Raw genomic sequence first — 72,089 nt, forward strand, 5'->3', positions numbered from 1 at the left:
ATGCATTTTTTGTTTTTTCATGTTTTAACCTGGTTGTCTATACTCAAATCATGCCCAGGAAGTGATGTTTCCATGAAAAACCAAGAAAGTACAGATGTGGCAATCTTCAGCTATCATAAGGGGGTACAGAGAAGGCAGTGCACTCACACTGGCCACACACCCCACCCTGTACATCTTTCCATCTGCATCCTCTGTAACCATCTTTAGTGAATATAAGTGAGTATTTCCCTGAAGTTTTTACTGTGTAAAAAAATTCACCAAAATCCCACAAGAAGATTATGGGAGCTTCGGTTTATAGATGATGGATCAGAAACACAAGCAACTGACGTCTGAAGTGAGTGGAGGCAGTCTTGAGACTGGATCCTTAAATGGAGAGATCTCACATCATCTCCAAGTACATCATGCCAGAATCCAATTAAAATTAAGGGACATCCAGATGGTTTCCACTGCAGGACTGATGGCTTGCTTGGTGTGCGAGGAAAACTACCACCACACACACACACACACACACACACACACACTTAGCATCTGATTTTTATGGTGTGTGAGGAGAAGAAAAACAGTTTGCTTTCCAACTCAGATTCTGTTTTTTAGCTTTGCTATTTATGGTGCTTGTCACCTTTGGTGGACAGAGTGCGTTGGAGGCAGGTGATTCAAAGCAGGCAATATAATTCCCTTTTACATGTGGATTTTGATAATGGCACCCAGATTCCTTTGAAAGAACACTACATTTGAAGACAGTTTTGCCCTAAGGTGTAAAGACATGGATCCCAGACAAAGACATATTTCTAGACAGAAAAGAAGCATAATTTTATGAAGGGCTTAGACCCATGGGTTAGATCTTTGGGTTATTTTCTTGCAATTTAAATTTAACCTATTGCTGTGAACTAAATATGTCCCCTAACTTGTGTGTTGAAAATTGATCCCACTGTTGCCATGTTGGAAGGCAGGACCTCTGTAGAAGAGTGCAGACCCCCAAAGAGGTTTGCTTTCGTCTGCATTTCTGCCACACAAGGATGAGAAGTATGTGTCTCTTTTGCCCGTCCTCTTTAAGAAGGGTCCAAGCAGATGGCAATACCTGGATCTTGGACCTCTCAGAGCCTACCAATCTGAGAAAACAGATTTCTGTCTGTCCTTCATAATTTACCCAGACTGGCATTCTATCAGTACAAGTAGAACAAGGTATCCATCTTTCTAATCTCATCTAATGAGCGGGATGAGTAAGTGCACTGGAAAGGGCAGAGTGGAAGCATCAGGAATGAGTGAAAAAAATGGCTTTATTGTTGTCTGACCAATGGCTATCACTCCTATGGACAACAAAAAGACTCAGGGATAAACTCACGATGTTTGGGAGAAAGAAGGCAGCTGGGAAGAAATGACAGTGTTAATCAACGTGGGAGCTATAGATACTCATACAATATAGAGGTTGGAGAGTGGAGAATGGTGGAGCAATGTGGGATGCAGGAGAACACTTTAGATCCAGAGTCACAGCACAGCAGATCAATTTGAGAACCTACTTCCCAAGGTTCACCTTTACCCTGTGTGCACAGTAGGAGGCTAAAATCAAAAGAGCCATGTTTTTTAAACTGTGCCGGTAGCATATCCATCAAAACTTAGGTAAGAACCCTTAACTACAGTTATCCGGGCAACTTCTAGGTGAATCTTTCGAGCAAACAATCGAATAGATCACATGAGGAAGCATATGAAAATATTCTTAAAACCTTGAGTGAGACTTCCAGAAACGTGGCAGATTAAGAAGACAGCGATTTTCCTCACTCCATCACAGACACAGGTGCTAGGAAAAATGCTTCTCTGGAAGTTCCTTGGTACCAAGCTGTGGTTTGGAAGTGTCCCTCCAGGGCCCATGAGTTAGGGTTCACTTTCCAGTGTTTGGACTATTGGCAAGGGGATGAAACTTTTGGGAAAGGTCTGATCACCAGGTGTGATGGTGCAGATCCTTAATCTCAGCATTGGGAGGCAGGAGTGAATGGATCGCTGTGAATTTGACACCAGCCTCTTCAAATACCAAGTTCCAGGTCAGTCCAGAGCTACATAGTATGACCTTGTCTTTTACAAAGGGGTTTGGGTGGGCATCTGATCTATATATTGAGGAGGCTATTGAGGCCCCCCATCCAACCTTTTCTTTTATCTCCCTAGTGCTAATGATGTGAACAGGTTCCTCAGTCATGTGTTTCCACCTTGATACAATAAGCATCTGCAGACCCAAGGCAACGGAGCCAACCATGACCAGAAACTTTTACAAACTATGAGACAAAAATAGACTTTTCTTCCTTAGATAAAGTTTAGCTCAGGTGTTTTGCCACAGTAGCACAACCCTGACTGATACAATAGCTTTGCCCAGAAGTCCAAAGGGGAATCCTGAGAGCAAACGTGATACAAATCAGAACCAGAACAGAATGCAAAGCTGACAGCATATGTCAAGTGGGGTTGATGCAAACTGAGAACCTAGGGGCTTGTGGTTGGAGAGGTAAGCCTTGGATCTATGTGAAGTTGGGGGGACGAGAGCTAACTCTTTGCACAGGGCACAACTAAAAATTTATCCAATTTAGGAAAAGATATATTTAGGAACTTTTCTAATCAACTCAGATAGAGAGAAAGAAAGCTCACTACTCATCCAAAGACATAAGCAAATAGGAGAGCGACTTATGGGAAATTTTAACCATATGTATCCATTGCCACATGTAGGTAAGGAAGCTGAATCTATTCAAGTAAGCAATATGAAAAGTTAAGTTGTAAAATTTGCATGAGAAGCTGGTTTTGTACTATTAAAAATCTTAAAGTCTGTAGTGAAAACACATTCAAAACAACTCCAAGACAGTTTCTGGTGTTTGTTTCTTTTTTCTTCTTCTTTATTTTCTTCTTTCACATCCAGAGAAATGAGTATCTCCAGAGAAAAGTAGGCCCTGCAGAATATGGGTTCGCAAACTGCAGAGTTACAAACCACATGAGGAAATGAGCCACCGTGAAGGAGAGTTGGGACATAAAACAAATGAAAATTAGCGGTCCAAATCTTGAGCATAATGAATTTGAGATGGTGTAGAACTTAAAAAAAATTAAATAGAACTCCTGGGAATGAAAATGGCAGCCAGAAACATAAAAAAATACTAAGGAATGTAAGTTTTAGTGTGGTAAGAGTTTACCTGTTTTTGTATAGTGATGATAAATATTCTGAGAACAATGGAATCTGTGCGATATTTATTAATGTCCTGTCTGAGAATCCACATAAGGTTCTGAAGACATCAGAGTCAATTAAGGTCTATTCAGTTCCTGACATTAAGGACCTTTCATCCTAGAGAACAAAATTCCAAAAGTCTTAGTAATGAAGTGTCGGAGCTGAATCAGAATATGATTAGAGTTCACACGGAGAAGTGACGAAGCCTGTCTTCTGGGCTTGCTTGGGCAGAAGCTGGTCAGCAAAAACTTTGCAGAACTATTTGATATAAGTATTGAAAGAAGGATGTCATTTTCAGATCCTTAAAATGAGGAAGTTATTAAATAGAAGGTACACAGTAAGCAAAATGCCACAAAGCTCTACAGCAGGATGTGAGAGTGAAGGAAAAGGAGCTGGGGTGGACCACGAGCATCCTGTGGACTTCAGAAGGATGTAAAAAGGACTCATGGTGATACAGGCTCAGGGACAGGCTGCTTGCTTTAAATCTTGGGTCTGTAACCTATCAGTAATAAAGCCTGTTTCAAGTCGCTTAATCTCTCTGAATTTTAGTTTCTTCTATTGTAAAGGAAGGAGGAAAAACTGCAAAATTTTCAGGCATGATGTAATCTCATGAACGTGAGCACTTGTCAAGTTTCTACGACAATTGAGGACCATGGCTCTTACTCCTTGAAGTTTAATGCAAGATCTTCATTGAAGTAAAAAAAAAAAAAAAACCCTGACAGATCTGAATGGAGCCACTGAAAATTAAGTGGCTCCAGGTACATTTATTATGCCTTCAGCTTTTCATGTATTTTTTTTCCTGAGACTAATTTAGGTTTAAAATACTTGCTCCTTAAATTGCATCTTGGTAAAAATCTTAAAGAAATCAATAGCTAATTATTGCATGTTTGATTTCCCTCTGTGTTACCCTCAGGGAAATAAAATATGTTCCTTCTGTAGCTAGCAAGGGACTCCACAATCATTCAGAGGACATGGAAAGGATCTCAAATTGCAAATGGAGACATGCAGCTCTGTTTCCTGGCCGCCCAAGCCCGAATAATCTATATTAATTACTACACTGTTTGGCCAACGGCTCAGGCACATTCCTAGCTAGCTCTTATTACTTAAATTAACCCGTCTCTATTAGTCTGTGTAGCAAAACAAGGCTGTGCCTTGCTGGTAAGGTTCTAGCATCTTTCTCCTTTGGCAGCTACGTGGCATCTGCATGACTCCGCCTTCTTTCTCCCTCTAACTCTGTTTAGATATCCTGCCTAATTATATTCTGTCCTGCTATAGGCCAAAGCAGCTTCTTTATTAACCAATGCTAATGAAACATATTCCCAGCACACAGAGGAACATCCCACATCATCCAAAGGACCAAGAATGAGGGTCAATCATACACATGGCCTGCCAAGAACCCATCCTGTAGATGGCAGCCATTGTTCTGCTGCCTTTATACTTCTTAAAAGCATGGAATTGGGGAGTCAGATTATACCTCTGGGGCATTTGTGCTTTACTTGGACACACAAATTGGGACAATATAACCTGCAGTTTCCTATTTTAAGCCTCCTCTGGAGTAATACTCAACTATATATTGAAGAAATCAGTTAATAGCAATCCATTCCACAATGTTCCAAACAATCAACCTGCCTATGCTCCTATGAAGCCAGGCCACACCAGGGCAGAGGGTTTGCTAAGAGAAGGCTTGGTCCCCCTGTTGGTCCCCTCTCTGGAATGCCCACCTTAAAGAGTGAAACATAAAACTGCTAACCTAATCAAAATGTCAAAATTGCTCTCGATAAAGGCAGCATCTTTGAGACCGAGACTGGTCTAGAGGTGATTTCATACCCAAAGTTGGTTTGTAAGGTGGTTTGAGAATAAATTTCCCCATAGCTATCTTGTTATCAGGAAAAGGAGGTTTCCAGGCCACCAAATACTGTGTTTATAGAATGCCATTAGCAATGCTACTTTAACCAGGCATCATCACTAACTGTGAAGGACAGAAGAGATACACTTGGATACAAACTATTTCCTTCTTCCTCAATGACTCTTTACCAGTCCTGGGAAGGACGACGATGGAAATGAAGATTGATTCCTTCAGTAAGGGTGGAGAGTTTTTATGTTTCTACATTTGGATAGGGTAAGAAACACTTGGTATAAAATATTGACACTCTGTCCTGGGGACTGTAGGCATTTGGGTAGGTAGGTAGAAGTAAAGGGACAAATTGAGTACTAAAGTCACTTTAATATGTAGAGAAGAGCCTGGAAAAATTTAAATGTGGTCCTAAAGAAGTGGAGGAGATGACCTTTTCTTTAGATGGGGGACAAGAAAATATGTGTCCAGAATATTGTATCTATATATATTGTAATAATATAAACCATATGCACAACTGGGAGTGTCTCTTAGAACCAAAGCACAAGGAGATGCCTCTTGTAAAAATTCCTCTCAGAAGCAGAGGGTTTCATGGGTCTAAGCACTTCCTTTAGTGTTAGTCCAAGGTCAGACCACATGTGGGAGAAGAGTAAGGACTGGTTGCCACAAAGCTGAGGGATGCTGCATGACAATAGCCAACATCATTAAGGTTTAAAGCATAGGATGTTAACTATTTGGAAAACAAAATAAAAAGAAAGACATGAATAATTTTGATATTTTGTGTGTATTTATGTGTGTGTATGTCTAAGCGTGTGTGTGTATGTGTATGGGTGCAGGTGTATGTATGTGTATGGTGTGTGTATATGGTGGTGTGTGTAAATGGTGGTTTATGTGTGTACATGTATATGTATTTGAGTGTATGTGTATTAAGTGTATCTGTATGTTGTATGTGTGCATGTGTATGTATTTGAATGCACGTGTATCCATGTAAGTGTCTCTCTGTGTGTGTACGTGTAGATATATGCATACCTCACTGTGTGTTTGGTAATGAGAGGATAACCTTGGGTGTCAGTCTTCACCTTCCACATTGATTGAGACAGGATCTCTTCTTTCATTTGTCAGTGCATGGGTTAGCTGTCCCACAATATTACAGCGATTCTCCCATCTCTGCCTCCCATACTGCCAGAGGAGCACTAAGACAAGTACTACCATGTCTCGTTTACATGTGGGTTAATGGGGATTTGAACTCAGTTCCTCATGCATGCACAGTAAGCATTTTAACTCACTGAGTCATCTCTCCAGCCCTAGTGAATGAATGATTAGTTCTTATACTTCAAATGATTAAGTTATTGTTGTCCATGTGTATTCTCTTAATGACTACAGCATCAGACGAGTACAAACAAAAACAAAAACTGCAGAGAGAAGTCATTCAGTAAAGGTCACAAAGTGGTAGAACTGAGATTTGAGCTCAGGCACTTGTACTCCAGAATAGGATGCCCGCAAAGGCTAAGGATCAAACAGAGGCTCTCATACATGTCAAGCAAGCCTTCTGCCACTGGGATATACTCTGGCCTTAAAGCCAAATCCCTGAAGACATAAATAACTGCCTCCAGGCCAGCTTGGATTTGTAGACTAAACGATGCTCCAGGCTTTTGTGTTCAGCCTCCGTGGTGGTGTGAAGGAGAATAGCTCTCAGAGGTTCGCATATTTGAGTACTTGGTGCCCAGTTGATAGGACTGTTTGGGGAAGATTAGAAAGTGTGGCCTTTTGGGGGGAAGAATGTCACTGGGGGTTAGAGACTTGAGCCTTTCCCAGTGTTTTTCATTCTGCCTCATTGCTGTGTCTCAGTATGGGAGCTCTCAGCTACTGCTCCAGTACGACGCCTGCCTGCCTGTTGCCATGCTCCACACAATGCTGGTTATGTACCCTAAACCTCTGAAACCATAAGCCCAAATAAACTCTTTCTTCTCTAAGCTGCTTTCATCATGGTGACTTATCACAGCAATACAAAAGGAAGTAGGACAACCTCATTATTCAACAAATTTGGTACAAGGTAGTGAAACTGGGAGAGGATGGATGCATGGATTTAATGAGAACAAACTTCACTGAAATGGTTCCCCTCTTGATAGTTAACTCACTATCACTGTCTGTATTAGAGTGTCTAGAATCTTTCCATTTCTACATCTATGGTATCTTTATACATGTACAATGAGAAGGTTATGGCTACTGTGGGATTGAATTTTTAAGAATCAATTTGTTTGTGAATGATATTTAGCTTCTTGGGTCAAAAAGCTGTATCAATGAAAACACAAAAGAAAGATTCTGCCATTGCACCAGTAAATACCGGAAAAGAGAAGATCATGCCAGCACTCAGAATCATGGAGAGCAAAGAGTAAATGCATTTAAATTAGTAAAGCAAATACATTAATGGAAAATGATTTTCATACAAAGAAAACATATTAATACACAACAAAATTAATACAGATTTTAAGAGAACATAGAATTTCTTGCCTTGAAGCACAATGAAATCACCTTTAACTATTTTTTATTTTGGAAAATGCCTTGCAGTAAATTATACTTAGAACCTGAATGTCTAAGTGCAGGAGACGAATAATTTCATTGATGAAACCAGATGCTTAAAGAAACTGGACTGCAGTGGTAAATGAGGCAGCAGACCTTCTCACAAATAGGATCAAGATGTGCACAGCATGTTAGCAGATCCTGCATCTGCTTACAAGCAGAGGCTGATAGCAAATCATGCTCCATATCGTACAACACGTCAGGCAAACACATTAAGTACATGTGCAGTCAGAAATCGTATGTCCTTCCCTTTAAATGCTACCTTTAAATCTGTCCAATGACACCTCAATGACTGAAAAACAAACTTTCCCATCTCATGTTCAGACAGGCTAGAGGCATCTAGAGGCCTCATATTCACCTTCATTGTTCAAAGCCTTCCAACTGCTTCCAAAATAAGCTTCATCCTCCAAATCCCCTGTCCTATAATATCTCTAAGTTCCCATCTGTTATGGTATCCTTTCCTTATTATCTGATGAGCTTCAATTCCTCAAGTTAGACTCTATCAGTGAGCCAAAGCAGACTATGACTGTTCAGTTGTTTTACTCCCTCCTCACGGTGGCAGGTAGGGGAAGCACTTTTCAGTCTGGAGCAAGAAGCTTCCACATTATGCTAGCATAATATATGAATGAGGTATGAATACATACGATGCCATGTTTTAAGTTGGGGAAGAACTGTCTGGAGAATAGCGTATGGATACTCTGATTGGTTAATCTTGACTAAAGAACTGGTTTTGAAGTGTCCAGGGTATGGTAAGTGAAGTAGAAGTGTCTGTTAAAAGTACTAAGTAAGAGCTGGAGAGATGAGTTAGCAGTTAAGAGCACCTGACTGCTCAATCATGAGGCTCAGAGTTGGGATCTCAACACCCACATTAAGTGCCTCACGGCTACCTGTAACTGTAGCTCCGGGAGATCTGACATCCTCTGCACAGAGGTGCATATTCTCCAACACACACACATAACACATCATTTTTAAAAATTCTAAAAATTTAAATGTATATTTAACTGAAGCCACTACTTAAAAAAATGTTAAGGTAGGAATGACTGATATGTTCAATGTGCCAGAGGGTGTTTACCATCTGCTAAAGGATCTTGATGGCATGAATGAATCTCTAGCTGAATAAATCGTCACTTCTTTTCTCATAATTAATTCATGTTAGCCAGATCCCTTAGTAGATGTATAAATCAACAATCAAATTCTAGCTAGTTGGTGCCAGCCACCACCAAAGAAGCAAATAAAACATTCTGCTCTTTGCCTGTGCTTTGGCCTCACTCAAACATCAAGTGCAACATAGCAAGGAGCAATTTTATCAAAATATTTAAGAGCTGAGAATCATTACATAATGCTCGTCTATTTGAAAAGTTGTATATTTAATTTTCTCAATCTGTATTGTACCGATTGTCAAAATTAGATCCAAAGCAAGACTGAGATAGAAACATGAGTTGCTTGAAGAACTTTCCAACGCAATCTTAAATCCATCAGGAATCAACAACCCCCATTTTTAGTGTTTTTAATTATTTACTTATGTGTGATATTTGGGGGGAAATACTACTTATTGCAAAGAATTTGGCATTGTGTATGAATTCTGTGCATAGATTGCCTGCTGCTGAGTCACGAGGAGGCTCTGGGGAGAACTGGATGGCACTGAGTTTGATCCGAGAAGACAGATCATATTTTAAAGGAATTCTCCCAGCAGTTCAGCTCCGCAACAGAATCTGCTGTTTTGGCTTCCAAACTTTTCGGTTGCTGGTGCTCCGAGACTTTAGGGATGGATAGAAACTCAGAGAATGGGTTCACATGGAAGGACTGTGTCCCACTGCAGGCTCGTGGGAAGACATCTGTCCGCCATTTCTTGGCTGCTTTTTCATATTTTAAACTCCCCAGAATAAATTCTGTTCAGTTCCTTACATTGGAACACCACAGATTTACAGTTTAGCAGAGGAAGAAATTCCATCTCATCTTATTGCCAACTAGAGGGGTTAAGGCGGCCTTACGTGTGGGGCTGGGGAAAAGTACAATCTAGACAATGGACAAGCACGCCGTCAAGCCTTGAATCCAGCCTTCCTCCTGCACCACGGTAGCCTCCTGGAGTCGCTACCAATTAAGAGGACCCACTTTCTAAAGAGGTCGCCGATGATGGCAGCCATTATCTATGCTGAGCTTTTGTGTTCTCTGTGTCCCACAGGTGCAGAGAAACCCTGCTAACTGGAGTAAGACGCCTTCCGACTTGCTTTTGCCTCACTGAAAGTCTTGTTATTTAGGAGTTAATTGTGCAGTCTGCAGCGTGTCTCTGCTCCAGGAACTTGCTGCCTGCTCTCCGATCATTTGCCTGCCTGTTGTTTCTCTCAGCAAATGGAGGTCAATGACGGAAATCATCAGACTCTAGGCAGCTTCTTCTCCACTAGCTAGCGCCGGCAGTGCGATCTCTGATCAGGACAGGCTTCCGCACTTGGTTACCAAGGACCTGGGAATTGGGGATTATTCAAGAATTTTATTATTGGCATCCTTTCCACCCACTATTACCTATAATAGCTGATGACTTACAGCCCGAGTGCGGTTGCAAATTTGTAGATGGGTCCTATGCCCTAAAGACATGAGCAGAGTCGCCTCATCTTATATCCAGAGCAAAGAACTATGAGCTTTAGAATACAAAAATAAAGGCAACTCTGTATGGCCAGGTGGGGCCATACAGAAGTCTGACACTGTAGAAAGGTCTCTCTCTGGATAATAATCTTAAAGGTTCTTGTATGTTAGACTTAGAAACACTTGGTTACTTTGGAATCACCCAGAGGAGTAGCAGCTCCTCAGAGCATACTGTTCTGTGAGCTTTTATGCAGGGCAGTGTGGTTCTATGAGGAAATAATTCCCTCCTCATTTATCTTTCTTTTCATTTCAATTTTAATACATCAAGTTATCTGAAACACCTGTATAGATACTTCCACTAAGATGTTTTTCATTAGGATCTGGTGGATGAGAGAATTCATTCTCTCCGGGGAACTTTATAAACTACAGGACTGTTTTTAGCTTCAAAGTCGAGAATTATTTATAATAAATTGAATAAAGGCTTCCAATGGAACACACCTGATTAAGTTCTACAGTTCTCCAACATTCCATATGTAGGAGAAAAATAAGTGGGCCAACTTGAAGTATCTACTTGAAACTATGTTAAATCTATTCATTATTGCATTTATTTATATTTGTATAAAAAGGGCTATCTGTTTTGTTTAAAGATTTGAAATTTGGTATCTTTGCGAATATTTGAATTATTTGCCCACAGAATTTTCATCTTGATTTAAAAAGTCAAAATAACTTCTTCTGTGGCATCTTAACCCCTTTCGTTCATGCATCAAAAGCTCACATGTTTATTTCCCACTATCCAGAGATGACTTCAGAGTCATAGTACAATCACACAGTATCATGAAAAAATAAACTAGAGGGTTTTGTTTTTGTTTTAAGAACAGCAAATTGCTTTTGCCTGCTGTTTGAGTTTCTCTTGACCCTCTGCTTGATATACCTTAGGTCCATTCCGTGTATTTGAGCTCTTGCTACAATGCAAGAGCTAGACTTTCAGATGGGTTTGTACCTGATATTATTGGAAATGATAGTCACCAAAACAAGTCCTTCAGTCCACAGTTCTCTGTTATAAACCCCATCATCTCACCTGAGAATGAAAGTCATATTTTGGTTAAGACTACTTCCCTCACACATGCCTGAACACCTGGAGACTCTTTTAATTGCTCTTCAGTTTTGAAAAGCCCATGTGTGTGCCCATATTGGTTAATAAGCTGGAAAACAGCTCAGGGGTGGTGCAATGAGAGATGGGAGTCTATGGAAGTTGGTCACAATGGTGGACACCCATCCATCACAGCACTGCCCGGAAACACACAGTCTAGTCTGCTAATGTGTACACCGGGCTCCACAAAGCTTCCTGTTCCACCCTCTCCTGAGGCCGCATTGTTAAAGAATTGACTTTCATAATCTGTTTTTAAGAATCAATATTTCTTTTCCTATTTCCCTCTGCTCAGATATAATGTGATTTGAACTAAGAGTGGTTGTGCTTTGGGAAAATATCCAGTCACCCTTCCTCCACATGGCACACTATTTTCCCTTCTGCTGGACAGAGACACAGTTGCCAGAGCTGTCACTCTGGGAGGCCCAAATTCTCCTGTGTCCCATCTTTGGGGAGAGCAACTACGCTGTGATCTCAGCTGAACTCGATTTGCTGTAATAGCCAAATGTCCCAATTACTCTCAGCTCTCTCAGAAAGTTATTTTTAGGAGAAGGTAGGATTCTGCAGGTAAGTAAGACCTATTCCAAATATTTACATCTTCTACTTAAAGAAATACTGATGAAATACAGAGGGTGTCCCACTGTATGTAATCATAAGGTAATAATAACAGTCACGAGGGTGTTTTTGTGAGGTATTCTTGCTCTAATTTCTCCTCAGGGGAGGGAACATACACTTAAAAATATCCATATTGAGTGGCCAGGTGACAGTTGCTCGTACTCACCCACCTTAGATGGGCTGAGATGTAATAAGGCAATCAGAGGTGAGATCGCATGGCTAAAGGGCTGTGTCTGTCCGCAATAGTCAATGATTTTGACTAAGGCACAAACCAGAAAAAAATTGTCACATTTAGAACTTCAAGTAATAAAATCTATTACAATCAAATACAAGCTCTCATCTCTTAAAACTGCACACAATTTGCATACACAGATTTTTTCGTGAATATATGTATTTAAGAATGGTGAAAATTTCATTAAAAACATGAAATATGTGATCAATTTGGGAATGAATATCACAATATTTTAAAGAGATTTTTCCTTCGTAGGGCAACTCAAATATATCTTAACTGTCTTTCCTCTAGTTATAAGCCAGACTCCCCATTGAAAAGCAGTATGTTATGAAATAATTTGCATTTGAGTCAGGTATAGGGTTGATTTGGAAGCCTTATCTATTTGTTTCCTGGAGGATTTCCCTTCAGGCAAACCAGACAGAAGCAGCAACAATAATCTTATTTACAAGGAGGCCAGGAGGGCAGAGGGTTGGAGGCCCCAAGGGCTGGAGCTCAATAAGGTCCCTGTCATTCTGAGACCAAGGGGTTATCCCAGCCCAGGTGAATAATGACCGAGAACACTCTGTGACTGGTGACAATACTGTTTGGGGGGCTAATTGATGTCCTTCTGTTCCAAGTGACTAATGTTCTTCTTGCAGTGGCGACAGTAATGTCATCAAAAGGGAAAATAAGTGGCTAGCTAAGAAGAAATAGAGAGAAGGAAGCCATACTGCCACTCCTGGGATCTCTGCTTTGCCTTGCAGGAAGGAAAAACTTCTTTGTATATGTGTGGTGTTCTGTAAGAATGCCTTGGAATTAGCACAACTACCACAAGACTGGCTAAGTTTTGGCATTGCAGCTAGATACCGCGAATCTGCTAAAATGGATGTAAATTGCAGCACGGGTCTATCAAGAAGAATGAATCCTCTCAGCACGAAGGCCCTGATGAAATGTTCTGACTGACGGAACTGTGTGTCACTGGACGCATTATACCAGCTTACATCTCTTGCCGCTGTCCCGTCCAGCCTTGTTTCTCTTCCTGCCATTTCCTACCACGCCTATACCCATCTCCCCTGCCAAGGCTGGCGTGCTCATTCTTTATCCCTCTGTGCCAGCTTCACCCTTGCCTACTCCTGTTGCTCTGATCGTGTCTTATAAGGAGCTGTATTGAGGTGGTCTTAGTAAAGTGGTCTCCTTTTTACCAGATATCAAGCAATTTGATGCTTTACCATGGTAGATCATAAACATTGCTTGGATTAAATAAAATAAGTGCGCAGCTCTTTTAATGGAACCTGACTGGCTCATCACTCGGTAATCTGGTAAGCCAAGAGCATGTCAAGGTATGGCATATACTAGTTGCAGATAATTGTCAAATAGGAATGATAATAGTTCATAGGGTCACTGAGAGGATGAAATGAGATAATGCATGTTATAATTATTGAGCTCAGTTTTACCCACTGTTATCAGCGCTAGGTACAAGGTAGGTTAAGTTGTTTACGTGGTTACCACAGTCCTAAGGAGTTACATTTCATTGGCTAGCATAGACTACGTTTTCTAGATACTTGCGTACAGTTCAAAATTGAACGTTCATTTCTTTAAGTGAATTGAAGTGAAATAGTCCTGCCGTGAGTAAGGGAAGACTGGAAATGCAGCTCCTCTAGGCAGGAGTGGGATGTGCTATAGTGCAGTAAATTAAACTTGCCTTCAGCTGCTCTGTCTCCTCACCAAGGTGAGCCATGCTTATGTTACGTAGGCAACAAAGAGCACAGATTTAATTTCTTTGACACCCAGAATAGGTTTAATAAAGCTTGTGAATTGTTGTTTGAAAAATGAAGGAAAGAAACTCCTAATAACTGGCTAGACTCACTCACCACTCTTTAGCTCCTGGTTTGCTGCAAGTTGGTGTGGATAAGGGATCCAAAATTTAGAGCCCAAGGGCATAGGTCTCCACTCAAGAAACGCAGCTTCCTACCAATACATGTTACTGGACCTCTTTAAGCCTCTAAAAGTATGGAAAAATACATAACTAGAACGTTGATGACTTTACTTTCTGATAGTTAATCTTGTGAATTTGACAGGATTTAGAACCACGTGAGAGCAAACCTCTGCATGTGGGGATTTTTGGGTCCTTCAAGGTTGGGAGAGCGATCCTAAATGTGGGTGGTACCACAGCATGGTAGGGACCGAATAAGGAGGCAGCATGCTGGCTGAAGACCAATGTTCACCATTCTTTGCCTCCTGACTGTGGGTGCTATGTGGCCAGCTACCTCACTCTCTTGCCACCATGGTTTCCCCTCGATGATGAATGGTATGCCTGACCTGGGAGGCAAAAGAAAACTCTCCTTTCTTTGATTGCTTTGGTCAAGCATTTGATTACAGCAAAGAGAAAAGCAGCTCTTAGTGCACCCGGCATGCTGCTATGCACAAATGTTTTCCATCCGTGCCTGTGAGATGTGAGAATTTTAATAAATACATATGTAAAGCTTTAACTAAAATTGTGTCTGTGATGGAAACACTGCTGTAAACAAAGTAACATGGGCTTTGTTATCAGAGGAACCTTGATTCTAACCTTAGCCCTATGACCCCAGTAGGCTTTCTTTTCACCATGAAGTGGTGGTATACACATCACAGAGAAGACATGAAGATAACATAATATGTGGAAGTGATACCATGGTACCTGCCATTCTGGACATAGTAGACACCGATGATTCATTTCTGACCATTAGCCCAAGAACTGGTGTGAACCCATGTGGCCGTGCAGGCTTGTAATCCCAGCACTTTGGAAGCTGAGACGGGAGGAATGTAAATTTGAATCCAGCCTGGACTATGAAGTGAGAGCCTGTTTCAGAAACAATGAGGAAAGAGAGGAAGACAGGAGGGGAAGAAAGAGAGAGGGAGATGTGTAGAAGTTAATTGAATAGGATAACACAAAAATAATTCCAACATGAATTGGTTCTAATGGACTACATTGGTGTGTCTGTTTCAACACAACCTTCCACAAATTTCAATACAGGGAACAACACATATGGAGAGGACCAATTGGTTCGAGATTTGGAAATACTCTTTGAAAATACTAAAATATATTCTTCCTTCGAAGTCCTAATAAAAATTAATATTAAGAATAATGTATTTTTGTCAGAGCATTAAGCTTTTGCATTATAGAAGAGGCAGAATAATTAATTCAGGTTAGTTATTATAAACAAAGATAATCTAGTTTCAAATAGTCACAAGTTCATTATTTCAAACATTTTAAAGCTTTTCTCAAAATTGATTGCACGCTCTTGTTTCCAATGGTTAAACTTCCTTATAAGGCCTTTTTAATACTAATCAAATAGAAATTTGGTTTTTGCAAGCTGTTGAAAGACATGCATCCCTTTCATGGGCTCCAGGTCTATGGTTATGTGCTCTTGAAGAGTTATGTCTAGGTATGTATGTCAAATTTTAACTTACATATTGCAATTGCTTGCTTTAATAAATTAAAAAATCATTAGACTCCTTAATTAAGCTGTACTTTAATGGTACGGTGGTCACCTCTGCCTTACTGGGCAGTGGTAGAATTTTTTGCTTTACCTTTCCTGTGTTAAAAGATGAATAAATTAATCCAGGACACCCCCATTTTCAAACAAATCCATGACTTCTTTTGGGGAACAAATCAGTTTTTCAGTAATCTTAAAATATGACCCCCCCACAATGCTTTACCATTAGACTTTGATACAAGGAATTCAGAGGCCTTTTATGTTTTTCATGATAATCTAGAATTTTTATTTGATTCCAGGTAATTTTAGACAATAGACATGATGAACTGTTTTCTCTTGAATAAATAACAATTAAATTACATCAATGAAATAAAATATACTGTAGGCTTAATACATTGTAAATATTACAGAAGTACTACTTTGCTATAGTAATTTAATGACTGAAGCTACATTTAATAACAATCTTACCAGTACTTGTATACAAAATATTATACAGATTACTGACAAAGACATCATAGCAGTTTCAAGGATGCTACCAGCTTAACAAACATCTAACAGTACAATGCACTTTAAGAGGAAAAGGATGTACCATTTACAGAGACAATAGGGAGATACGTTTTCCACTTGAAACACTGGAAATGAGAATCAAGATAATCTGTATCTCGTTTCCTATTTTTACAAGAAAAGATTTTCTCCCTTGGGGACTCTGATCCCCAGGACCTAGAGTTTAGTAAGTTTCCACAAAGAAAGCTTTTTCAAGATACCACAGCAATGGAAAGAAACTCTGTCATCTGAAAACCACGGCTTCAACACCTGACTGCTTTGTAAAACCTATGTACATACATTCAGTCCAAATCAGTAGATAGAATGGTTTTTTTTTCTTTTTGTATATTACAACAGGTGCATTAACGTTTTATCAGAAGGCCAGCGCCAAGCGACTGTGAATGGCCACTTAGGAGATCTTAAAATATCATACAAATATACAGTTAAGAGGATGAGAAATCTAATTTTTTTCGCGTGACGTTAGTGATCTTGGTTATGGATATGGAATGGCGGAAATTAATGAACGGAACAGTAACCAGAGACCTAGTCCTCATCTGGTAGTTAAGCCTATTTCCTGCAGAGTGGGATTAGGCAACAAAAGTTTTTTTTTGACATTTGATACCAGCTAAGCCTGACAGACAGTATCAGGGAGCTTGGGAGTCACCTGTCACAGGCAAATGTCCAAGCTGCCCAGATTCATGCTTCTTTTACACAGGTTTAATACATAGTGGAAACAGGGGTCCTTGGCGATAGCTTTTCTTGTTTAAATGATGCTATTAGTTCAGGACTCAGTCTTTATTCTGGAAAAGTCCATCAGTTAGGGAGTTGACTCCCTTTGAAAGTGAGAGGAAAGGCAGAACGCATGATCAGGATGAATGTCAGAGGAAAGCAGATAACCCTGATGCCAGAGCATATAAGCGATTCAATTGAAATTAATGAATCTAATTAAGGGGCTGGTAAATGAATGATTCTAATGAATGTAATTCTAATGACTGTATCCACTAGGGAGAATGTTTTGGTCGCTAGAGTTAGGAAATGATAGAGGAAACACCAAAGTGGATCCAACTAATTTGAAGTATTTTTTTAAATGAAGGTAGTTTAATGCGCACATGATGATAGTTCACAGATATTTCTTAGAGTATCAATAAGCACCAAGTTTAGTGCTATCAGCCCCATTGTCCCTTAGCTTATTATATACGAGTTAGGTCTTAAAAGTTCAATACACTATAAAATCTACCACTAAAAATGGCATTTGCACAAACACAGTTTTTAAAGTGAATCTTGGAATTTTTTTTTAATACCTATACTCAGAATTTCTACCAGGTCTTTGTATCTATGAGAAGAGGCGGTAATGCCTGGTAGCTAGAGACATGAAGATTGATATTCAGGTTGATGTAGGACAAGTCTGGCAATTCCTAGCCCCTGGTGATAGTCTGTCAATACTCTTCTCTATGGAGTTACTAATCCTCCTGAATCCTCATCTGTGCGCACAGAAGGAAATCAAGAGGCTCAGAAGGCAAATACATCCCAGCCGGGTCCTCAGGTCACATCTGTCTTACTATCGATTACAAGAAGGGGTACTGCCCCTTGAGGCTGGGAACCCCAAACACTAGAAATCACAGGAAAATGCTAGCTCTCTGCTTCATGCTATGGCATCTTTCAGGACTGGTGAGAATCTGTACAAGGAGGAGAGACTCTAAGTAGAACTTATCAGGACCAAGTGGCTTTTTCAAAGCAATAACTCTCCTTACTGGAAAAGGGCCCAATTCTGAGCACCTCGGCAGAGGAGCCAATCAGAAGCTAGCCACCCTCATCTCTATGCTTTTCGGCAAGTGGAAGCACTGACTATTCCTTACGCAAAAGGCTGACCTAAACAAAGCCAGGCACGGGGCTGTCGCCAGGTTTTTGCTACCCTTTTGCCAGACCACCAACCTTCTCACCCTCTGAAATCAAATGGCCTGGACCGGGTAACGGGCACGCTGTGTGCGGTTCTGCTGAGCCTGGGAACTCACTGCCCGCACGCTCCACTGATGCTTGTTCCTCTTAGGAGTTTTGTAAAGTCTTAGAACCACCTTCCTTTTATTGATTTTCACTTCCATGAACTTGGCCCCTACTAGGTGCTCACCATCCCCCACACTCGCATGTCCTTGCAAGAATCCTCTATGTTTTTGCACCTCTTACAGATTACTCTTTGCTGAAGGCTGGCCTTACGGAACGCCTACAGGTCATTAGAACACTAAACCCAGTCACTTAGGTGGGAAGATTTTCCTGGAAGGCTTTAGTTAGGATTTGTACAGCCACGGTTTCATGAAGAACTTGGTTTTAGGACCTGGATTCGTGTGCAAGAGTGTAGCAAGTGGTACAGTTCACACTTGGTCGGTTTTCTTGTGTTATGACATTGCTGTAATAGTTACAAGATAGAACACACACACGCACACACACACATTTACAATCACACTCACATGGTACAATTCCACTGAATCAGACAATACTTCTTCTGAATTAAAAAGAAGAAAAAGAAGAAGATTGTGTTTTGGCCACCCAGGCCTGAAATCTACTTAAATCTGGAAGGTCACTGTGCAATAGACTTGGTGCAGACAGCAACCGCACAGTAGTAACAGTGTACATCAGCGCTGACACATGCTGGCTGAAGAGGTCCGGTGAAAGCTAACAACTCAAGGATGCCAGCGATGTCAGCCTTAAAAAGTCAATATGCTTTTGCTTCTCCATTTTGATTATAATCCATTACCCAGCTCAAGAGCTGTGTTCCAGAAGATAGGAAATGTCCTCATGGCAATTCAGGCCTAACACGGTTTATGTCTCCAGGAATTCTGCTCAATACTTTGGATAGTCTTCAAATTCTTCTTGTTGTTTTAACCAAAAAAAAAAAAAAACCTTTATGGTTATTTCTGTGTTTTCTTTAGATATGAATACTGGAATAAATACTAAGGTTCCTAAAAGTGTATCGTGGACAACCATACCATCTAAACAGGGGTCACGCTGCTACATGCCCATCGAGTACGACATTGTTCTTATGAAGGTCTACCTTCTGGTTTTGCTAAGCTAGACAAAGTGACACAGTAAACACTGATACGCAACTCACAGGACATAAAACAGTTTACAAAGTATCTCTATTGTAGCACTGTACCTATTGTAAAAATGCACTTTTTAGTACTAGGGACAGACACATACCACATTATCATGAAAGTTGGGGTTACAAAGGCATTACTCATTTTGTGGTGTTTCTTTACAGATACTTAGACTTCAGATTTTGTAGTCTAAGGTTTCCCTTCTATTTCAGAGACTTGGAAGGACTGTTAAGCAACTGAAGCAACAGGCTTTCTTCATTGTAAACCCCTAGAGAATGGGGTTTAAGTACCTAAACTACTAAAATGTCAGCAAACTGAAAAAAAGCACAGTGAGAGTCACTATTTACTAAACATGGTAAACTTTAAAAAAAGATAGACCACAGACTTCTAAATTTTAAGCTAATGAGAAAAAGAATTTCCTTTTCTGTGCAGCCATGAAAGCAGCAGGCTCACAGAGCCTCGGCAGACGTGTCTGTGGACACAGACATGGTCACCTTGGCGATCTTAACCGTGCTCTTGATGCAGCTTTCCGCGGCCCTGTGCATGCTGGCTGTGTTATTGGCGTGCTTGTGCAGGCAGTCCGAGTCCCCCATGCTGTTATCTAGAGGCTGTGCGGTGCCTTCACACGAAGGGAACATGCTGCGGAAAGCGTGTCTCAGGTCCTTGCTCCTCAGAGCATAGATGATGGGGTTCACGGTGGAGTTCAGCAGGCAGAGCATGCTACAGAAGGCAAACACTGTCTTGATGAGCTTATTCATCTTCCCAAAGACATCATACACCATGATCGCAAGCAGGGGGCCCCAGCAGATGATCAACACCACCAGAATCAGGACCAGCGTTTTGGCCAGCCTAATGTCCATGCGGGCTTGGTCGGGCCGGGTCACCTGCACCTTGCCATCTTCTGACGTGTGGATGATGATGCTCTTCTGGGTTCCACGTTGGATCATGCGGACGGCATGGCTGTGAGCCTTCCAGAGAATGTACATGTATGCATACACAATGAACAGCAACAGCACGCTGGTGACTCCAATCCAGAACATCAGGTAGGTTTCATCAATGAGTGGGAAGATGTCCGAGCAGACAGATTGCAGCTTCTTGCAGTTCCAGCCAAGGAGAGGCAACACGGCAATTACTATCGCAATAGTCCACATCAGGCAGAAGGCCACTACGGCCTTGGGCCTAGTCACGATCCTCTTATAGGCCAGAGGCCTGTGAATGGATATGTACCTGTCGATGGCTGTGAGGAAGAGGCTGCCCACAGAGGCTGTGAAGGAGGCCGTGACCCCACCCAGTTTGAACAGAAACACATTGGGGCTGTCTTTACGGTGGAACACATGGAAGTCAACAAAGCTGTAGACAAAAATGACGCTGCCCAGGAGGTCAGCCACAGCCAGACTGCCAATGAAGTGGTAGGAAGGCCTGCATCGGAGACTGCGGGAATGCAGGATGACACACAGCACCAGCAGGTTCTCCAGAACAGTGAAGGTGCCCAGTGTGAGGGACAGCACAGCAATGGCCAGCTGCTGGCTAGGGTTCAGGATCATAAAGCACTCCATGTCCATAAAGTTCTCTCCACACTGGATGTTTTCCTCATTCTCCTTGTACGAAGAGAGAGACTTGTTGTAGAACTCTGTAATGTTGGTGGCGTCTACCACCGGGACCAACTGGGAGTTGTCTCCTGCAGTCATCTTTTCTTGGAAGGGACTACCCCGGAAGGAAGTCAGAGGGAATTTCTGCGGGAAGTATCCTAGTTTGGAAGCCATGTCTCCTTTGATGTCTTCGTACTGAATGTCATTGGAGCCCACGTAGAGGAGGTCTGTGGTGATGGTGCGGAAGGTGGTGTCTGCAAGGCCATCCAGAATGGACTTCATAACCTCGGACTTCGATCAGGCCAGACTCACAGTGATGGAGAAAGGGGTGCCAGGAAGGAACCCTAGTAAGAGGGAAAACAGAGAAGCTGAGTGGTCAGAAAAGCAGGAAGGTAAGAAACAGAAGCACTGGGCACCATAAACCACCATCACCTCTAAACACAGAGGTTCAGTCAACACAATGAGTCAGCTCAGAGAAGAACTCCCTGCCCCACAAAAGCAAAACAAAAACTACAAGGATATGGAGAGCCACACATCAGACCCGTGATTGTTCTCATTTCTTAGCAAAGTCAGTTGGTGCTGCATGAACCTGCACAGTCAAATAAACCAAGATCAATGGAAGAACCTTCACTGTGCATGTCATGGGAAGCGTTGGCCAGGAGGCTTCTACTATCAAGTATACAGCCATCTGTGCGGAAGCGGCTGGAGGCAGCAAGCTCACAGCACAAAATCCCTGCCCCGTGATGTACCCTGAAGGACAGGTGAGACTAAACAGGCAAGACAAGCAAAGAACACGACAGCATAGAATCAAGGGCTGAGGTGTGTAGTTTAACTGTAAAGGAGGATGTTTATGCCAGCCAGAGAGAGCTCCAGACCACAGTGGAAAGATGCTCTCCTGCAGGCATGATTCCTCACCCAGAGCAAGGGAGACTGGGATCAAAGCATGGCTGATATGAACTTATAAAGATGTCTATGCCAATCAGTTAAATGTCACGAAGGTTTGCATCAAGGCTTATGGAATCCCAGGGTTAACACGAGGAAGGTGGTGGTGATGAATGGCACTTCAGGAAAGCACCCATCGGCGTGCTGACACGAAGGACAGGAGAGAGGCATGGTGGTGCCCGGTGGTTTCCTAGAAGACTGTGCTGGAAATGGGGATGACTAATACAATGTGCCTTTCACCTCTACGTTAAGCAATTTGATGTTATTTTCAACATAAATAGCAAGAGAACTGATCTCGCTATTTATAAATATTTAAAAGATGGCTATTTATCTCTTTAGTTTATAAAAATTGCTACAAATATGGGATGATACACATGACAATTAAATAACCACAAATTTCAACATTTTACTTATCAATTGTCCTTTGTCATTTCACGTATAACACATATGAGAAAGCTTATTATCTCCTGAAACAAAATTTAAAACCTGTCTTTGTGTTAAAATACAGAGAGCCTATTTGTCACAATAGCTAAGTCATTAATGCACAATCCATTCCATAAATGATAGCGCACCATGGCACACCATGCACTGTGCCAGACACTTACAGATCAAGCCCACGGGGACCCTGACATCTAGCAGGGCAGATGGCCACCTACCTCAGCACCTACTGGCAAGGGTGGCTGCCCTGCAGATGGCAGAGCTCTGGAGCATTAGCTCAGCACAGCAAAAGGGACTTCCCCAAGGAAGTCATATGCATATGCCGAGCATCTAGGATGAGTGTGGGAGGGGACGGGATGCCAAGATGAGGACTTTTTAAATTAATATTCTGGGTTTCACGATTTTTCAAAAGCAACCTGGGGTAGGCATGAAGTGGCGGATGTGGCCCTCGTTCCACACTCGGCTGCCTCCAAATCCAAGCCTTACCACTGCTTACCAGGGTCAGATCACAAGCCTCCGCCCCCCCCCCGCTCCCCCCCCCCCCCCCCCGGTGTAGCTTTCCTAATCCCAGCCCTGATAATGCTACACAGCTGCTGGAGGTATCTTCAGAAACAGATGAAGGTTCTATGACTCTCATTTCAAACACTCTGCCCCAAAGACCAAACACAGCCTCAACCCAAGCTCCCCTTCCAGGCTCACACAACCCAGACGAGCTTCTGGACTCCCTGAGAACATTCCACCTCCGTCCACCATCCATCGGCATGCTTCCTGGGTCAAGCTCAGCACAAAACCTTCTGCTATCCAACCCTCGTCCTTTCACCCTGCCTCTCCTCAGCTTGGTCTCCCCATTTGGGCTGTACCACACAGAGTTTGGTCACACAACACTTGCTCCCTGCTGTGGTTTTTTCACTGTCCCAAATTCTCTGCCGGAACACTCTTTACCTCCGCTTGTGGGAGACCCCTTACCCTGACCAATTTGCTGTTTCTAATTCCCTTAGCTCACTGATTCCCATACTCAGATGAAGCCCATGTTTGGGGCTTCCAGAATCCTGAGACGGTTCCATCAACAGCATTTACCTAGTCTGCTTCTTGTTCTTAAGCTCCAGAGAAGGCTCAATGAGGACCACACTGGGCAACTTATCTGTCTTAGTATTTAACTCGTAACTCAATGCACAGCAGAGAGCAGCTGAAAATTGAGTTGTCTGACTGATTTTATTTTCTTCAAATAGAGTCAGAGCAGCTCTTTTCTGCCTAAAATAAGTAAAGGAATCTCTCCACTGAAACAGGAAAGGCACATGCATGTCACCGGAATCAAGATTTCTCACCTAATAAGCCAATCTACATGTGCTCAAAATAGAGTTCTGTTTTGGTGGGGGTTATCAGTGTTCTAATTGCGTGTGTGCATGTGTGTATGTGTGTGTGTGCAAGCGCGCATTTACCACCTCTTTACTTTTTCAGAAAACGTTTGCATGCACTGTATAGCTTCCCGTTTATAAGTGCACACCAGAAAGGTCTGATAGATGAATGTGACCAGCCCCCTAGTGACAGGAGGCTTGGAGGTTTTACCGTCTTTTGTTACTGCAGATAATGTCGCAATGAATTAATGCCAACCACCACTTTCTTTACCACATTGTTTAGGCTATTGTGAGCAATCTTTCTAGTCATCTTAACTCTTACCTTGGACTCATTTGATACCACCTCCTTCTTGGCCTCTACAATCAGGTGTACCTCTTAAGTGTCCCTAATCCCCCCCATTTCTAAGCACACAGAAAAAGCTTATTATGGGCAGGAGGCTTTTACATGTATCAACTCATTTTACTTCTACAAAGGCTTATGAGGCAATTTTTGCATGAAAGGCACAGAGAAGGTAAATAATATACCATTAACGCATCTAGTAGGTGGTAGAGCTGGGGCTGAACCTAGGTGTGAAGCTCAGTTCAAGTGCTGAAAGTAACCAGAAGAGGCACACTGGATGCTGTGAGTCTAGAGTTTCTGCTTTTAACCATCATGGCACACTATCTAAGCCAAGACAGGGATCGATTGCCCCTCAGTTTCCCTACTGATTCCAACCAGCAAAGCCCTAGTCTATGCAGAGAACACTGCTATAGGAATTGCCAGTCAGGGGGGCCATTAAGTCACCCACTCTCAAGCAGTGGTTCTAGGCCTTAGTATTTCATCTACAAGCTAAGGATAACAAGGACGATAATGAAGCCTAAATCACGGATCTGTTCGGAAAACTGACTCCAGATAAATCCTACTTAGGCCTGGCACTAAAATAAGTCTTCAATAAACATTACTGTCCTCACCAGCCAGTGCCACCGATGGCCCAGCACCATATACTACATACTAACTGCATTTCAAGAATATATAATATATACTAATTACTACATTATATTCTAATTATATTTCAAGAAAATGCATTATCTTAATTCACTTACAGGCTGCTTATTCAGTTGTATCAGAACCTAAGCACGAGGCAGAGAGAAGATGCCAAGACGTTGAGGAGGAGCTCTGATGGCATGCCAACTGCATTGAGGCACTGAGGGGCTTTACCTACATTCTGTCAGTAAACGAGTGCAGGGGCTTCCAGGCACGGTTCTTACCTGACTCGCCAGGCAAGGAGGCAGCTAGATACTTAGTCAATTGTCCAGAACACAAATGGGAACCCTTGTTCCAAGGACTCCAGAATCTCCACCATAACATTATGTATGTTTTAAGGTTTAACAGGAACTAAATTAAAGCTATTTTGCATCTTATATTCAAATCTTATCTGTTTAAACTGTCAACGAAGGCATTGCAATGGTGATTAATGACAGCTCCTAATAAATCACCATTTCCTGCCCCAGATCCACCAGATAAATCTGCCCACTGGCACGACACCAAGGATTGAAACTGTAGCCAGCACTGGAGAGAATCAAGACTTCTCAGGGATGGACAAGGGATGTGAGCTAGAAAAATGCCCTGGGATTTACTGTATTTATGATCGCCGCGTATGACCATGATGCCTATGGCAACGCAGCCAAACACCTTCATTCTGGCAATGGTGTGTTATATCTAGGCCAGATACTGGTGGTTACAAGCTGTCATGCCTGTCTAATATACGTCAGAGAAGAGTTTAAAATAAATGAACTTTGTAAATTTTAGAACGCAAAACACCACTGTGTATTGGCTATTGCAGACTATTGATGAGAAACACTGGTTGTTGTTTTTTTTTCTTTTTTTCTGCCCTTTTTTGCACCTTTAGAAGTCTTTTCTTCATTTCTGCACTTGGATTATTGCAGTAATTTCCACCTTATTATTTTTGCACTGAGAGTTTTCTTTGAGGGTTCATTAGTAATATAGTTTAGACTTTGGGGGGTGAAGCTGCCGTTAATTTTGTTTTTGTTTGCTAATGGGAAAATCATAATTGGAAATTCTAACAAGATGTGTATATGTGCCTATTAAAGAAGCAGTTGGGGCTTATTACAGTGATAGTGAAGGAACTGGAGTGACAGTTAAGGTTTCCTAACAACTTAATATAGAAATCATGCCTTTATAGTAACAGTAATAAAAATTTTTAAGTGTGCTGAATCTATTATTTTAGGAAAACCTCCTTCAGTTCTTAGGTTAGTCCCATCTGTTCTTGTCCCGTCTCTTTGAGCATACACCTGCGCCTCTTCTCCCTCCTCCCCCAGAAAAAAAAAAAACCGCATTATCAACACGCAGTGGTAGCGGTAAAAGAATTTTATGAGGATGGTCATGGCATAGAGTCTTTTAAAAATATTTATCCAGGGTTCATATCCTTATTTCTATAACTACTGAATGTATAAACCTCCCATGTGTGAAGCTGGCTGTGGGGGTTTTTGCTTGCAATCCTGGCACTCAGGTGGCTGAAACAGGTGAGTCATGACTCCAACCCAAGCTGCCACAGTAGGGACCTGTTACTAACAACAGAAGCTGGCCATGCTTCTGATTAGATGGAGTGTGGAATAAGCTTGAAAGCAAGACCTCGAGTTTCTGTTTATGTTATTTAACACCAGTTCCTTTGGAGAAAGTATGAGGAAAAAAATGGTTTTTTGGTTTAAGCATATGAATGTTTCTGGCTGTATGTATGTATGTATACCAAGTGCATGATGGTTATTCATGGGAGTTTGAAAAGGGCTTTGGATCTACTGGAACTGGGGTTACAGGCAGTAGTGAGTCATGTGGGTGCTGGGAATTGAATTCAGGGCCTCTTGCAAGTTCAGCAATTGCTCTTAACCACTGAGCCACCTCTCCAGCTCCTATTTATTTGTTTTAAGAGAGGTATTTCAATAATTTAAGTGTCTACTGCTGCTGTATCTGAGTTAAAATTCTTGTAATTGTGACCTAACTGGTATCTCTGCAATAAAAAGTAATAGACTGGTATTTGTTCAATGCAGGATATATGTTCACGAGTATAGAAAGCCCCAGAAAGCCTGGTCTGGACATGGCTATTGATTATACTGGCACACTACTAAAATTCCCTAATACTAACATAAATGCTTAAATGAGACAGCGGCAAGCTCTTAATGTCTGAACTGACAGGGTCTACACCAAGCATGGGAGTCCAAAATCATTGCCTAGCCCTGCTCCTTCCCTGCGTCTTTTTCTGCGGTTCAGCTTGACCAGCCTAATGAAAGTGTCTTATGGAGTGTTCACAGGGGAAAGATTTGTTATTTTTCCACTCACTTCTGGGAATAAATCTGTTTTTTACTGATTTGCTCAAGAAAAGTACCTTGATATTCCATTCCTCTGATGTTAGCAGGGAGAACTTTTAGTTGACTACTATAACTGTATTACATCTAAGTCCTAGGTGCTGTCCATAGCCAGAACAGTAGTATAACCTGATGGATGAGGTTTCGCTGCCAGTTGAGCAGGCAACGGGTCTTTCCTGTGCTTACCTATTACCCACTGTGTGGTCGTCCTCTCCCTCATCTTCTACAGTTAAGTATATAAAGAATTGACTTAATCATGCTGATAATCCAGCCAAAAATAGATAATATTTCTTACTTGTATTAATGCCAGTTCATTTTCATATATATGAAATTATATATAAATATATAAGTGAAATTATATATATATATGTATATATAAAATATATAAAATCCATTGTGCTGGTAATGCTTGGCTAGCTCTCAAAGCTTCAACTCGTTATATATTTTGTAAAAGAAAAACGGAACTTATTAAGCACACCATTTTCCCTGGTCTATTCTTTACTAACAAAGATATTAGGGTTTTTTTTTTCCTTTAAAAATATGTCAATTAGTACGAGCTGGAGACATTAAGATACATCCAAGGCTATATTTTCTTGCAAATCTAATGTGAAACATGCCCTATTATTAAACACTTAAAGGCTTGTTAAAATTTAATTGCAGGACTCAAGAAAAACGATGCCTTGAAATAACATGGGCTTACGCACAGTGAGGTGTCACTGATACAAGAAAAGTCCTCCACAAAGGTGAACTAGTAACATGCAGAAATGACTTGTGGACTTGGCGGTAATACCCAGTTGCCACTTAATTCTACTTGGTGGCTTAGATGTTTGCTCCTACTAAGTGCTTTGACCATTTCTGTGAAGCAGATATATTTTCCACAGTCTGGAAAGAGTGTGGCTGTGGAAGCAGCCTTCTCCTGAAAAAGAATATGCAGTTTCGGATTCAACAAAAGCTCCATGGAGTTGTCTTTATCCTGTTCATAAAAGTAGAAAGCAATATATAATTCTAGGCCATAAAATATGTAGGACCCAGTTAATGGGCTCTTATCTTTACAGTTCATTACCAAGGTCTCCACAGCAATGGTTTAAAACACTCGGCATGATGTCAACTGTGTCGTATAGCTTTCAGTTTTTCTTCCTTTCATCTGCAGATGAAGGGGTGTTTTCACTTTGAATCCATGAGCATATAAATTAAGTCTAAAGAAAAGCCAAATATGTTCTTTGGCTTCACATCTTAGATTTGGATGAATAAATGCATATTAAAGAAAATCTGAATTTTCCCTGTATTCTTGCCTCAGAATCATCTGAATAACACATTATTTTCCTTTAGTATTTATGTGAGACAAATAAATTACAATTCCCATTCTGCATGAGGCAAAAAGGCTCAGAAAGGCAAAAGCTTTGCCTAAAGCCTCCAACAGCAAACGTCTTGGGGAAGGTAATGTGGACCTTCCACCCACATCTGCATAACTGAGACTTCCTGCTTCTCACTCTGTGGTGCAGGAAACACAGAAGCCACCCTTTCATAGTTTAGAGACAGAGAAGAGTTGGTTTGGGCAAGAGACATCCTAAGCAGTATATGATTGTTACTCAGTGAACAATTAAAATCTGAAGGGACAGACAATCCATTGACAGTAGATAGTGTGTCCCACTCCAACTACCTACAAAGCATCCTTGACCCCTGCTCTTCAGAGACAAGCATGACAAACAGCTACAATTTCTACATGCTATAATTTCTGATTCTGGATCAGCACCTGGGTCGAAATGACTGTCAGTCAATAAATAAAATCTAAGCTGTCTTTGTCACTATTGTTTTTAATTTGGTATGATAGGATTTGCGTGTGTGTGCTGATTTGCCTCATTAGTCAATTTGCAAGGGTTGTTGATGGTAACGGCACCTTTCTTCACCACAAGGGAGATCTGAAGAGGCCACCTTCCTGTCTGGCACCTTTCTCACACTTTCTCACTTTAGAACAAGACCTGATGGCTGTTAGTAAACAAGAGCTTGAAACCACCACTCCCTGCGTAGGGGAATACAATGGAGTTTTCTTAAACACAGAGTAAATCCCTAAGGCCGATTCCCAAGTTTTGAGCTGAATCAACATAGACAAGTTATATAAATTTTATGTTTCAGCAAAACCAATGACCGTTAGACTCTTAGCATGTGTCAGAATCAGTTGTGTGACTGCAGAATGTGGCTGATGGATGCTATACACCTTCCCATGCCTCATTCAGCCTAATTCTATTGGGCATATACTCTGTGCCTAGCACAGACATTAAACTCAAAGCCATAAACATTTTCTGCAATATGTTACTATTCAATGTTTCACACTTGTGTAATAGCTTTGGGTTGAGTAAGTAAATCAAAGGATATAATACTCTAACCCAGCCCACCCATCGAATAAAGCCTATGCATATGTCTGCCCCAAAAAGGGTTAAAATACTGGGGTATGAGTTATAACAAGTATTGTCTGTGCCTTGAGAATTCTTCCAGAAGAAACTGTTGGCAATGCTGAGCCACCCAGTAGCAGTCTCTCCCTGCAGGACAGCTGCCTGTTTCGGTACCTGGTACGGAGCAGGTTAGTGCAGGGATGCTACTATGCACTAGACGCCCTGCAAATGTAACTTAACAGAATGGCTTTCAAGGGCAAATAATTACCCTCGGCATAAAGAAAGCTGGCCATTAGGAGTTGGTCCCATGCAAATGTCGATCTGAAGAGGTGTAAAATGACAAAATGACACTAAATGTACCAATAATAATGATCAACCCTGGTGATTCTTCTCTCAGAATCAGACCAATGCAGAAGTCATGGGCAATGATTGAGGGCCCACTCTTTACTCTGATTCTTCTTCACTCTGAGTTAAGATGAACTATAACAATTTAGCATGGGACAGAGGATCCTTGTAATATGTACAGCCTTGAATGGATCCTAAATATGTTTCCAATACACCTTTAAAGACATATGAAAGTGGTCTGATAATGCATATTTTCCTTTCCCAAGTTAATGCTAAGCACTGATCTTTCTTGAATGGTCTGTCAAAAGAAGTTAGGTGGAAACTCAGCCACTAGATAGAATGGCTTTTAAAGGCCCTTGGGAATCAAATTGTCGTTCTGTTCGCTGGACCCATCTCCTGCTTTGGTTGAGTAACTTCTCCTGCTACAATATTTCATGACTTTACTGCTGAATTACTTAAAATATAAAAAAGGAAATATGTCACGGAGGTTAAAATTTGTTATTACTACTGCCTACAAAAACCAAATTCTTAATTACTTTTCTGAGGTAGGACATTGAGAAAATTCAATATATTAATAAAAATTAATTGTGAATATTTGGAATTTTGACTCAAGAAAGTAATTAAGAATTAGTAAAGTTCTACTGAAAACTAATATGCTTATGCCAAGTGATACTGAAAGTAAGATGGGAAGTCTCAGGAGTTCAGCAACAATTCTAATAACAAACTCATTTCTATTTTATGAAGTATTTAGCTTTCTAGCTTGCAAACGTGAAATCATCAACACAGATCATAGCTAATTCTGAGATGGAAATGAATGGAAACTATTTTCTTTTATTAATATGACTAATATGAAATATTTCACAAGAGAAGCAAATATTAGTTCAAATAGTCATATTCATTGAGAACAAGGAGAATTTCTACATAATTCAATTTCCTTCCTATTATTCTCTCACTGGAATGATTTTAAATGAATTGCATTGTTATTTGAGTCCAGAATTTCCTTTACATATTATTTTTAAAACTACAAACTTAAGGATTAGGGGCTTTAAACATTCAGAAAATATTCAGTGTGTACTAACAACACAAGATACAAACCAAAGACATTTTGAAGATGCAAATAATTGCTTCCACATGGATGGGAAAGTACTGGACTTCAGTGGCAAAGCAAAATACACGATGCACTTGTGACTTAGAAGCATGCAAACTGGATGGAAGTGCAGAATCTTCATGCCTTTGTCCACATTCAAGGTCAAACTCATTCTGGGGTTTGTGTGGCACAATTACAAGGTTCTGGGTGAAGTTGAACCTGGAAGTGTTTGTGAAGAAGGACATGAAGATAAAGAACTAGGTTGTTAGTAAGACAGGTGCAAAGAATCAGGAAACTCATCCAACTGCACACACCAACAGCAGTCTGAGAAGTCGCCTAGTGGTCTCTAAGTACAGCACAACACGCAGGTAGGTCAGTGGGTGTTCTTCCAGGCTGCAGCCACAGCAGCAGCCGCAGCAGCAGCTGCAGCAGCAGCCACAACCGCAGCCACAGCCGCCACCTCTGGGGACTAAGGAGAAATGCAGATTCCCAAGATGGATCTATGCCGTTGGAAATGGTAGAGTTGGGTTGTGCTGTGAACAAGACTTCTAGGAAATATTTCTAGAATTTGAGAGCCACTGGTTAAAGTGATGAAACCCATGAAGAACACGGAGCAGGAGAGAGGTATCATTAAGAAGACTGGCGTTTAAGTGAGAAGGTAGGATATTTACAAGTGCAGGTTTTGAGATCACAAAACAGGGGGAGAGGAGAACTTGCTCAAGGTAAGATAGCTTCCCCCAGCAAAGCACAAAGGCCAGGGCATTCTTGTCCATCTAGAATACAGGAACAGCAGCCCAGCCTGCAAGTGGGAGTAGTCTTGGGGGCTTTCTCAGGGGTTTTGACTACAGTGCGGGACTCCTCTAGACTTTTTTCTGGAAACCTCCTGGTATATATTTTATCCACTAAAGGAAAGTGACTTCAAGATGTAACACATACTGATCCAGTAGATTAACACTCCTAAATCTATTCACAAACCTTATCATCAGCTTTATATAGGACAGCTATGCACTTCTTTAAACAACCCTGAGAAGAAACCGTTCATTGCTGAGCATAAAGGGATTTTTTTAAAAGTCATAGAAATTAACACCTCAGCTTATTTTCCTAACTTGGAAGCATTTGTGTTTGTTCTTTACTCCCAAGTCATAAAGTAATGTATCACAAGATATGAGCATAGAGACTTTGCCAAGGCAGGGACTCTCTATGGACTTGCTGCTTGCATCTGATAGCAATATAGTCTACAGCTGGTATCTTTTTTTTAAATACCTAGGAACTATAAACATGTAGAAATATATCCAAAAATATTCAGATGTATAACTCTGAGCAATCGTTTCCCAATTATTACAATGAAAATGAATCCCAGGATACTTTATCATCTTTCCCTCTTAGCTTTATGAGAAGTTAAATGTTACTTCTAGATGTAGTTGAATATTTCCAAAGCCCAACTCCCTCAGAAGCAGAAGTACAGAATTCTTTGGCATTTTTTTTTCATTTCAGTTATGTGTTAAACTACCCAGCTTTGCTTTGTACCTCTTCAAGTGCACTTGCTCATCGCGTGTGCAGAGGGTAAAGAAACACAAATTCCAGCTAGTGGCCCATTGAAATCAGTTGGAATTTTAACCAGCCAAAACAGTCCCACTCAACTGAGTGCCTCTTACAAGAATAGATAAATTTGATTTTAAAGGAAACTGAATGGAAAGCAAATATGAATGGCAAAGCCATATTATCTCAATTTTTAGAATATTGATTTACTTGCTATACCACGCCTTTAATCCCAGCACTCGGGAGGCAGAGGCAGGCGGATCTCTGTGAGTTCGAGACCAGCCTGGTCTACAAGAGCTAGTTCCAGGACAGGCTCCAAAACCACAGAGAAACCCTGTCTCGAAAAACCAAAAAAAAAAAAAAAGAAAAAAGAAAAGAAAGAAATTAGTATTGTAAAATAACTAAGTACGAATCCAAAAGGGCAAGGATTTATTTTTAATTTGATTTTCTTTTATGCATCCTAGGATTTATCAGCAGTTCGGATGCCCTGCTCCTTATAACTCGACTGTCAAGTGTCATGGTGGCTATAACCTTATTGTTTAAAAGCATGACTCAAGATAACAGAAAAGGAAATGGGAAAGAGTAGAATGGGACCTTCCATTGAAGCATAAACTTTGAAAAACTAGATCTCCTAATTACGTTGTATTTTAATTACATTTAAATATACATATACAGTTTGTGAGAGCATTTGCCAGTATATTAAACCACCGCAACAGATTGCCTGGCGCAGCTCTCAGAGATGCCTCTGCTTTTCTTTAAAAAGCCATAGCATGGAATTTGTTAGTAGGAAAAAAAATAGATATTACATTATCAAATATAAAAAGTTAAACTGCACCTTCTTTCTCAAAGCTAAAAAATGTTGATTAAATGCTACTCATAGTTGATAAAAGTAGTAAGGAATCCGTCAAAGGTATTAAGATCTATTCAGCTTTCATAACTAGAAACAGCTAAGAATGCAAACAAGAGTAGAAACATAACATTAAATAATAAAGTTGTACTGTTAAGGAAAAAAGTTTCATTTGAGTTAGAAAAGTGGGGATTAAAAACTCTCTGTCAACCTCTCCAAAAATTGGAAAATCTGTTTTATGAAACACACTCAAAAGTATAAAATGCAATGCAAGTAGCCCAATGAGACAAGAACAAACACTTGTCTAGAAAGCAAGAGTTCTCTAAAGAGGTCCTATGCATTCATTCTGAAATAAACAACAAGACAAAGAAAGCAAGACTTCAAAAGTATTCTTGAAGTGAGAGTGTTGAAATCTCTCCAGCTGAGACCAGAACAGAATTCATGCCACTGCCAGGACAAATGTCAGGCCCCTTTGCTCATGTTTGGGGGGAAAAAAAGTAATTTAAGAAAGAAATCTCTCTCTCTCTCACACACACACTCAACTACTACTATAGTCCTCAAGAATTTTTCAGTCAGTGTTATGAGCACAGCCAGTCCGAATGAAACTTTCCAAGCAAAGTCTGTCCCAATATTGTTCAAGTCTACGTGGAGAGGCACGCAAACAGGGACAGCATCGGTGACGGTGGCATCAAGAACGTTTCTTTTATACACGCAGCCAGCTTTCCTCGAAAAATTTCTGTAGAGGAATGCATTCCATTCTGCCATGATGCCCTGTTCCGTGAAGAAACATAACCCAAGAAAGCTTTTAGTAGATATTTTCTGCTCCAAATTACAGGTAATCACATTGATTCACTTAAGAAATGGCTTTGACCTATTATTACCCATCTCTCATAAATACACCTATTATCCGTGTAGCAAGCCCAAGGAAAACATTCATATCACATTAGGCAATTGAATAACGTTAAGAGGTGATGGACTCTACTAAAATTAACCATTCTCTTCTGCTCTCACATATTTCCTATGATTTTAACGTCCTTGTAATAACATAATAATGCTTGACATATGAAGCAAATGGGGTTATTTTAACATAAATTTTGTGATTTTTTTTGCCAATTAGTATATTCAAAACTGCTCATTATCAAGGCTGGCAAAAAGCTGCCTTCAACCCATTGGTGTTTACGATGAAACTGTAATCAAATGTGCTGATGCTCATCCCGGTGCGTTCCCAAGATTCTTAGAACACACGGGACTGGAGCAGATCTCCATCCACCCTGGAGAGCAAAACAGCCTGGTTTTGATTCAAGGTGAGATCTTCCTTTTGCTTGGAGTCTTCTGGGTCCATCTGTACAGTTGCTTAGAACTTGGCCATCTTCCCACAACTGCAGTATTCATTTAAAACCAGAGTGGCATTCTCAAATACATAAAAAGGCAATGTACCTCAACTTTTATTTATACCTGGAATAGACATAAAAAGTATGCTCATGCCTATGCACAGAAGTGTGTCTACACATTCATATTTTTAAATTATGCGGTATAGAGTTTGAGAGCATTGATGTTCTGGGTGACATTTATCACTTCTTCTAGTCCAGGAAATATTTTAGAATCTGAAATGAACTTTTTAAGATGAGTCTAATCTAACCTAAGAACATACAGCAAAGTGAATTAAATAGTTATTAAGGAATTAGCAATTCAGCAGTGAAGTGTTGAAGTCTCAACCCACACAAAGGAGAATCTGTGCAGCTATAACGTGAAGTTAGCATTTATATATATAGATATATACATATACATATATATATATATATATATATATATATATATATATACACACACACACACACACACACACAAGATTGGGAAAGATTTGGGAAGATGGCACAAAACAGGAACTTCAAATACATAAATGATGTTTTTATTCCCTCTTGATCTCTTCATCATCTACAGGCAGTAGGAGAAAAACAAGCAGAGCTGCATGCCTCTGCAAATACAGGTGTGCAGTCCTGATGCGGCCCTGGCAGCTTTTCAAAAACTGTCCAGTCCAGGTTTACAGCAAAAAAAAAATTATAAATAATTTAAACCCCAGAGCTGGTTTCACTCTATCAACTCAGTTAGAAATAACTACCAAAATAAGATAGACAGGGCTTTACCTGGGAAGACACAACATCCTTTAAACACTGGGGACCGGAGCTCTGAACTGTGTTCCTTATGCAACTAAACTAACGTAATTACCTCCAAGACGAACAGGCAACATCCTAAAGGAGAGACTCCATCTCACTAACCAAATTCAAGAAGCTATCACCAATTGCACTTTACAAATTCTGTGTCATTGGGTATATCTAAAATTCAATTTGCCACTGTTTTTTTCCTTACAAATTCCTGACTAGCTAGTTACAAGAAATTACTTGTTAGGCCAACTGTTTTCTGGAAAGAAGCATTTGGTAAGTGTCATGAACTCTAAACTGCTAGTATAAGCTCTATTTCATAATACTTGCTTCTAATACAGAAATTCAACTCTAGTTTCTAAGACCAGTACACGAGAAAACCAAGGAGCCTGTCTAAATACCCTAGTGGTTAATGCTAATTCTGAGTCAAGGCGAAGAAGAATGTCATGGATGGTGTTTGAAGAGTTCCACAGGCTTTGCCTTCATAATTAATAAGCTGACACAGCATACTAAAGACTTATCAACACAATCAATGGGGGCTGCTTCCTTCTTGGGAAAATAGAAAAAAACGGTTCATGGAGTTTTCCTGCAGAATTGCCTGTAATACACAAGCATATCACCAATACCGTGGTTCTTTTGGAGAATTTCATCCCCAGCAGTTTCATCTGGGTAACATTTAACAATTTCACTATTTTAACATTTTGAAATGCCAGAAAGAACACACTGATCCTGCAGCTAGGTTTATTAGACAAGAGCAGTCTCCCAGGCAAGGCAGAAAGGAACACAGTCCGCTGGGAGATGGGTAACAGAAAAAAAAAAAAAAAAACACTAGACAGCAAACAAAGCCGAGCCCTGCTCCACGGTGAGGTCTCATTTCACCAGAATTACAAACTTTGCACACACGCACACACACACACACACACACACACACACAATTAAGTAACATCACCTATGGCTTAATCAAGGTTCTAGTAACAACATCCCTTTCGATACACAGTCACTGATGTCATTAAAACTGGGGGGCAGAAATATGAGGTTTGTCTTCTTAACAAGGAGCATTACAAGCACAGTGATTTGGAAAGGTCAGAAGTGAGCATTCCCACCATGTGGTATTATCACACCCTCATGTAGGATCAGGAACACAATGCAATCCCCCCACCCCATTAGACATCTGATACATACATACCTCAGCCAGAGTGTTCCTTGCGTGGAATGGGAGACATCTTTTGAAGCAATAAAAAAGATTGTTCACAGTAAGTTCTCCTAACGACCTCAGATCACTAGTTTTTAAAAACCACATCAACATCAAGCCTCCTTCCTTGCTACAGGAAGTACTAGCGTGCCTACAAACAACCGCCTGCAGTAGTGCTGCTTAGCATTCTGGAGGTGCACGGATTCTGTTCCTGGGTGGATGCAATCAGAAAATTATTCTCCCAGTTAAGAAACTATTCACGGCCTTTCATTTTGATAAAATTGCTCATAACTGAGTTAGAGAAGGGAGGGGTATGGAGGGAAATGGAAGGCAGAGAAAAATCAATCAGTAGATCTATCTCCCTTTCAAATTGCCAAAAGCTGGGGTTGAAAAGCAACACTTTAAGCCAGACAGTCCTGCGGGAACCTCAAAGGCTGGCTGCTCCTATTTTCTCAATTTTCTGCCAAACGGGACTTAGGAGTGACCCCACAGATAATCAGTGCCCACTGAGTTTCCTCTAAGCGTGTGCATTGCCCCCATTGTTCAAAGGAATTAACTTGGTAATAAAAAGGAGAAGTTAGGGGACCCAGAGAGGTATCTTTCAACATCTTTAAAACCAGTAAATCTGCTCTAATCTGGATTAAATGCCCAAGGAGGCTTAATAAACCAAGAGGTAAACAAAGGCAGGAATAGCTAACAGCTCCTATCTGGAAGAAAATTAAAAAGATGGGAAACAGAATGCTTCATAAACAGGTTGCTAAATTTTTCTCATCTCTTTAAAGCCTTTGAGAGATGAACCATGTACTACAATTAAAAACATGCATGTTGCTTTAAACTTTGAAATGACCAGTTTTTGACATCTATCCCACAAACATTTGCATTCAGGAGATGCTCCCTTTTATGACTTGTAAGCCTTACCAAGAAATATCCTAAATGAAGCATCAACTTTGTTCATCTGGTGACAGCTCTTAGTTGCATGGTATTATAACGTTCAATTACTATGCGTATTAGTTTTTCCTTAAAGAGAAATGGCTACTGTAGCTATCGTTCTCTATCGGAAGTTCATTATTTGACATAGATTTCTTTACATGCCATTTAATATCTTGGTTGAGTTGTTTCCCAGATTTTGGTGCAGAGACATGTATTTCTCTGGAAGACTTAGTTTCTGATATGGTTAAAAGACATCAAGCATCAACTCAAGCGCCTGTTTTTTCAAACATTCACAATTACACATTTTCTACAGACATCAGTGTCTACAGAGCTAGATGCACGTTCCGTATTTTGTAAATGGTAGAAGCCTCCAGGAGTAGCTCAGACCACAGTTAACAAGCTGGGACTATACAGCTAAGTAAACACCACCGACGCACGATTTACTCTCCTGGAACAAGAACTCCACGTAGGACACCTGGGGACCACTGGCCAGTACCGAGGGGGGCGGGAGGCGGAAAAGCTATTCCCAAACGCCACTGTGCCAGGTCTTACCCTTCGCATCCCCTGGTCCACGGGCCAGAAGCTCCCTCGGCACCTGTCGCCCAGCCAAGGGGCTGGCTCTCCGCTACAAGGAAATCTGCCCCCAGACTCTACGAGAGCTCTGCAGACAGTCCAGGCTCCCGCCTGAGCCAGGGGAAGGCTCTGGCGCCAGGGGAGCCCGAAGGAGGAGGAGGTGGAAAAGAAGTGGAGAAGGTAGAGGCAGAGAGCGAGCTGGGGAGGCGGCGCGGGGCGCGGTGGGGCGGGGTGGAGCGGGGCGTGCCTGCGGCGATCGGTCAGTAAGTCAGTCGGTCTGCGCGCCCCGCGTCCCCGGCTTCCAGCACCCGTGCGCCACAGCCCCCAGGACTGTCGCCCCTGGGCTCTGGCAGGCCCGGTTCGTTCCCTGGCTCTCCCCGGCGCCCCGTTGACCGCGCTGGCCGGCGTGGGGCCGCCCGCCTGGGCCAGCCCAAGCGCCCGTCGCTGCGCCCTGCTCACGGTCCCTGCCTCTCCCTCTGCTTGCGCGCTGTCTCTGGCTCGCTCTCGCTCCAGTCCCATTTATGAAGCGTGGTCCCATCACGTGTTAATGAGCCTTTGTCCTGCCCTGGCAGCGGCGGCAGCAGAGACTCCGCCAAGGGATCTGCGCGGGGAGGGACCGGCGCGCGGCGCCCGCGGCTCCAAACTTTGCTGCGCGGTCCCCGCCGCGGCGCTGGCCCGGGGGCCAGAGAGGGCCGGCCCTTGGCGCGTGGTGCCCACTGTGTCATCCTCATTCTCCGCCACCGCCGCGCCCCGGGGACCCCCGCGGCCTGACCCTGTTCTGCTCCCTGGCGCCCTCCCACCCTGAAGGGGCCAAAGGGGACGCGTGCCTCACTGCCCGCGACCTCGGGGCCGTTAATCACGCGCGCTGCTCAGTGCCAGCACCTCGCGGGAGGTCACGCACCGGGCGGCCGGGACCCGGAGCCAAGGCAGCAGGCATGCCGTCCGGGTGCGGTCTCCGCCCGACCCTCCCCTGCGCGCCGCCCCCGCTCTCTGAGCTACCTGGCCGCCGCCACCAGTCCTCCGCCCTCGGGGCGCACGACGTCGCCCGGGCGCCTCCCGCGCTAACCCGCGCGACCACTCGGGCGCGCCCAGCCTCCGGCGGGGGCCGCACACGCTCGGCTCCGTGGGCGGCCGGCGCCCCCTCCCCAGCCCTGGCTCTCCCCGCACCTCCTGCTCGCGGGGAGACGCCGCCGCGGCGGGCGGGGGCTCTACTGGGGCGGGCGCCTGGGGACTAGCGGTGCGCCCGGCCGCCGCCGCAGGAATTAGGGGACATGCTCGTTAATTGGTTCCACTATCCGCTGCCGTCTGCCTCCTGTGTGCACGGATCAAACCTTAATTGGTCTTTACATTTATCACGGCGAATTGCAACCCTATACAGGAGCGTAGCCCGCGCTTCAGCCGAGAGGGCCATTCTCCGCCGGGTCCCCGGGGCCCAGCCGGTTGTGGCTACGGCTGAATTGCGTTTTAGACCTCTTTCTCTCCTGAGATTTGGGTCCACTCGACCCCTTAAGGTTTCCACCTGATGGAGCCACATTCTGGTCCCCGCTGTGGGAACAACGTTCAGTTCCAGGCAGGCGAAGTAGCTGCTTGGCATTCATTTTAAGACGCCTTGTTCAGATTCGAGGACATCTAGCCCAAACAGCATCCTACAAGACGGTTTGTTTTTTAAAAAAATAAATAAATAAAACCAATTTTCCCTCACGTCCTATCCCTGCTCAGTGCCCAAAGCAGTCATAACGTGTGTCTGGGCCCCTATTTTGAATTTGGTGACAGGGATGCCAGAGGGCGAGCCTCAGGAAGAAGGAACATTGAGGGAGAGGAAGCTGCAGAACCCGGGGAGGAGAGTCTGGCTCTGAGAAGGAAAGTCTGAAATCTCCCTACCTACAGGGCTAGCTGAAGAAAGGCTTCTTGCAGAGCTTCAGCTGTCTGAATATCCTTGAGACCACTTTCCACTAGAGAGAGTAGTTTCCGCTTCCATGTCAGGAGATGGCCTTTCGAGATCCAGCCCACAGCTGAAGCAATCAGGTTGTAGGTAAATATAAACAAAGATCTGATGGACCGGTCCATAGGGGGAGAAATGATAGCGAGAGATGGTGGGTGGGTGTGGGATATCTGCTGAGTCCAAACCTATGGCCAGGTACAGGCTTTGCTTTGCTTCCTCCAATCAATCCATCTAGGGCATAAGGATCGCTCCTGAAGATTTCGAGAAGGAAGCTTCTGCCCTTTTCTTTCAGACGTTGTGAATGTTTTTATTTTGCCCCCACCTCAGATCTCTAGCAGAAGCAAACATTTCCAAAAAAGGGGGGGGGGGGGCGCTTTCTTTGCACCTCCCTGCCTCTGGGTGTCTCACCACTACCTGCCAACACTGGTTCAAATGGAGGCCGATAATTTAAAACGGGGATCAAGCAGTTCTTGCTCTCAGTGTGGTCAAGTTGGGGAGCTGGGCTCCTCGATGGTTTCAGAAAGCATGCTTTCTTGTGGGTGTCGGTGCTATTTATGCACTTGGGTGGCTCAGCACCGTTGTTCGGCGTCATCCAGGTACCCAACAGAGGCATACCCTTGCAGGATATAGAAGACTTTCTTCCCAATATTGAGTCACCTCCTTGCTGGTCAGTATCAAATCGGGAGGAAGAAGTCACAACCTGTGGGAGGAAGGTACTCTATGGAGTCTTCTGTCAAGAGGAGCTTTGTTTCCTCCTAAGACAGAGCATTCTAATTCCAAACGAGGACGCTGATGCTTATCCATGCCTCAGAATCATCCCAAAGCTCTCTGATTAGTGGTGTACTTTTTCACTGAATCCTACGAAACATGAGCATAAATAAATAAATAAATAAGAATCTATGATTCGGATGGCTAAGAGTTAGCTTGTTAATTGACTAGCTGAAGCGATCCACAGACTCACACTATCAGTATTAATCTAATCAGGGAGAGATTCTTGCAGCTATTACTCTTCCGCTAGTTATTTTGTTGTTCAGAACGGGGACCTGGAGTCTGGCAGCTGGAAAATCGCTGCCGACTTTATTTACGGTTCAAAGATAACGCTCAATAACGGAGTCAAACTTGGACTTGTGCCCTGGTGTTTTATCACCACAAAGGAGAATTATGTCGTTTGGAAAGTGCCCTTCTTGTTGGTATGCATGTATGTTGTTTAAGTTCTGTCTGTCCCAAGCTCACCAGTCAAGCAACGAGCTGCTGTAACTTTCCTCATGAGGTGGGGAGCTAGAAGAGAGGTGGGCAGCTGGCAGTGAGAAGGCCAGGCATCCTCTGACACCTTGGCCTTCACTTTGCAAAGATGGCTTTATTTGGGAGGGGATGATTTACATCCCACATGTGGCTCAGTGCATCCTGTCCTCCCAGAGGAGACAGCAGGGCTGGCACAGGCAAGCTGTCAGGCATCTATGCTGAGGACACGTGCAAACACGACAGAGAATGTGAATGATTCGTGATCACTATAGACCAAGGGTAAATCAGAATCCACATCCTTCTGAGGACAGACCTGGCAGCTCCTTAGCCAGGCCTCCCTAGTTCCTTCAGGCTTTCTGCCTCTTCAGATCCTCATTCTTTTGAAATTGTAACAGGGCTATGATGAGCCAATTTGCTGCTGTTCTATGTAATTTGGGTTATTCATTCAGTGGGATGTAGAAGATAAGAACACAGTTAAAGTGGCATCTTTCAACTTCAAAGAAAGATATAAATCTTAGACAGTCGATATGTTCCTAGTTACACGAGAGACAGAGCATTAAAGAAGCAATGGCTTCTCTGTGAGATGGCCGTTAATCCCAAAGAGGCTGCACAACAAGGCTTCCTATTTACCTTGTCCTGGCTCATCAGACCCTCCCACTCCCAGAGTGATAGGCAGTGGTTCCCTTATTTGGAAACAAAGCAAAAACACCACTCTCTTTTAGATTTGGAGTCTGGGGTTCAAGTTTGGCCCCCTTGTAAATTTGGTATATACAGAGTGATGGTCATTCCACGGGGCTAGAATGCTGGATGATATTTGGGGAATGACCTGGTTACATGATTTTATTCTAATTTACAGAGTTGCTTTAGAATTTCAACGGTTGCTCCTGTCTTTCTCCAGAAGTGTTAAAGCATCTCTTATTGCAGTGGCTCTGCCTTGGCCTTGCTTGTGGTCTGAAGACCTGCAGCCCAGGCTCTAGGTGCTGCAGTGTGAGGTCTGAGATGCCTGCTTGTGACATGTTCTACTAGTGATGCAGCAGTCCAAAGAACCACCCACATCACTTCTGCATGCATCTCAGAACCACAAGCTGCTGATGAAACAGGAGAGAGTCTTTCTCATTCCACCACTAGAAAGTCAGCTTCCTGAAACTAGCTTCAAGTGGAGAAGCAGTCGCCAGGGTAAGATATGAGGGAAAGAAGGATGAGGGCTTCTTTGACTTTGGGGATACTCTGTTGTATTTGATACAGAGAAGAAGACTGTGGCTTCTTGGTGATCTTTCCATGCAACTAAACACACGTTCCTTAGGGCGTTTTTCTTTTCTTTTTGTCTTCTCGCCTTCTTTCATTAACTTGCCTGCTGAGCAGTGGCAAGGAAAGCCAAGAAATGACAGGAAGAAATTTTTCTTTTGTTAATATGCTGTGTTCTGTTTTGTTTTTGTCACCAAGCAGAGGATCGGTAATGAGGAGATGGAGCATCCTTACATTCAAACCATGTGTGAAGCGTGCTCTAACAGAACAAACAAGCAAATAGCATAAAAATATAGCAATGAGAAACCAGGTGAATACAGCTTTTGTTCCCCTTGATGAAACTCATACAATCACTGGAGCTCTATAATTTAAAAGGCTAAAAACATACGTCTAAATATTTCATTATTTTTAAAAATGTGATGAGCATGTCTAAATATTTCATTATTTAAAAAAAAATGGGATAAGCCGCAGTATAATAATGTCAGAACAGCAAACAATACAAAGCCAGTAATAAAGACAGGAACTTCTTAGTCATCTGCAACCCTCCTTGCATAGCTAGTCTTTCTGGCTGTCTTAATTATTTTTCTATTGCTATGATAAGATACTATGACCAAGGCAACTTTGTTAAGAAGAAAGAGTTTATTTGGACCTACAGAGTCATGACAGTCATGGCAGGAACTATGGCATCAGGCAACCAGGCATAGCACTGAGCAGTAGCTGAGAGCTTGCATCTTGAAACACAACCATGAGACAAAAGGGGAGACAGTGGGACTGGTTTGAGCTTTTGAAATCTCTAAGCCAGCCACCAGTGGCACACCTCCTCCAATATAGCCATACCTCTTTCCAAATCCTTCCCAAATAGTTCCACCAGATGGGGGACCAAATAGTCAAACATAGGAACCTGTGGAGGTTGTTCTCATTCAAACCACAAGTGTTCTTTATGGTTTGTTTATTTTGTTTTGTTTTAAAACTTTCAGTAGAAACTTAGAAAAGAAAAGGAAATGATTACCCTTCTTGAGCAAAAGAGAACGAATGCAATATTGGATCTAAACTCCCCACCTGGCACCTGGAACTTGGATGCTTGGTAAATAATAGTAACTTAAACTTCTCCAGCAGCTTATGCTGTGTTCTGCTGCAGTGGTGTTAAGTAGGTAGAGAGGATCACAACAGCATGGTTGAAGGCTTTATATTCGCAAACCAGAAGGTGAAAAGGTGCAGATGAACAAAGCATTTTCTTACAGTGGTGGCTTGGGCACAGCCGTGACCCCATTGTCTCAACCCTGTTCTGCAGAGACTATGCTTTGCACTGTGATCTGGGGGTGCTAACACCTAGAGAAACCTCTAATACCTGTACTTCATGAGACTGTCCTTGAAATGAGACTGCCAGCAAATTTGAGAATTGGTAAAAGCCAATGGAGTGTGTGATGTGGGATATTTGTAACTGCGTGAAGATGTATTGCTGTGATTCTTGTAATAAAAGCTTAACAGCCAATAGCTAGGCAGGAGGTAGAGGTGGTACTTCCAGGAAAAGAAGGAAAGAGAAGGAGGAATCTAGGTGCACACCACACAGGCTAGCCAGACACAGGGAGGAAGCAGAAGGTGCAAGATGGAAGAGCAGTAATGTCACATGATAAAATGTAGATTAATATAAATGGATTGATTTAAGTTACAAGAACTAGTTAGGAACAAGACTAAGATATAGGCTGAGATTTCATAAATAATGTGAATTCTCTGTGCCATTATTTGGGAGCTGAATGGCAGGAAAAAAAACTTGTTACATATGACACTCAGACTCAGGGCGTGTATTTCCACATAAGGCCAGAGAACCCTTTTAAAAAAGTGGGCACAGCTTCCTAAGTAACCCAGTGCTTGCAGCTCACAGAGGTGTAGCTACTATACAGTGAGCACTTGGACAACTGGTGCCACATAGAAACAGCATGGGCTCAGCAAATTTACATAGCTGGGGCAAGTAAATGCTGTTCCGGGCTAGTGCAATCAGAGAAGGCTGAATGGTACATAGTAAAATGGTCCAGACCTAGAAAACCTTGAAATAGATACAGTAAAAGATGGGTGTAGATAGTCATAGAAAAATAAATAGTTTAAAGATAATAAGGTCTTTAAAGAAATAAAATAATGCAATAAGAATATATATTACACACTGTAATAATGAGAAATATTATGTAAATGTAAAAATGAGAAATACACAGGGGTCTAGATCCTGTATGGTACATTGCTGACTTTCAATTTTTTAAATGCTAATATACAAAAAGCAACATAGTTGCTGAGAGACATTGAATTATGGAAACTGCTAAATTAAACCAATCTATATATTTTTGAGGATGTTTTAACCTCAAAATGGAAGTTATAAAGTATGTTGTGTTGGGGCAGAGGTTATGCTTTTTTGTTTCCATAGGAAACAAAAGATTATGGTTTCCTTCAAAATTAATGAAGATCAGATTTTATTGGGGAATACCTTTTATTGGGGCTACAGACATAAAAAAGAAACCAAGAAAGACTACAGGACAGGTGACACTGTTCAAAAAAGAACTGTGGGCATCAAAGAACCTCCATATAGAGTTTGCTTTGTTGTAGCAAAGATAGCCACTAGGCAAGAAACTACCCTGGAATGTACTGGTTGATTTGTCCCTGGTTTAAAACTCATAAACTTTTAAAGGTAGCATATATATATATATATATATATATATATATATATATATATATATAATCTACATTAACACAAGCATGGAATGTGCAGTGTGCACAAGTCAGCTAAAGATTTTTTTGTTCTATGTTTGAGCAATTAAAAGGCATTTGTAAAATTTATAAATCCATTGGGACTGTATAATCCAAATATAATATAAATCTGCATCCATCTGAAAGGATGACATGAAGTAATAAGTCATGAGGACTCTATAGCCAGCAAGATTTATTATGTCTCATTCAGTGTCAGAGCTGTTCCCATGGTAAAGGGATCAATATATACATCACCTGTCCCAGAGTCCTTGGCTTTTTCTTTCTCTATGTAGCCAAGATCCCCAGGAGGTCTCCCCAACCAATCTGATCTTCATTAATTTTGAAGAGAACTATACCTTTTTGTTTCCTGGGAAACAAATGCATAACCTCTCCCCCAACACAACACATTTCTCAACTTCCATTTTGATGCCAAGACATTTCTAAAGTATATAGGAGATTTAAGTCAACAGTCCCTTTCATAATCCAGTGTTTTTTAGCAGCTTCTGGTTGCTCATCAGCATTCAAAGAATTCAAAGTCAACAAAACACCATACAGAATCCAGATGTCCCACATGGCATATATAGATATAGATAGATATAGATATAGACATAGATATAATCTTTAAAGACTTCAGTTTTAAAATAGTTATTTTTTTCTATGACTGTCTGTACCCATTTTCTTTAGCATCTAAGCACATTTTTAAACATATTGTGCCATTTTATAGGTTTTCTGTGCCTGGACCTGGCTTTACTAAGTGCCTGCAGCATCAGCCTTCTCTGACCATGAGTCAAATCTTAAATTGACATGTCAGCTGCCACACGGCTCAGCTTAGCACATGGCACTGGTGGCTGACTCCAGCCCGCAGGCAGCAGCCAGTAGCCATGCCTCTGTATGCCAATCACTGGCCCACCTGAGCGACCGTAGGCCTAGGAAGCCATGTCTGCTCCAGAACTTTCTTAGCTTTCTCAGGCCCTGTGTTGGATATTCAAGCCTCTACATTGGGTACCATATGTAGCAAGTCTTTCTCTCTCTGCCAACAAGTTCCCAAATAGTGACACAGAGACTCTTATTAATTATGGAAGCGTGGCCTGTAGCTTTGGCTTGTCTCAACTAGCTCTTATAACTTATTTCAATGCATAATTTTTTACCTATGTTCTGCCACGTGGAACATCCATCTTAGACCTCCTGTTTCCTCTCTATGTCTGACTGGCAACTCAGCCTTTATTTTTCCCATACTTTTCTCTGTCCCCAGAGATCCTGCCTGACCTCTTCCTGCCTAGCTGTTGGCCATTCTGCTTTTTATTAAACCAATCACAGCAATCTATTTCACACTGTTCAAATATCCTACATCTTCATGTCATTATTTGGGAGCTAGCTAATCAAACAGAAAAAAACTCATTCTGGAATGCGAGGTATGTGATTAATCTGTGGGCACATTACTTTGCCTGGTATATTAGTCATTAAAGAAAACAGGCACAGCTCAGATATCGAAGAACTAGATATGATATATGAAATGGCTTTCTACCTTCTTGTTTAAAGAATGATAGATTTATACGGAGGTGGGTGAGATTCACAGTCTGCATACAGAGCCGATCATAGCCTTCTGCTCTGTGTTCTTGCTTAGCATGTCTAGACCTCTCTTTTTTTAGGAGGAAGCGCTAACACTAATCTGCCCTACTATTCCTATAGCCATTGGGAACGTCAAATAATATAATAAGCCAGGAATCATTGGAAAAGAATTCTAGAAAAATTCTTAACTGTCAACTGATTTCTCCTTGGATCAAATCACTTAGGTCATTTTCATTATTGTGCTTACTTTAAGAAAGAACAATAAATAAATTGGGACTCTTAGACCAGTGATGGCATCACGTTGACTTTTATTGAGAGATGAGCCTGCAATGTGTGAATTACCAAGCTGGTGATTCTTCAGCAACAATATGGGCTTTGTGTATAAAAGATGGTTAAATGGACGAAAAGGAGTATCAATTTATGTTCCAAAGGTATCACTCTTCAAGATGAGAAAATGCTGCTTCTGTGTCAGTGCTAATGTCTCTCAAAATCTGTATCTTAAGGCCTAACCCCCAAGGTTATGATTATAAAGTAAGAACTTTTAAGGAGGGCCGGGCGGTGGTGGCGCACGCCTTTCATCCCAGCACTCGGGAGGCAGAGGCAGGCGGATCTCTGTGAGTTCGAGGCCAGCCTGGTCTACAAGAGCTAGTGCCAGGACAGGCTCCAAAACCACAGAGAAACCTTGTCTCGAAAAACCAAAAAAAAAAAAAAAGAACTTTTAAGGAGGCCGTCACAGTAGTTCTGCCTTTGCAGAAGAAACTGAGAAATATTGCCATGCCCTCTCTACCTTGTGAGGCCATGGTATTTGTCCCATTCTCTGTGCCCCTATTTTGGACTTCCTTCTCGATCCACAATGATGAGGAATAAATCCTAATGTTTATAAATTACCGTATCCAAAGTATTATCATACAGCAACCCGAATGGAATAAGGAGTGGATCCATCTGTAGTTATTGCTGCTATGTGTCACAGACTCCTGCCTGCTAAATGTGAAGCTCATAAAACTTTAGAAGATATGTGATTGATTATTCCTTTGAAAACATTTCTCAAAGCTGAATACTTAGTATTAAGACTGTACAACGTATATGTCTGTGTGGGAACTGAATAAAATAATGGTAACTTCCTCTCTGTATTGTATATCATTCTCAGGTATCAGAAAACAAGCTTATAGATAAAAATCCAGTGCTTACACCAGTTTAGAAGATAGTCATGGTTTTCCAAATAAGAACTCATGTGGAAAAGATTGAGGTGGCAATTTCTCAGTGTGAAAGCTATAAAAGCATATGGAGAAAATGTCATTTTAGAAAATGGTTGATTCTGAGGTTTTCTGTCGTATTATGTCACAACTATGGCTTCAGTGCTCTGAATTTCATCCTCCTCTGCATCCTCTAGAGGAAATCCTCTTTCCTTTCCCCAGTCCCTTTTATTACTATGGAGCCCATGGTGATGGGAAGGAAAAAAAAAGAAGGGAAAAAGAAAAAAGAAGAAACAGGAGAGAAATAGAGAGATTTTTAAAGGAAGTTTCCAGAATATTTTTCTCTTGTCCCTTAAATTCTACAAAGAAACAATTTAGGATTGCATGTGACATCTTTGACCTGATGCCTCACCTAATCTGAAGGTGGTGCCGAGCTCTTGCAGGCAACCCCAAGGTCTCACTGTAAAGAATTCCCTGCACATTCTGAGAGGATGAGCCTTTGGCTAATTCATTTCTGCCCCAAAAGATTTCAAGGAAATGAATGTGTCTAGGAAAGGGCATGAAAGTCAAAATACACTGACACCGAATGAATATTTAACATCCTTACTTCTAAAGTGGCTCACAGATAATATGGTGCAAAGACAGCAAGTTCAGTCTCATGGCAATCGCACACTAGAAGGCTCAACCGAGTTGCCGAATTCACAGCTCAAGATGGCAACGCCGTTTGTAAGCACTTTATTTTTTTTTTATTGAGTAAATGTATCTTTTGAGATGATAAATAGTAAAGAATGCTTGTTTGTTATAGAGAAAAACTACAATAGAAGGTTTAAATCAAAGTTCTCCCCCTACTCTCCCATCATGCAACTCTTTATATTATGTACAGACACAATTAGTGGAGTGAATTCCCAGTAGAATTTTGTAGTCAGATTTTTCTGCATTGCAGATATTGAAGTAAAACACCAATTGCAAACCAAGAGCTTTAAATGGATCTGACGGACTCATTTAAGCACTTGTCTGGAATCACATGAGAGCCTGGCCTGGTCCCATCTCCAGGACAATGTTGGGCTAGCTTAAAGATGGTAGATGGTAGACCATGGGCAGTGATACCTGCTAAAGACTCTGTAAAAGTGAAGGACAAAGGCATCTGTTATTATAATTGGGAGAATGAAATAAGGAGATCGAATAGTACCTGTTGCAAAGGGCAGGGCAGTTCCATTCAATGAAAAAATGTCCTGCATTTCAAAGGACTTACAGATGTTTTGGTGGACAAAATCCTTTCTCCACAGGGTGGGCTTTGTCACAAGATTCTGGCACTCAAAGGACTGGAGAATCTGAAGTCATCATTAAGACATCAGCTCCATCTTTCGTATGCAGGCTGCCTACTTTGCTCATTTCAGATCCAGCACCTGCAACAGTGCCTGATACATTCTCCAAATCACTGATGGCATTAATGAACTCTATAAAGCAAACACCCTTCCGTTTTTATTTTGGGGGTATAGAGGTTACTCTAATGCTTACCATGTAACTGTACTCAGGTTTCAAAGGTCAGAAATCTCATGGACTCAACTGAGGACCAAGAGCTAGTATTGTTCTAGATTATTGTTAGAACAGGAATTCTGCCCACACTAGTATGTAATGATGGTGATCTAGAAATGAGGAAATTTCTCCAACAACAGTTCACGTTTCTTAACATTTAAGAAACTTACATGTGTTTGTGAGTTTGGGCACATACATGTAGATGTCAGAGGAGAACCTGCAGAAGTTAGTTTTCTCCTTCAGCCATGCACTTTGTTTTCATGTCTGTTTTTCAGTCTTTGTTTTTTTTTTTTGTTTTTTTTTTTTTTTTTTTTTTTGCTAAGTCAAACCTATTATTCTTGTTTCTTTCTTACAACAATGAAAAGTGAGTTGCTGGTCCTGCTTGATGGCACGGATAAGTCTGCTGCAGGGCGTGTAGAAAGAGGCTTTCACCAGACGGTGCTCATGCGTGGGATGCCCAGCGTGTTCCAGCCATTTCCCTGTAGTGCAACTGGTACTTGTTTGCAGTTTTATATAGGCAAGGAGACTACAAGCAGCAAAAGACAGATGACTTGGCACTGTTCCCAGCCTTTCCTGTTTTTCTAAAGGCACGTATTTGAAATGTGGGTTATCCATCCTTATAGTAGGTGACATATCAGACAATATTACTGCTGAATCAAAAAGGTCCACATAAGAATACTAATTGAGATAGAAAGAAATAGGGAATAATGGGCCCCTTTCATGCGTTTCTTTATTTACCCACTTTGGCATACGTCCCCTGAAATTCTGTATCTTACAAGTCTTGCTTAATACTGGGGAATGAGGTTGGTACAAAGACAAAACAGAGGTTCCTGGCCTTGGAAATTTTATGGTATGGTAGAAAGATAGATACAGATGCAGATCTGTGCACACAACAGATGCCCTCAGGGCACAGAATGCAAAAGAAACAGAACAGAGGGAGTAACTAATTCTTCCTGGGGTAAGAGTTAGCAGTCTCAGAGCCTGTTAGGAAAGGCTGCACTGGAATGGCGGCTAATATTGCCTGAAAGAGTAGGAACCGCTCAACAAACACTTTCTGTAGAGGTACACCATGGAAGGCTCAGAAGGTTAAAGAATAGCAAACAACAATCAGGAATTTCAGATTACTTAAAGGGAGGACTGTTAGCCAATGGAGCAGTTGAAACCAAACAAGGAAGTTTGGAAATATTAAGAGGATCTTAGATTTAAAGAGTTGTCATTGGAAGGTAGAGTGGAAAGAAGACAGATGGAAGACAGAGAACACTTGCACTTAGGAAAGTGACGGGGGAGAGGGTCAGTGCCTCATCTCAGGAGAGTGGCCTTCAGTTGATGTGAAAACCCCCATAACCATTAGGATCCAGCAGTGGCTTGAATGTTCGTGCTCAGACAGAAGACCACAGAAAATGATCAGGCTATAATCACTAGACAACTGTGTTCTTAGTGCACTGCAATTCAACTTAGGGGGAAAAAATGGCATCTCCATTGGAAAAATAAAGTTCATCCAGGGATCACATTTTCTCCAGAATCTGCTGGCTGTACTTTTCCATCAATAGAGAAAGGTCTGTTATTCTCATTCAAGTTTCTTGACTTCAAAGGTACCAGTATCGGTCATTCTGAAGGGAGACGACTTGGGTGGTTTTTCTCACTTCATCTCCTTCCATGAAGCATGCCTCCTTTTGTTCTGTCTTCAGCGGGGTTTTTGCTTGTTCATTTTGTCTTCCCCTTCCATTCTTAGAGCCGTTCATACTCTTTATCTTCTAACTGGAACTTTGTGCTGAAATCAACTCATGAAATTACCATAACCACGATCCAGATTGCATCGTGCTTCCCCCTCAATATACACATCAGGCCCCTTGTCTGAAGTAGGTAAAGCAGATTTTCACGTACGAAATCAGAGAAGTCATCCAAATGGCATATGCAAGTGGTACAGCTCAAAAGATGAGCTGGGACTCTGCTTCTCACTAAGTGCTCTGCTCTCTCTTGACACTGTCATCCTTCCCACGGACTATTTGCAATTCAGATGGCTCATCTGCATATTTGTTCAGTCCACATCTAGGGGAAAAAAAAGAGCATTGGTTCAGAATGTAGACAATAATGGCCTTTTAGTAAAAATGGCTCTTTGTAACTTAAAAGACATTAATCTCACTTAAATCTACAATTTTGTTGAGTTGACAGTGTGCTTAAAAAAAGGAATATTTAAAACTTTGATCTTTGCCTTAATGGAAATTTTCTTTTGATGACTACTTTAAAGATTCTTGAACTTTGAACTAGTTCATTTGTTCATCCACCCATCCAAACTCTTATTTATTTAGTTTTGAAACAGACATAGTGTTGTGAATACTAATTGTTGAACTAATGCATTTGTTCATCTACCCATCCAAACTCCTATTTATTATTGAAACAGACATTGTGCTGTGAATACAAAAAAGAAATAAAATACATTTTCTGTCAGCAACTCAGATTCGAGGTTCTGGATCCCAAATCCCCTATCTTTTGAAATATTTTTTTCCTTCATTTCTTTTACCTAGACCCCAACCTCTTCTAAAAGAAAGGCTTTGTACAGACACACCAATTCTTGTCATGTTTTGCTTAGTTATTGTTTGGTTGGAAATGTCACTTCAGTTCCCCTTTATCCAAGTAGTCTGGAATGTTTGGTTGGAAGCATCACCCCAGCCCTTGACATTCATTTTGGAATGTTTGGTGGAAAGTTCCATTTCAAGCCCCCTCCCCTGGGAGTTGCCTCAGTCCAAACTGCACCTCGGAGAAAGCACACCAAACAGTGACCCCTCCCCACAGAGGATCAAGACCACTCCCACAGGCTATTTAAACTGTCCACCTGAGAATGAACACATGGTCTCTCTGGTTCTCCTTCCCCTTCTCCGTGTTTTCCTGGGGGGCCTCCCGGGAGTGCAGGCATCCATTAAACCTGGGCTTTTTCTAATTCTGTTTGATTTGTCTAATTTGGATCATTGTGTCAGTGGAGAGGTTATAAGCAAATACTGGGCATTAAATAGCATCCTTTGAATGACTGATAAACAGAAAAATCGCATCACCTACAAATATATTTTTAAAACAAAACAAAAAAGACAACAGAAAAAAATATAATAAAGCAACCTTGAGGGTAGGGATGATCTACTTCTGGTCAGTCATTTTCAATAGACTTTTGGAAAAAGAAACTTGTTTGATAGTGACGATTCAAGAGATATTGGAGAATTACATAACTTGAATAAATAATTATGAAAATATGATGCAATGAAGGATTGCTTAATTTGAAAAACATGAAAGCCAAGTTAAAAAACTGAGATGGGAGCAGTGAAGCAGACAAAAGAGAATGCTAAAGAAAATCTGTTACAAAAGAATTATCAAAATTACTAAGAAATAGGAGAAAAATGATTAAAAACTTGAGGCACTTGGGGACATGACATATACATGGGAATGTTATATGTTGGGGTTGGCAAGAGGTCCCCCAAAAGACCACCAGTCACGATGCAATCAGCAAAAGCATTTATTATACCATATACATCTGGGCTCGCACACACCTGTACAAATGCTGATAACACTGAGAGACCACAGCTTAAACTTGCAAAACAGTGTGGCCATTCTACTTTGGATTGGCTTCTGCAAGTGGCAATCATATTTGAGCCTTTCTTGGGGAGCTTGGGTCCTGAAAACGCACCTGAAAACTGTCTAAAAGAAAGAGACTAAAGAAGAGGAAAAGGAAATATGCCTTTCTGAGACATGGTTCAGGAAGGTGAAGAGATCCAGAAGAACCCTTAGCCATTCTCGTTACCTTCACTAGAGGATGGAAATCCTGGGGAGGAAAAAAAACATTACCTTATTAACAAATAATTATTCCTTCCTTTAACACTTCTTAAGATGGTTCTGCCTCCCTAGGTGGGGTTCCTTCTTCCTAAGGAGTGGTCACTTAGTAGGCTGACCTGCTCAACTCAATTAACTCCTTTTGGAGTACCGCGGAAGGTTGTGCCTGCACCTAAGCCAGGAAATGGCTGCTCCTAATGGCTGTCACAAAGCCCGATTGATGGAGGTTATTCCACAGATGGCAACCTCTAATGGTTCAGGAAGGTTAGAACTTAATGAGAGGGTTAGAAATGCAAATAAGAAGAGTGAGGCGCCCCGAGGTTTCAACCAAGGGAAGCTGTCGCCTGTGGGCTGAAGAGGCAAAGGAGAAGGCAGGACCTGGTGATGGCTGCTCCTGGAGCAGCCGTTTTCCAGGTCTCCCAAAGCTGCAAAGGGCTTAACACTGCCAAGATGCTGCCCCTCAGGAAGACAGTGGGAAAAGGCAGCAGGCCTCCCTCTCCCTCCTGCCTTCAGAACTCCAGTGGGGTACCTCCCAGAGGGTGATCAAACCAGAAGGTAGCCAGCTAAGTGTCGCCAAAGCTGAGAATGGTCCTCATTGCTCTGGAAGGATCAGAGCTGGGCGGATAAATCTGGAACAGAGGAGGAGGGTAGGACAGGGACTTGTGTAACACGAATAATTGGTAACACACTGATAATCAAGCTAATCAAAGACTTAGAACTGAATCTGGTTAGCCTTGGGAAGGAAGCTGTTTTGGTACAGGAATTCTACATTCAATTAAATGGGTATTCGTGTGCAAATGAAGTGAGAACAATCACAGAGTCAAGGCCAGGCCTGGCTAGCAGTCTTCTGGAGCATTCAGCGAGTACGAGACAGGGTCCTTTATGCTGCTCTCCAACGTAAAATCACGCTAAAATCAATTTGTAATAAACAGTGCTGAGATTTCTCTACCAATTTAGATTCTACTGGTTGCAGGGACATGAAACTGTGAATTAATTGACAAGGGACAGGTTAATAGAAGAAAACAATGTATTATGGATGCAGGAATACCCAGAGAGTTTTGGGTAGGGTTTTATATCAGCCTGCAGGAGGAACATAGGAACAGGGGAAAGGCTTCGGTGATAGAAGGCTCTGCTCCGATGATAAGGATTATTGACACCGCATTTTCCCTTATTGTTAAGGTGCCCACGGTCAGTTTCCCCGCCAGTGTTTCTGTGACATCTGGCTCTCCATCTTGTCAGGTGAAGCAAGTTGAGGCAAGACTGCTCCTCTTGCTCTCAGATGGTTTCACTTTGAAGTAATCTCTCAATGCCAGTTTGGTGGCTCCCTGGCCCCTTGACATGGCTGTGAAAGCAGGAGCACAAAGTGCCATGAGAATGCCTTCGCAGGGGAAAGAATAGACAGGAATGCCTTAGCAGGGGATAGAATGGGTGGGAATGCCTTAGCAGGGGATAGAATGGGTGGGAATGTCTTAGCAGGGGATAGAATGAACAGGAATGCCTTCGCAGGGGAAAGAATAGACAGGAATGTCTTAGCAGGGGATAGAATGAACAGGAATGCCTTCGCAGGGGAAAGAATAGACAGGAATGTCTTAGCGGGGGATAGAATGGGTGGGAATGTCTTAGCAGGGGATAGAATGGGTGGGAATGACTTAGCAGGGGATAGAATGGGTGGGAATGTCTTAGCAGGGGATAGAATGGGTGGGAATGACTTAGAAGGAACAAAGTGGGCTATCAGGGAGACTTCAGCAAGAGCTGAGTTGAGCCTGAAACATGCACGGCTACTATATATCTGGGAAAACAGCTCTAGAGGAACCCTTGGACCAAACGTTGAACAAGCATGGCACTGAGTTCATGGGATTATGATTTGCCTGGCAAGCTCAACGTTAGGGTATAGGGAACATACTCTAAAGAGAGCCAAGTCTCTCTCATTCTGTCAGATTATTGAAATAGACTTTGAAGAAATTAAAACAAGAGACCTTAAAGAAATAGAAATGTCTCTAGGAATCTCATGCTGGAAGAAGAAAAAGGCCCTAACCAATGGGGAATTTGTCTCCCAGAGAGAGATCCCACAGGGTTCTTGTGGGAATACATTACTGGCTGATTAGAGGTCGCAGTCTGCCATAGCCTGGCAGCTTTTTCTAAGACTGGCAATAGGGAAATTCCCTCCCTCCCCAGCAAGGCTTCCCGTTCTCTACCAGCCCTTACCTAGAGAATGTCCCCGGCCTGGAAGACTGACCTTATCTGAAAGTTGTCTCCAAATCAGATGCCTGTATCTAAAAGTAGATGCCTGATTCATCTTTAGCTTGAACTTTGGCACAGATTCCTGCTAGAATATCTGTGCTAAAAGTTCTGGTATAGGACCCTACTGCCACATACTAAGGCTTGTGATAGGCGCATTGCCACTTAGTGCAATTAAGGTTGGTCCCCAGGCTCCCCAATCCTATATATGCTTAATACTCTGGAATAAAGTTGAACTGCTGCGTCACTGAAATCTCTCTCCCAGAGAGCTGCCTCCCTTTGTGCTCATGGGCCACGTACAAAGCTTTCTATCACCCTTCTGCCTCTTTCCCCTCTCAGACTGATGGTTACTGATGGCTGACAGGCCAGAGGGAAAGAGGACCCACACAGAGGTTCTAACTTGTCAGACCACTTTACTGGTGTGGGAGGTGTAATGTACAATTAAGAAATGTAGGTTAATAATCATCTCTAATAGTCAAGATTGTAGTCATGTTAGATTTTCTAGACGGACACATTTGTATTTCAGATGGATAGGCATCCTTCAAACCTTTTAAAGACTACAGAATATAGCATTTAAAATGTTTTAAGAAGTTAGGACTTTTCATGACAGTGAGACACATCTGTTCCTGGCAGCACTAGTCTACTTCAAGAGGATGATGGGCATGGAAGAGCCTCCTTATGGAGTTGGATAGCCATTTGAGCAAGAAACTGCTCTTACCTGGACTGCTTGATAAACTGCACATGCAGGACCCGCAGAGAAATGGACTGCTGAATTTGCATAAAGGTGAGATAGCCCTTCGGGGTTCCTGCTTAGTGAAAGAGTCTGCTAGACATTCTGCAGGACACAGAAAAATGTGATAGCCAAACTGCCAATATAGGCAGAACTAAATTTTGAAATTTCCTGCATTATGGAAAAGTCTGCCAGATACTATGGGCCTGTAGGCTGAAGATGCCCCAATAGTACAGAAGAACTTTGGGTGACTGTCCAGGCAGTGAGATGTCTCTGTCAATTCTAGAGTATTGGAAGTTGCTTACAATGCACATCCTGTTTACTTAGGTAATAATATATCCTTCTGGAGTCTTTGATGGAGTTGAAGAATTTATAGTTATAGTTTTCCTTAGTTATGATAAAAGATAAAGTAGGTATAAATATTGTCACTGTAATTCTTGTTTGATACCTGTTTTATTATATGTAATTTTACTATATTAAAGTTAAAGCCTTCTGTTTTGTTTAAACAGAAAAGGGGAAATAGTATGGGAGGTCCTTCTGTCTATGTGTTGCTTTTATTGGTTAATGAATAGAGAAACTGTCTTGGCCTGTGACAGGTCAAAAGAACAGAGCTAGGCGAGGAAAACTAAAGTGAATGCCGGGAGAAAGGAGGTGGGGTCAGAGAGGCGCCTTGGAGCCACCAGAGAGAGATGCAGGTAGGAACTTTAGCCAGTAAACCACAGCCACACGGCAATACACAGATTAATAGAAATGGATTAAATTAATATAAGCGTTAGCCAATAAGAAGCTAGAGCTAATGGGCCAAGCAGTGATTTAATTAATACAGTTTTTGTATGATTATTTTGGGTCTAAGCTAGCTGGGTGGTCAAGAACCAACAAGTAGCCTTCAACAACACTTTACAGGTTGAAATCAAAGCCCAGACAATGATGGGTCAATAGTGGCAGGGGCAGACCTTGTCCAGACTGCTTAGATGTACATGTCCTCAGGCCTGTATTTAAACTTTAATCTCATTTTAAGACCCCATAGATGGTCTCGGTGGGTCACTGTATTTCTTTGTCCCTTTTCCCAATAGGATCACATGAAATGAATCCCCTTTTCTGATTTCCTCTATTAATTTGGCTATTTTACTTGGATTCTCAGGGATGGGTGGCTAAACTTGACATCTTGAAGTAGATCATGATGCCAAGTTAGGTAATAAAAATTGCCCAATCCAAAAGTCCACAAAATTTTTCACAGGAAACGGGTATCATATCTAGATTAAACCCATTTATCATCTACTATAGAACTGATACCAGGGATACAAAACCCAACAAAATACTTCATTCCATGCAGCCCGTGTGTGCAGATGTTGCAGATGAGAAGAGTCAAAGCAGCCTCTGATGGAGCTGTACGGTCAGAGCATCCAGGTAAAAGGGGCCCTCCCTGGCAGATACTTGGGCCTCCCTGCTCATTGCTCATTGCTAGGTTTGAGATTGTGTGCTGCTGATCTGAACACTTAAGGTCTTTTACCCTTAACTGTGCTGCTACCATGAGCAGGACTCTGAATAATGGGTCACTAGTAAATTTCACAGAAGCCACCCTCCTAATGAAAACATAGAGGAAATAGATTTCTCAGTGGGTTTGTGTGGAAGCCTCTACAGCAGAGCATGCCAGTCACACAAATTTATTTAATTAGTATTTCATGGCACAGAAGGCTTCAGAAATGAAATGGGAAAACTTCTGTGTTGTTATGCTAAGTCTGACAAGGAAGCCTTTGCACAGAGGTATCATTAAACAAAGAGGGACTCAGGCGGCTTGTAGCTGTGTCTTGAATTCAGAGAGGTTTGTTATTCCCAGGAAAGGCCAGAAACTTCCTTTTCATGTCTCACAATGGGGCAGAGGACAAGAGAAGATCCAAGATACCCAGTATGTCCTCCATGTCAAGGTGCTAGGCTTTGGGGTTCGCTATCTGAACCCTATGGGATTCATATTCACAATGCTGTGCAGCTGCCAGTTGTCTCAGATGGCCAGTTCTTGTTGCAGGACATTTGATACCCGGAGACTGTGTTAATAAAGTTAACCTTGAGTCAGGGGGTGGAGCCAGGCACTAGCTGACCAGAATTAGCCATAGAGAAGTTGGGAATAGGAACACAGATAGAGAAGACACGAAGGAAGGAGAAGGGAGAGACTTGGAGATTTTGTAGGCTCTTTGATCTAGGAAGTGTGGAGAGAAGGTCAACCTGTCCCTCCTCTTCTTTGATCTATCAGATTTTCACCCTGGTATTTGACTCCCAAGTCTTTTTAGGTAATAGAACAAGTTAGATAAACACATCAATGTCTCAGCTGTATTCACTGCTAAGTTAGATCACGGCCCGAGAAATGGTACAGGAACACTCAGTTTCCCAGAGATTTAAAGCGTTACTGAGTAAATTTTTCATTGAAAATCTATGTTTTAAATTATCTATTCAAATAAACACACCAAGTCTTCTCTAAACCATTCTGAGCGCGCACGCACACACACACACACACACACACACACACATACACACAGACAACACACACACACACACACACACAAATCTGTGTATTTATTGGCCAAGATTTTCTTCATGGTCTTATTTTCTCCTTTGATTGGGGGCCCTCAACCCTCAGCTCTTAGACCCATTTTGGGCTTCTATCTCCATCTTTACAGAATCCAGTTTTAGTAAAGATTCTATCTATTTAGTTTACCCACAATTCACTTCCAGCCCAATAACGAACCAAGTTTCATATTTCCCACTTCCAGCTGTCTATGTCCAATCATCCCGGCATGCCTTTGATGTATGGTTAAAGTTAATGAAGAACTCATACAGCCTCTTAAAGCAAATTTCCAACCATGGATCCCTAACTTTGCTCTTCTATTCAGGGCTAAACTTATCTCCCTTTTTCACTGCAGAATTTCGTTAGAAATAGTTCCTATACTTATCGAAATAGGCCCAGAAAAAAAGCCCATCTTGTAAAGCCTGTTTTAATGTGTCAGAGTAATGTTTTTTTTTAAACATTACACATATTTCAATAGATATTCTTCACAATCCTATTGGGCCATAGTCTGTGCCCCAAGACTGATTCAGTCACTCATCCTCAATAAAATAGCCCAAGGAGACCAACAGTGGCAAGAAGAAAAAGGAGATTCATTCAATGTGGCCATGTTTGGAAGAAGGACAAAGAGATCCGGTGAGTCCCCCCTCCAATACACACACACACACACACACACACACACACACACACACACTCTCATGCGCGCGCGCATGTGTGGGTCCTTAGTGTTCTGAAGAGACCTTAAAGTTTAAATAAAGGGTCAAAGCAATGTGTGTTTAAGCAGTCCCAGGGAAGCTGTCCCATCGACCACTGACCCACCCTGGGCTTTAGGGTCACTTGTAAGGTGACTTGACATGTTATTAGAATGATGAGAAATATCTTTCTGGGAGACAAAGTTCCCTTCTAGCTGGCTGTTTTTCCTTCTCCCACCAAAAAATTCTAGGGGGCAATTTCTATTTCTCTGGGTATATTGTTTCAATAGTCTGTTAGTAAGATTGAGAGACACGAGTGTCTATTTAGAATATCTTCATTTCTGCCCAGCCGGCTACAGTTCCCCACATTATGTTTTCACGCCATAACCTTGAAGTGAAGTATGCCTATGTCTGAAACAAACATAATAAAGAGGATGGAAGTGGGAGCTGAGGTTAGAACACATCTTCAGTTAGTGCCAGGCAGCATGCATGAGAATAATTTTTTTCATAGCCCCAATTGCTTTTGGAAGGCCTGGTACAAGCAACTGTATCTTGATGCTCTGAGATACTATCTCATCATGAATCCTAGGCTGTCCTCCTGCATCAGCATCCCAAGTGTCGGGATTACAGGCAAGCACCACCATGACCAGCATGACTTTATTTCAGTCCTGGACAATGTTCCCCTTTGTCTCAGAACGATATTCTCTAAGGACGTTGGTGATCGCTCTCCATTGATGATCTTCATTGATCATCTCTCCTGATGCTAGGAATGATTCATCCTGATTGATCTGATTTTATTCTACATTATGGGTGGGGAAGAGACACTGTCAAAGAGTTCATGCCAGCACACCACTGAAGACTGGTGTAAGCAGTTGAGATTTTACTTTAAAAAGTAGCTTTTAGGTCAGATACACTTGAATCCCATTCTACTTGTCTTGTGGGTAATGTTGTAGCATCTCAAAATTGGTGTTCAGGCTTCTTTGTCAGCAGTTATGCTTCTGTGAACAGTGCTACTTAGTATAGAATATTTAAGTATATCTCATACATAAATACATATGTATATGTATATATATAACACACACATATATATATTATATATAATATTCAATTACATATTTTGTCAGAGTAAACGGATACTTACCTAGATTTTGAATAGTAAGATTATATAGAGGGCAAAATTTTTTGATGCCTTTAGTCTGTAATGACACTAAGAGATCCCATTACCCCACACATGTAATGAAGCATCTCTGAAGTCCATCATCATCCATTTTAAGAAGGTACCCTTGATTTCAAGAGTTAGTAGCTAGGGGAACTAAAGAAAAATATTAGCAAGGGCCAATAGACCACAAGCTATTCCACCATTTGTATCAGTTCTGTCTTTAAAATTTCAAAATCTGTTTCCCCAAGTTACCCCCATTCTCCCCTTCTTACTTTTCTCTCCCCATCTCTCCTTACCCACGTCCCACCCCACCCCCAAGATCCCAATTTTTTGCTCGGCAATCTTGTCTACTTCCCATACCCAGGATAACAACTATATGTTTTTCTTTGGGTTCACCTTCTTATTTAGCTTCTTTAGGATCACAGATTATAGACTCAATGACCATTATTTGTGGCTAGAAACCAATTATGAGTGAGTACATCCCATGTTCCTCTTTTTGGGTCTGGGATACCTCACTCAGGATAGTGTTTTCTATTTTCATCTATTTGCATGCAAAATTCAAGAAGTCATTGTTTTTTACCACTGAGTAGTACTCTAATGTGTATATATTCCGCACTTTCTTCATCCATTCTTCTATTGAAGGACATCTAGGTTGTTTCCAGGTTCTGGCTATTACAAATAATGCTGCTATGAACATAGTGGAACAAATGCTTTTGTCATATGATAGGGCATCTCTTGGGTATATTCCCAAGAGTGGTATTGCTGGGTCCACAACGGGATGATTGGGAGAAAGAAAGGTTGGATAGAGGAGCAGGGTATCACATAACTTAATTAAGGAAGCCATCTTAGGGTTGGCAAGAGACTTGAACCTAGAGGGGCTCCCAGGTGCCCAGGGCGATGTCCCCAGTTAGCTCCTTGGGCAGCTGAGGATAGGGAACCTGAAATGACCCTTTCCTATAGCCATACTGATGAATATCTTGCATATCACCATAGAACCTTCATCTGGCAATGGATGGAGATAGAGACAGAGACCCACACTGGAGCATCGGACTGAGCTCCCAAGGTCCCAATGAAGAGCAGAAGGAGGGAGAACATGAGCAAGGAAGTCAGAACCATGAGAGGTGAACCCACCCACTGAGACAGTGGGGCTGATCTATTGGGAGCTCACCAAGGCCAGCTGGACTGTGACTGAAAAAGCAGGGGATAAAACTGGACTCTTTGAACATGGCGGACAATGAGGGCTGATGAGAAGCCAAAGACAGTGGCACTGGGTTTTGATCCTACTTCATGTTCTGGCTTTGTGGGAGCCTAGCCAGTATGGATGTTCACCTTCCTAGACCTGGATGGAGGGGGGATGACCTTGGACTTTCCACAGGGCAGGGAACCCTGACTGCTCTTCGGACTGGAGAGGGAGGGGGAGAGGAGTGGGGGGAGGAGGAGAAGAGTGGGAGGAGGGGGAGGGAAATGGGAGGCTGGGAGGAGGCGGGAATTTCTTTTTTTTTCTTTCAATAAAAAAAAAACAGTTAAAAAAAAGTTCAAAATCTGCTGTGTGGATGGGAAGAATGTTCTTGTTAGCCTCCAGAATTCACAGTCTCCATGAGTTATCTCCTCTTCTTATCCAAGGTACTGTCATGGGGATTTTTCTGTATTTTCAATACTGAGTAGGGATATCTCAGTCTACATGAGTTATCTCCTTCTCTTATCCAGGGTACTGTCAGAGGGTTTTCTTGTATTTTCTGTACTGAGGAGGGTTATCTCAGACCCCTCAGTCTGACCAGTTTTATTATCAGGTTGGCTCTGGCTACAGCCATAGACTCTTAAAACCCATTATGGTGTCTTCTTCATGAGCCCCTCAGCCTGCTGAGAATACTCTGCTTTGGGCAGTAGGCAACACCTATTGGCTACTTTGCATGTACTAGCCTAACACACTTTCAACTCTGTCACGTTTGCATAATAGGACATTTATATATATGCCTACGAATGTTTTTAGTCATGGATACAGACAGAATTAACTGTACTAAAGTCAGTTTAAAATAGTTGTTTACAAAGCAGTCATGTAGAATAAGATGTCAACACAGACGGATCCTTAACCGACTCCTGACTTTGTTAAGACAGTTTCCTAAGTAGCCAAAATTATGAAACACAAACAGGAGAAAACATAAAACATTTTTTTGACAAAACATAAATCTTGTCTTAAGTTTATGATAAAATGTTCAGAACAAAATAATTTCTTTAAGAACATCTTGCTACTTTAGACATGGGAATTAGCTTCTAGTTTTCATTGGCATCTCTATATTAGAACATTAACAATTTTGAAGTGGGTACATTTTGTTAGATTAGTTCTCAACCTATGGATTTTTATAGTTGGGGTGATTTACTAATTTCTCTTTTTATCATTGTTCTAAATGTGTGTTAGAGACAAACTAAACTTTCTGAATAAGTACAGAAAGGTCCAACTGTATGAATCACATTATTTAAGTATTTTATTATCAGAAGATGATAGATAGCCATTATCACACTGTGGGGTGCTCCCTCGCTCCCTCCCATCCTCCCCTCCCTCTTTCCCTCCCTTCATCCCTCCTTCACAGTTACTATGAAAGAAAATGGAAGGAACTCTACAGAGCTTTAGAGTCTCTGAGACCCCTAAGCAAACAGGGACACATCTCACATGGGAACTTTCCTTGACTAAACCCCTGCTTCTTTCTCTTTTACTACTCGATTCAGTGCAGCTCACCTTAGCCAGTACAATCACAATAGAAAGAAGAAAACACCACAGTTTTAAATATATACTCTAGTGTAACACCAAGCTTTTCAAAGAATGTCTCAGTACTCCAATGAACTACAACTATTTAAACACAAAGGGAATTTTAAAGAAATGCCAAGTGAAGAGGGAGAAAGGAACTCACTATATGACAGGAAGGAATGGGATTTCCTTTCTGAAAATGCAGAAAAGAAAAGGAAGCTTCCAAATGGATTTGACATGAAACTGTGATAGTGAATTACGAGTGTGTGTGTGTATGTATGTATGTATGCGTGTGCCCGGGCACGTGCATGTCTGTGTGATCCAAAGTAAACAATTTCTGCCGGCATTTCATCTGTTGTATCCGTCTTTACACACTGATAACATAAATAATGAGTTTAATGATAGGGTGGACAGAGAGACTCTTGGTCTCACGTCATCTTTCGTGTATGGTACTGCTTTTTATCTTGATTATTTCACAATGTACATTTCCACCAAATTAAATTAGATTGGAGACAACCATTAGAACATTTAGAGGCTCCAGAGAGTCAGGCACCTCCTTCACAATCATTTTTAGACCCCATCTCCCATTTGTTGGCAATACACAGGGACAGGGAAGTGGTACAGCCCAAGTTCTGTCTTGGTCCTCGGTGGAGACATGGCAATCCAATCTGTTCCAAAGATTGTAACCATACACATTGTCGACTTGTCCATCAGTGCTGTTGTTTACAGATCCTTATAGTTTACCTTGCCTGCTTTTCTGACTCCAAGAAGAACGTGGGGGAGCCTAACCTTCCCTTTTCCTTCTCAGATAATGACTACAGTTCTAAGTGTGTCTGTCCTGACGCTCGGTATTTTTACTGCCTCACTGGAGACTGTTTTCAGTGTAGCCTCATACAGACTTCCATCCCTGAGCCTGCCTGTTTTCGTGGTTCTTAATTCAAAAGGAATGAACTTTCCTTTAGAATTCATCCTCAAATTTCCCATTGGCAAGTCTATGTCCTATATAATATTTAAATGTTAAAAATCTAATTTTATATTATTTACATCAAAACATGTCATCTGTTAACAATCATCCCAACACAGTTGGTTCATTGTCTTATTAACAATCTGCATGTATTTTAAATAGACCAAGGCCTAGAAATCACATTAAAATATTTCCACATGCAGCCTGATCCTAAAAATATTTTTTGTCTAGAAAAAAATTTGCAGTTTAGAGACGTTTTCGACTGTTTAATAAATGTGCATCCTTTCTCCTTAAGATTTATTTTTATATTATGTGTATGAGTGATTTGCTTACATATTTAAGTATACTGTGTGTATGCTTGGTGACAGTGAAGGTCAAAAGAGGGCCTTCAATCCCCTGGAACCGAAGTTACACATAGTTATAAGAAACCGTGTCAGCACTAGGGCCTGAACCTGGGTTCTCTGCAAGAGCAACAAGCACTCTTAATTGCTAAGACATATCTCTGGCCCTAATGTTACCTTTTAAATGCAAGACATTAGGCTAACATATCTTCAAAGATTATTTTTCTGTAACTTTCATTAAAAATAATATAAATATCTGACAAACATATAACTCTATCATAGTATACATTGTAGCCAGTCTTATATGTATCATTGAACCATAACAATAATCTAATAGCTATTTAATGTCTATTATTAGGAGTATTTTTACCAATGTAAACCACTTTAGGTGTTAAATATTTTAAATTTTAACTAGTTTGGTAAATTCTATAATTTTTTTCTGTTATCAAAATTAACATTTGAAAGCATCAATCTCAAGCATTCTACCCAAAGAGAGACTCAAATTAATCTTTGCACTAGCCACATTCCAAGGTCTGTAACTCACCTTCCTAAAGTCCAATGTTTCTTTTCAGTTTCAGGGTTTTTTTTTTTTTTTGTTGTTGTTGTTAATTTTCTGTATGTCAGGGAAAAGACAGACGTTGCAAACGCAATGGCTGTTATATAGCACAAAAATCACCCCAGAGCGCTCATGCTCATTCATACACATGCTCCTACATACATTCTTAAAAGGCCACGCCAATAATAATTTTCAGTACACAGTGTTAGTGAATAGCCTCAGGTCAAGAGGGATTGATTCAGGCTGTACCGGGCAATAAGCCCTCGTCATAAAGAATGTCTTAGCCCCTGCCTGATGGGTCTGTTTCACCTGCAAAACAATATGACTGGGTGTCAAAAACAACCTACCCTGCTTCCAGTCAACCCACAAAAAGTAGCTGTTACTTCCTGGTAGCTACCCATGTATGTGTGTGTGTATCTATCTATCTGTCTGTCTGTCTGCCTGCCTGCCTGTCTGTCTCTGCCTCATTTTTCCTTTCAGGATCCTCTGGGTGGAGAGCCCTCCTTCCCCTTCCCTGGGACCATTCATCTGGGAGCGTGGACACACCCTAAGCTCACTAACCAGGTGAAATGGCCACCATTCCCACCTAAGACCTCTGGTCTTTTGTGGTCTCTGCCTTCATGAGTAGTGCAAGTCCCATGGGCAGAATCTCTGTGTAAACCCAGTTTGACCCCAGCCCATTTTGCTCTCCTGTACATCCGCCCCATCTGTCTTCCTCTGACCCTTCCTCTACCCTTTTACCCTCTTCCTCCCATACTCTCTGAACTCTCTGAACTTCAGGCTGAGAGTTCTTGCACTTTTTTTTGGTGGGGGGTTTGGGGTGGGAGGGTGCTACCATCCACACTCAAATTCTGCAGGACAAGGTAACTTTACCGTCCATCTGGGTCTGACTCAGAGGTACCCTAAACAGACCCCAGAAACCCTGGGAGCCTCTCACTCCTGGGGACTACAGTCTTGGAGGTTACAGGAACCTCCCACAGTGTGATTAACTGTATGACTTCCCAAGTCTCAGGAACCTGGGATGCAGCCTTCTAACACCATCTTCTTCTTTCCCAAAACCTAGGGTATGCCTAGGGTGGGTTTGGGCTAAAATTTCCATTCCTTTGGAACCTATTGTGAAAAACTCTGATAGCCAGATTGAGAGACACAAGTGTCTATTTAGAATATCTTCATTTCCTCTGGGCCAACTATATTTTAAGGGACATACAGACAAAAAAGAAGCACATACACACAAAAGCAAATAATCACAAAATACATATACAATAAACTGCATAGTTTCTGAAATTCGGCTCAGTCATTAATTTAAATGTTCTCAATTATTTTGCCTTTAAGGCTTTTATTTATGATTAAATATATAATTATTTGTAATCAAATTTATAACTGAATTTAATTGCTATAAAGATAAAGTATGTTTGTGCAATGTGACTTCAAACAATTTTCAATTATTTCTCTACAGAGGTTTAAGAGAAAAAACCAAGGGGGCTTTGGAGTTTGATATATAGATCTTGGCTTTCACAGGCTGTCTCTTTGTGAACTGGCAGGATCAGAAACACGCTCCTTTGAATAATTTTCAAGCTATTAAAATAATGTGTGCAGGTTTTTTCTTCTGAAAATAGAGTAGTTTCTAATGAAATACGTATATGGACAGAGCCATTAAGCCATACTTTGTCTTCTCTGCCTAAGATTATGATAAAATGTTCCCTGCTGCTAAAAAAAAATAAGTGTGGTGAACTGAACAGCTACACTCTTTCCATCAATGAATTAAAGATTCTCCTGTTAAAATGTAAATGCAATAGCTTCCAGTGCTTTAAAAACGGTAACAAAGACTGCGGGACTTCATTAACTTGTCATTTCCGTGGCTTCCCACAGGACCATTAAAAGGTGGGAGCTAAATTCCCCAGTGTGACCCAGAGCCACTTCCTGCAGAGTAGAACAGGAACCCAGTCTTACACTGTAACACTACTGTCACTTCAGAATGGGCCAGCTAGTCAGCAAGAGCAGGGGCAGTGCTTCCGAGGGCACGTTAGAGAGAAAAACACAAAGCAGGTAACCAAGTCCCGTTTGACTAGGAATTTGTTAGACTGGATCAGTTTTGGGTTAGGAGCAATCTGAAAGGACTTGCTTCCTCCAGAAGCAGGAAGGCTCTTAAAGGAAAGAACGGACCCTTGTACTGAGAAGTAGAAATGCAGAAGAAGTCTACTTGACTCCCCTCCCTTCCTAATGTATATGAGTGTGTGTGTGTGTGTGTGTGTGCCTTTATTGTGTGATAAACACACAATAAAGGGTGTTGGGGTGATGCAACATGCTTGCCTATCCATCCTCTTGTAGCACAATCCTAATTAGTATTGATAAGGAAAACCTGGAATCAGATTATTAAGGGTGAAGCTGAGTGATTACCCCAGATAGGGAACCCAAGACAGCCCAAAGTATGGATACCACCAAAGTCCTACTTGGTGAACCATGAGTTTTATTGGGATTACTTACAGGAGTGTGGGTTTGAAGTTACCTTACAGGAGCAAAAATGACTCAAAGACAGGTGCATCACCAAAGCCCACCCCAGCATGGGTGTCAGCTCACGAAAGCTTGGAACCTGGAACACACTGCAGGTAGCTCAACAGGCTGAAGCATGTCCTTGCCAGGCGACTCAGTTGGTCTAACACTTCTTCAGGCATTCAGCTGGTTTCTGTTTCTCCCAGGCAGCTGGTCTAACCTGAGAGTCTTGCAGTAGGGGTTTGTCTGAGAGAGACTGTCAGGGGTTTATTACTTACTTTGAAAGGGAGGGACCTGGTAAATCTAGTCAGTTTTAGGAACTTCCTAAAACTACTTGAGTTGTTTACTAGTGCTTAAAGAGTGCCTCTTCAAGATAGAATGTTTCAATCTCAGTGAAAAGTGTTACACAGTAACTTTAGCCGGCCTCAGCTTTTCTATTGGGTCAACAAATACATTCTACCCTTTCCCAGAGGAAAGAATCCAAGCAGACAGACGGAAATGGGGAATGAAACTTCCTATTTAGAAAGTACTTAATCATCTACAAATGAAACATCTGCCAAGCCCCTGGAAAGCGTGTGCTGTTCTTACCTGTTGCAAAAATACTTACTAGCCCACATTTCATCTTCCTGTTTTCTCTTAGCTTTGTTTATTCCTACATACTTAATGAAATTGATTGTGCATTTGAAGTGATGCTGAGTTAAATGAGGGGGCTCAATGGAATGATGTTGTAGCTTCTGAGAAGAACTGAAAACAAACTTTGAAGAAGTGATCTTTAATCTGTTGTTCTGGGTCCCACCCCCAGGCTTCAGCCCAGATGTGATACCAAAAAAGGCAGTTTTATTTTTCCTATTAGCCTCTTCCGCCAGAATTCCTTTCATCTCCACTTATGCAATTCATCTTCCATTTTGATATACAGAGTCCTCCTACTCTGCCCACAACCAATTAAATATACAGTGCCAATACCTGGGCAGCACATAGGAGAGAGGTGACATTCTCACTGTGGCATCTGCTGCTTGTACCAGGTGGAATTTGTTAGGTAGCTTGTCATCCTAGCAGCTGACAGATGCCCTCCCAGCATGCTTCAGGCCTTTGCAGTCCTCAGCAGCTTTCTTGGGAGGCAGAAAGGGTCAGAAGAGCATGGAGCAGCAGTGGCTGGGATAAACTCTGTGACTGGGCTCCTGTGACAACGTGCTCATCAACTGACTCCCTAACTATGAGTCTATGCTAATGCCAAAATATGTCCTTTTAATGACAGGATGAGAAGCCTTCGGAGATGTGAAAGCACTGGTGGGGAGGAAGAAACAGCGACAAAAATAGGGACTTTTATAATTTGTCTCTCCTCCACACTCCTGAATTAGCACGGATGGGAAAGTTGACTTTAGGGCAAAGCTGTTTCGGATCCTCTCTGCTCTCGACCATTTGGTGCAAATGAAAATGCCAACAAAGGATGAACCCAGAAACCTAATGCACAGCAGAATGAATTTTTTTTAAAGCAGGTATGTAAACAAGTATTTCACTTGATGCCAAGCTAAAATAGCCAGGAAAGTTGATAAGGATGGAAGTTGCTCCGCTTATTTTATTATGAAGCAAAATGAATTAGATAAGGCTGTAGTGTTTGTCATAGAAAATGGTCTTTTCTCTTTCTGAAAACAGTCTTTCAGAATCCACATCCAAATCATAAGATAAAATTTGATTTAGAATTTTATGTATACATATCTTCTGAGTGATAAGGCTTTTAAAGGAAAACAACCTCAGTGTGCTAGTATTTGGAGTGCTGCACGGGTACTGTTACGCCACACTTAGCTAAAATTCCAATCCATCTTGTGCTATATATGCTTTCTACTTTGCTTTTTTAAAAAGGTGATTGTTTCTGTCTTACGTGTAATTTAAAACCATACATATTTCTGTCTTTACAATTTTGTTTCTAAAATTTGTTAACATGCTTTTGTAAAGAGGCATCTGCTCAAAATTATCTTCAACCAATAGGATTCTGGAAGATTTCAATGTTGTGCCAATAAAATACATAAAGAAGCTTATTGTTTAAACCAAATCAGAAGGAAATACAGGAAAACATTTACCATCGTATTTACACAAACAAACAGAGCATTTATCTATTTATGAGAGTGAGTGTGTGTACCTGTGTGTGTACCTGTGCACATATGTATGCAAGCAAGCCTTCCCCAGGTGTGAAGGTCAGAGGACAGTTTTCAGGAATTGGGTCTTCACTTCCACCACGTGGGTTCTACGGATTGGTTGTTAGCCTTGACAACAATGCTGACAGCAAATGCCTTACCAAGTGAACCATCTCCACAGCCTGTATTTCCCCTGCATATATTTTATGTCAATATAGCCTGTATTCCTCTCCACCAATTAAAAGGTCCTAGATATAATAGCTGAGCTATAGCAGTAAATACTTCTATCACATCACACACAACCAATACAAATACACAGCCAATCAGACTGTGGTCTCAAAATAATCAAGTTCCATTCAAATAAACCAGAGTAGCTGGGGAAATGACCAGTTTCAGGTCATGCATCTTGGCATGACGTATAACAAAACAAGGAGCCTGTTGAATTCTATTGAAGGCCTGGCAAAGATCTCAGAAGTCATCTTGGAAAAGAGTCAAACATAGTTGATGCTTAAATTGAACCACATTGGAAATATTTAAACCCTTAAATCATAATGACGCTTGGTAGAAAATTTACTGAAAAATAAAAAGTCATCTGTCAACTCTGTGAGAATAGAAAATTCTTTTGAAAGCCTCTAGGTAAAGGAAGAGAGCTGAGTGCTTGTTCTGATGTGAGCACAGTAGGCAAGGGTTTGTGGAGAAGTTTCTCTTTACAGGATTCCGACCAACAGAAGATGTATCAGAACTGCAATGTTGCTACTGTGTTAGTCAGCTCTCAGACACAGTAGAAAGCTGTTCTAGCCTGTGGTCGGTCCTCTTGCTGTGGGCTGGCTGCAAGGCACCAAAGAACAGTGAAGATGAAGAGACCAAGCAACCTGTCCACCTCATGGTGTCCGGGAAGCTACAGAGAGACAGGGAATGTTCCTTCAAGGGTATCTCTGCCTCAAAATAGGAATTCAATACTGTTGAGATAAAAATTGACATTAGAATCCTATGCGCATAACAACAGCAAAAACCACAGTGTGCTCACTGAATTTTGTATTTATAACAAAAGATACTAAGTACTTAGAGTAAGTATATTTATTTCGTGCGGTATCATACCTAGCCAAAAATCATTCTGTGATACAGGTTGGTTGGTTGTAAAAACTATGCACCCTAACTTGTTTGGCTAGGTTCCACCCTCAGTTTGGGACCCAGGTGGCAACACACGAACCAACACCATCAAGTGAACAGTTGATCCATAGTAATTACTATGAGATAGTGAGACAGCAACATCAGAGACAGACAAGCACACACGGTTTACCTCCTGATGGTGGCACACACCACTCACTACCAGCTGTCCTCACAACACTGAGCTGGGTCCAAACTCCAGGCCACACACAGATGTGGGGGCATGATAAAATCCCACCATGCAGATAATACATTGAAGTTCTTTTTTCACAATTCAAATGCAAAGGAAGCAGAAAGCAGGAACAGGAATGTCATCTATCTTCTTTGAAATAATACCTTCCATTGTCGTAGAGCTCTCCAGTTAGGCTAGACTTGTTGGCCAGTGAACCCCAGCACTGAGGTTATAAACACACACCACCAGATGCAGAAATGTGACACATGTTCTAAGCAGCAAATCAGGTCTTCACGTTTGCAAAGCAAACCATTTTCCTGACGGACCTGTCTCTCTAGTCCCATGGCTAGTCTTCTAAAGTGTTCTTTACTAGTTCTGAACTGAAAGAATTCCAGTTGGCTTCAAAATCATCCAGGTGACCAGCAGAGTGAGATGGGATGGGGATGCAGATGAAACAGATTGGATCAAGAGTTGGTCACAGATGTGGAATGCTTGTCCTTGAAGTCTCTATTTAATTTTCTCGATTCTTCTATGGACTTGAAGTTTCACATAATTTGAACTTTAGCAAATCCTTGGGAATTTTTCTCCTTTTCTGCCGTGTGGGTTCTGAGGATTGCCCTCACGTTATCAGGTGTGGCTGCATCACCTTTACTCACTGGGTCACCTGGCCTGTCTGCATTGAAAAGGTATCTCAGAAATGAAATTTTTAAGTACTGTTTCGTTTACTACCCCAGAGCAAAAATAGACTATAATATCATCAAAGAAGAAACTAATATGCCAATATTGACCTTAAAGCAATGATAATCTTCATCCACAAGGCCACAAATACATTTTGCTATC

General features: G+C 41.7%; 1 protein-coding gene across 3 annotated transcripts; it reads right to left on the bottom strand.

Moving 5' to 3' along the window:
- Positions 1–16,616: 16,616 nt before the first annotated feature.
- On the bottom strand, positions 16,617–39,138 carry Cnr1 (cannabinoid receptor 1). 3 transcript variants are annotated; one of them, XM_075971245.1, is made up of 2 exons: positions 39,032–39,138; positions 16,617–21,219 (listed from the first exon to the last, which is right to left on the bottom strand). In XM_075971245.1, exon 2 carries the CDS (start codon positions 21,155–21,157, stop codon positions 19,736–19,738), a length of 1,422 nt encoding a protein of 473 aa, XP_075827360.1. In that variant the 5' UTR covers positions 21,158–21,219; positions 39,032–39,138; the 3' UTR covers positions 16,617–19,735. The 3 variants fall into 3 exon arrangements, with proteins under 3 accessions (XP_075827360.1, XP_075827359.1, XP_075827361.1); XM_075971244.1 differs by lacking the exon at positions 39,032–39,138 and adding an exon at positions 38,012–38,403; XM_075971246.1 differs by lacking the exon at positions 39,032–39,138 and adding an exon at positions 36,524–37,006.
- Between the last annotated feature and the right edge of the window lie 32,951 nt (positions 39,139–72,089).

Source organism: Microtus pennsylvanicus, chromosome 5 (assembly GCF_037038515.1).
Source record: "Microtus pennsylvanicus isolate mMicPen1 chromosome 5, mMicPen1.hap1, whole genome shotgun sequence".
Classification (NCBI taxonomy): Eukaryota; Metazoa; Chordata; class Mammalia; order Rodentia; family Cricetidae; genus Microtus; species Microtus pennsylvanicus.

Bases quoted from the DNA above. Each gene is read 5' to 3' on its own strand.
- Cnr1 (XM_075971245.1), bottom strand. From the start codon at position 21,157: ATGAAGTCCATTCTGGATGGCCTTGCAGACACCACCTTCCGCACCATC.